The sequence below is a fragment of the Aethalodelphis obliquidens genome, unplaced genomic scaffold (assembly GCF_003676395.1).
Source record: "Aethalodelphis obliquidens isolate GAN/ISIS:26980383/991018 unplaced genomic scaffold, ASM367639v1 scaffold70, whole genome shotgun sequence".
In the NCBI taxonomy this organism is placed as follows: Eukaryota; Metazoa; Chordata; class Mammalia; order Artiodactyla; family Delphinidae; genus Aethalodelphis; species Aethalodelphis obliquidens.
In genome coordinates this window covers 5,085-75,731 of record NW_020838014.1, presented here as the reverse complement: position 1 = coordinate 75,731, position 70,647 = coordinate 5,085, and the positions used below count along the sequence as shown (strand labels likewise).

Genomic DNA, 70,647 nt, shown 5'->3' with positions numbered 1-70,647 from the left:
GCCCTGTGATGGACTGTCTCTAAGGACAGGGGGAGAGGGGGTTCCAACAGAGAAGAGAAGGAATGGGTGTGTTGTGAGCTCTGGACTGTGGCTGCTGCACCTGGACCTCTGGTGAGATGTCTGGCAAGAGCTAGGCTGACTTGTCCACACGGATCTTGTTGGCACAAATGTCACCTGGGAGGCTCCACCTGGAAAGCGAGATGCCTGTCAACAGCACTGCCATGTCCTTGGCCAACGCTACCTACATCACTGTGGAGATTCTCATTGGGCTCTGTGCCATAGTGGGCAACGTGCTGGTCATCTGGGTGGTCAAACTGAACCCCAGCCTGCAGAACACCACCTTCTATTTCATTGTCTCCCTAGCCCTGGCTGACATTGCTGTCGGGGTGCTGGTCATGCCTTTGGCCATTGTCATCAGCCTGGGTGTCACAATCCACTTTCATAGCTGCCTTCTCATGACCTGCCTGCTGCTGATCTTCACCCACGCCTCCATCATGTCCTTGCTAGCCATTGCCGTGGACCGATACCTGCGGGTCAAGCTCACGGTCAGGTAACTTGCTTGGAGAGGGGTGGTGTGGGGCAGTGATAGAGGTGCCTGGGAAATGGGACTACAACCTCCAGATCTCAGACTTTTTGCGTGGAAACAAATCCAAATTGGCCTCTGAGCTTGAAAGAGGTTCTTTTCACCACTTGGTGTGTGAAGGGTTTAACAACGATGAGTAGAGACTTGGGAACTAGAAACAGAGGAACGCTCCAATCCCTCCCCACTGACTACAGGAATATATGCTCAATACCCTGGGGGGCTAAAGATGATAAAAACTCGATGCATCTTTAATTAGTGAAAAATGCTCTTGACTTTTAGAAATGATAGAGACGTACTAGATGATAAGATAAGCAGAGAGGAAAGAAGGAGATAAACTGATGTTTCTCTTCTTTGCAAATGTAGGCTATTTTAAAGTTATTTTAATTTTGTTTCTTCTTCCATGTTGAGAAGGGGACCACAAAAGTTCTCCATTACAGAAAGTAGTAACAACTTTTCAGGTGACCATGTGAACAGAACAGATTGCCAAATGAAGAAATCGAATTCCCCAGGTGTCCTGAATTACATTGGTATCTTGTTGCTCCTCTCTTCTCTTGGGGAAAGAGCATGGTGAGGGAGCTACAGACAACTTTTGATACAAACGAGCCTGGGTTCAAATCCCAGATCTTGAGGCCTGATCTTGGGCAAGTTATTTAGCTTTCTGTGTCTCAGTTCCTCGTCATAGTGTTAAGATGCTCTGAACTCAGATTCACCTCCATTCCATTTTAGCTCCAACACTTTTGGCTTCTACAAGTTGCTTAACTTGTCTGTTTCATTTTTTTCATCTATAAAATGGGGATGATAATTGTACTTTTCCCATAAGATCAAATGAGTTAATACACGTAAAGCTCTTAGAAAAATGCCCAGCACACAGTCTGTGCTCAGTAAATGGTAGCTGTAACTACTATGATTTTCACCATTACCATCAATGAAATGGAGATTGTCATAAAAATATCTCCAGTTTATCATGAGATTTTATTGAGAGAAAGTCTACTGAGTACCTAGCCAGTACTTAAAATCTGCTTCCTTCTTATAGCCTATGTAGAATGTTGTCAGGAAGAATGGTTTAAGGAGAAATGGTGACTTTTGATTGGATGAGTCTTTTAAGGTCCTGGAAGCACCTCAACATGATGTTTGCAACTCCATGAGAGTGGAGTTTAACTCAAACCCCAAGTGTAGTGCAAATAGAGAAGCAGGGGCAGACACAGGTAGGGAGTAAGTGTGGGACAGGCAGAGTCTAATTTATGGACAGCAGCACAACAGCCAAAAAACAAAACAAACAAACAAAAAACCAGTGCAGAGCACAGCAGGCAAACATGCTTTGAGCAGATTATTTCTCCCCAGGTAAGGCGATCCCAGGAGACTTTGATCGATAACTCTTACCTCCCAGGGACTGAAGAATTCTTGGGCTGGAAATGGAACTGTGAATGGGGTACGCAAGCCCCTGACTCTAGGCAACGTACTCCTGTTGCTTTGGAGGTTGTACTTCTTTAGAAAAGTTCCCAGAGAACTTTGCTGTATTTTTCTCTAATCATTGTCTGCTCATCTTGTCTTCATATCCAGTAGAGTTTAGCTGAAATCACCATAGAATACCAACACCCTCCAGCTCCATCTCCCCCCACTCATTAGCAATTCCTCTGTGAACTCACTGACTCTCTTCCATTCCAACAGATACAAGAGGTTCACCACTCAAAGACGAATATGGTTGGCTCTGGGCCTTTGCTGGCTGGTGTCATTCCTGGTGGGATTGACTCCCATGTTTGGCTGGAACATGAAACTGAACTCAGAGTACCACAAAAATCTCACCTTCCTTTCCTGCCAATTCCGTTCCGTGATGAGGATGGACTACATGGTCTACTTCAGCTTCTTCACTTGGATTTTCATTCCCCTGGTTGTCATGTGTGCCATCTACCTTGACATCTTCTATGTCATCCGGAACAAACTCAATCAGAACTTTTCTAACTCCAAAGAGACAGGTGCATTTTATGGACGGGAGTTCAAGACAGCCAAGTCTCTGTTTCTGGTTCTTTTCTTGTTTGCTTTGTCCTGGCTGCCTTTATCCATCATCAATTGTATCATCTACTTTAATGGTGAAGTACCACAAGTTGTGCTCTACTTGGGCATCCTGCTGTCCCATGCTAACTCCATGATGAACCCTATCGTCTATGCTTATAAAATAAAGAAGTTCAAGGAAACCTATCTCTTGATCCTCAAATCCTGTGTGATCTGCCAGTCCTCTAATTGCTTGGACTCAAGCACTGAGCAGACTTCTGAGTAGCTATCCATGAAAGATGACTCTCCATTCCATTACCCTTCAGATTCAGCATGGACAAACACTTGAGGGCCTACCCACCCGGGCCATGGGCTCTCACGTGTTTGATTCCTTCCAGTGATGTGGGATGCATTTGGCTGGCTGTCTCCAATTTTATCTTCCCTACTACCCTCTTTCTCTAATTCAATTTTTTTCTTGTCCTTCTTTTCTAATTCAATTTTCTGGGTGTCTGACTTGAGGACAATAGTCTATTGTTACTACTGCCTGTGTTCCTCCTTCCCAAACAGAAGTCATGGAATCTGAAGGATGCCTCATTGACTTACTGACAAAAGGGTCCCAACTGGGCTGGACATGGACATAATGGTGACTCAGTTCTACTCCATTATGGAACTAAGCAGAGAACCCTGCTCTCAGCAGATACCTGGAGGATGGATGGAATGCAAGGAGTGAACTGAGTTTAAGAGGGACTTAACTTGCTGGATTCACCTGTAAATGTATTTGAGTAAATAAAAGATGATAACTAATTGCTGTGTAGCTCTTTGCTGAGGGTCAGTGTCACTTGGGTCTTGAAGACCCAGCTGGCTCCTCCTGGCACTCAGCCTGCTTCTACCTGATGCCATGTGGCATGTTCGTCTGTGTAAATTCTAGGACCCTCACCCCTGGCCCCAGAACACCCTGCTCCTTTTTCCAGGGCTGATCAGAACATTTGTCAACTTTATGAACCATTCATCGAGTGTTAGAGAAGAAATGATTCTTAGAGCTGAGTCTTAATCATCTCCTCTGGTATTTTATAATTTAATAGGAATAGCGGGAGTGGGGCAAAAAGAGACACCAGACAGCTATTATATGTTGAGCACTTTCTATGTACTATTTTGCACGCGTTCTCTCTTTTGGTCCTGACAGTCTTTTAGGTACCACCGTTATTACCATCTCTATTTTGCAGAAGAGAAAACTGAGGCACAGAGGTGTTAAGTAACTTGTCCACGATCACACAGTTAACGAGTATGAGAGCCAGGATTTCAAGGCAGTCCTGCCTTATGGGAGAACCCAAGATTCTTGCTAACTATCCCTAGACATGCAGAGTGACTTGGCATTTCTACAAATTCCAAACTCTTAAGTCCACCTTATGTACAATTAACAGAATCATGGGTACAAACTATGATTTGTATACTCAAGGACTGCTGGGGGCTTCCCTGGTGGCGCAGTGGTTGAGAGTCCGCCTGCCGATGCAGGGGACACGGGTTCGTGGCCCGGTCTGGGAAGATTCCACATGCCGTGGAGCGGCTGGCCCCGTGAGCCATGGCCGCTGAGCCTGCGCATCCGGAGCCTGTGCTCCGCAACGGGAGAGGCCACAACAGAGAGAGGCCCGCGTACCGCCAAAAAAAAAAAAAAAAAAAAAAAAAAAGACTGCTGGGTTTTTTGCATTAACTGCTGTTGCCGATTGGGACACCAGACAGGGATGGCGTTCTAGTCAAGTCATTCGGGCTTTAAGTGTGGCTCTGGAAGTTTGAGGTGGCATCTCTGATTGGGCTATCCAAACTTGCAGCTGTGGACTCTCACTCCCAAGACAATAAATATATTAACTTGGTGAGAGCAGCAAGATGGGGATTTCAGTTAAACCCCATCAAAGAAGATAACTGTACTGAAACGTTTTTCTAATTAATTCTTAGCCAATCTTGAAAGGTTATCCTGATCCTAATCTTAGGCCAGAGCCCGATAAGCCTATTTATCTTGTTAACATTGCACTTCAGGGAAATGTCCTCGTGTCTTCTCTTGTCAGCCCAGGAGTAATCAACACTATGTGCGATGTTGCAAAGCTCGCACGCACCTAGCATTTTCTACCGATGCCAAACCCGTTGGTCACCCCGCCCACCCACTTCCTGGTGCCATTCACAATCTTATGTTAGAGGCAGAGGACTGCAACGCACCCCCGCCCTCCATTCCTGGGGGTCCCTGGACGTGGGAGGGGACTTTTGTCCTGATAAATTCCCCATCAACGTTTTGGGGGATCTTTTTTCTTTCAAAAGACAAGCCTCCCCCACCTCTAATTTTTTCTTAATGGTATCCCCTCTTTTGATTTCAGCATTTTCCCCCAAATTAATTTTTGTGTTTAGTTAAAATGCCCCTCCAGGACGAGGCCCTGGGTCTACTCTGGGGCATTGGGTGCTCCTGGCACACTGTTCTGCCCACGACTCACCTTTGCCCAGTTGGAGACTTGAGGGAAGTGCTGGTTGGTTCTTGGCCTCTAACCCAGTTGCTATACCAACATTGGGCATGTGCCCTTTTAGGAAACTTGATTTAAAGGGACCGCTTGCCTCACAAGAAAACAGCAGTCTGTCCTGAGTCATTTGGTGTCATCAGACAAGCTGTAGCTCCAGAGTTTCAGAAAAACTTTTTTTTTTCTCCCTTTCTCCTCCTCCCCTCCTTCTCTCTCTTTTCCTTTCTGACAGTCACTGCTTAGCAAACCCACTGAAGGCTTGTAGGAAGTTGTATGTTGGGGGCTTGAGAGTCAATGAGAATCTCTTGAGCTAGGGGGCTCCACCAGCCCAGAAGAGGCCCTTACAGTGAAACATCTTTTGGCATGAACTCAAAAAAGATGAACCAAGACTCACTGGTGAGGAGTTGGGCTGGAAGTGGCGAGATCTACCCTGGTTTCAGGTTTAGAGATTAATGTCACTGGAGTTTCCCTGAGTCTGTCTCCTGGCTAGCTCCCTTCGGCTAAACATTGTCAAAGGTGGCTGTTGGGCTTTCATTTTAAAGGAATAAGACAAAAAAGACCACCGAGACAAAACTGAGGTTTGCTTGCTCCTTCCTCCTCCAGACAGATTCACTGGAACAAAGGTAGATGCTGAGTAGCTGGGCTTATTTACTCAATTTTTAAAATCAAATCAACAGTAGAAATAAGTGAAGACCAACCAAATGAGAACAAACAAACCCTGTTTATTCTGAGCTTTCTATAGCAAAGGAGTCAGTCACTGCCCTTTGCTTTTTGGCAGAGACTTAAAGGCAGGCAGAAGAGTGGGACACTTTTATAGTAGAAAAAAGAAGGCTTCAGGTACACCCCGACTGGAGACTGTTGGCCTGGGGAGGCTGTAGGCAGGCCGACTAGAAGTGGGGCGTCCTGTGTGATGGGTTAGGGGGCATACTTGACTTTCTCTGGTTGGTTCGTAGATGGAAGCAGGACAAAAATTAGGGAAGCTGTCAGTTATTCATCAGGTCCTGGCCATTCAGGGCCAATTGTTACAGGGATTATTGTTTGGCTTTCTGAATTGTTACTAGGAATAATGGCCTGAGTTCCTATAAGTCTGGTTTACATCAGGCTGGCTTCCTGGGCCAGTTACTATAGATAAGGGGCTGGTTTCCTGGGCTGGTAGTGGGCCAGAGTTCTATTTTTATATATGGTCTGGCCATGGTCCGTTTGTATCTTCAGTTTCTTACAATTAAATTCACATTTTCTAGAGAAACTCTGCCCTTAGATACTATACTGGGTACAATGGGAATGAGAAAAATGAGGCTGCATCTTGCCCCAACCACTCGGATGACTGGCATAACGTAAAATCTCAACTCTAAAGTGCTCTACAGTGTTGCGATATTGTTACTACTGGGGAAGCAGAATTGAGCGATGGAAAGAACAATTTTTTCTTTCAGATTTAGCATCAGCTCATGGCGGCTGCACTAGCTGTGTGAACTTAAATTTAGCAGTTACTTTAACTGAGCCTCAATTTTTCTCATCTGTAAAATGGGAGACTAGTAATACCTGTGTCAACGTTTCGTTTTTTACTTTTTGTTATGAAAAATTTCAAACACACAAAAGTGGAGAGATTAGAATAACGAAGGCTCATATACCTATTGTCCTGCTTTAATAATGATCAACTTACAGCCAGCCTTGTTTCATTAATGACCCCACCAACTTGCCTTACCCTGATTATCTTGAAATTTTGCACATCAAATTATTTCATCTGTAAACATTGCGGTTTGTATTTCTAAAAGATATTTTAAAAATTTGGTTTATCCTTATGACCCATTTACCTTTTTATTTACACATCAAATAGAGTGAAAATTAATTCTACCCTTAAGAGGGAGCAACAGAACTAATAACACCAGATAATACTCAGAACGCTAATAGACACACCTGTTTATTCTCTGTAACTCTGAGCCTGTCATTTGCTTTAGAATGTTACTTTTTCATGTCTTGGGCATTTTCCTGATATCTGTGCATAATCTCCTTCTGTTGGTACTTTCTTCGGTTTCACGGTGTGCCACCTCTGAGCAATACTGAGTGTTTGTTTTACATGCAGCTTTCTCAGCAATAGGGACTACTTAAAAAAAAATAACCACAATGTCAGTATTAATTATTGATTGCTATGTAATGAACTATTCCCAAACTTAGAGGCTTAACATGATAATTATTATCTCTTGTACTTTCCGTGGGTCAGGAATTCAGGAGCATCTTGGTTGGGTGGGTCATGCTTGACGTCTCTCACGAGGTTGCTGGGTCTGTAGTCATCTGGAGGTTTGATGGTGCTGGAGGATTTACTCCCAAGGTGGGTTGTACATTTACTCCCAAGGTGGGTCGCAAGTTGGTTCCTTTCCACATGGGCCTTTGCACATGTCTGCTTGAGAGTCCTCACAACATGGCATCTGACTTCCGCAAGAAAGAAAGAGCAGTGTGACTTCTGAGGTGGAAGTTGCACACCTTTTATGACCTAGCCTTGGAAGTCATATGCCATCCCTTCTACCATATTTTACTGATCACATGGGCTAGCCCTGATTCAGATTAGGAGGGGATTACACAATGGCATGAATGTCAGGAGCCATCTTAGAGGCTGGCTATGACAATATCATTATCACATCTGAAAAAAAATGTAACAATAATTTCTTTAAAAAAATTTTTTTGATAGATCTTTATTGGAGTATAATTGCTTCACAATACTGTGTTAGTTTCTGTTGTACAACAAAGTGAATCAGCTATATGCATACACATGTCCCCACATCCCCACGTTCTTGAGCCTCTCTCCCATCCTCCCTACCCCACCTCTCTAGGTGGCCACAAAGCACTGAGCTGATCTCCCTGTGCTTTGCTGCTGCTTCCCACCAGCTAACTATTTTACATTCGGTAGTGTATATATGTCGATGCTACTCTCACTTCGCCCCAGCTTCCCCCCCCACCCCGTGTCCTCAAGTCCATTCTCTATGTCTACATCTTTATTCCTGCCCTCTAACTAGGTTCATCGGTACCATTTTTTTTTTTTTTTAGATTCCATATATATGCGTTAGCATACCGTATTTGTTTTTCTTTCTGACTTAATTCACTCTGTATGACAGATTCTAGGTCCATCCACCTCACTACAAATAACTCAATTTCATATCTTTTTATCGCTGAGTAATATTCCATTGTATATATGCGCCACATCTTCTTTCATTCATCTGTCGATGGACATTTAGTTTGGTTCCATGTCCTGGCTATTGTAAATAGTGCTACAGTGAACATTGTGGTACATGTCTCTTTTTGAATTATGGTTTTCTTGGGGTATATGCCCAGTAGTGGGATTGCTGGGTCATATGGTAGTTCTATTTTTAGTTTTTTAAGGAAACTCCATACTGTTTTCCGTAGTGGTTGTATCAATTTACATGCCCACCAGCAGTGCATGAGGGTTCCCTTTTCACCACACCCTTTCCAGAACTTATTGTTTCCAGATTTTTTCATAATGGCCATTCTGGCCTGTGTGAGGTGATACCTCATTGTAGTTTTGATTTGCATTTCTCTAATGATTAGCGATGTTGAGCATCTTTTCATGTGCCTCTTGGCCAACTGTATGTCTTCCTTGGTGAAATGTCTATTTAGGTCTTCCTTCCGCCCATTTTTTAATTGGATTGTTTGTTTTTTTGATATTGAGCTCTATGAGCTGTTTGTATATTTCAGAGATTGATCCTTTGTCCGTGGTTTCATTTATAAATATTTTCTCCCATTCTGAGGGTTGTCTTTTCGTCTTGCTTATGGTTTTCTTTGCTGTGTAAAAGTTTTTAAGTTTAATTAAGTCCCATTTTTTAATTTTTGTTTTTATTTCTGTTACTCTAGGAGGTGGGTCAAAAAAGATCTTGCTATGGTTTATGTCAAAGAGTGTTTTTCCTATGTTTTCCTCTAAGAGTTTTATAGTGTCTGGTCTTACATTTAAATCTTTAATCCATTTGGAGTTTATTTTTGTGTATGGTGTTAGGTAGTGTTCTAATTTCATTCTTTTACATGTACTGTCCAGTTTTCCCAGCACCACTTATCGAAGAGGCGCTCTTTTCTCCGTTGTATATTCTTGCCTCTTTGTTGTAAATTAGGTGCCCATATGGGCATGGGCTTATCTCTGGGCATTCTAACCTGTTCTATTGATCTATATTTCTGTTTTTGTGCCAGTACCATGCTGTCTTGATTACTCTAGCTTTGTGCTATAGTTTGAAGCCAGGGAACCTTATTCCTCCAGCTCCGTTTTTCTTTCTCAAGATTGCTTTGGCTATTCAGAGTCTTTTGTGTTTCCACACAAATTGTAAAATTTTCTGTTCTAATTCTGTGAAGAATGCCATTGGTAGTTTGATAGGGATTGCGTTGAATCTGTAGATTGCTTTGGGTAGTATAGTCATTTTCACAATATTGATTCTTCCAATCCAAGGACATGGTATATTTCTCCATCTGTTTTGAGAAGAATGGGTGTTAGCTCTTCTCTAAATGTTTGATAGAATTCACCTGGTCCAGTCATCTGGTCCTGGACTTTTGTTTGTTGGAAGATTTTTAATTATGGTTTCAATTTCATTACTTGTGATAGGTCTGTTTATGTTTTCTAAGTTTTCCTGGTTCAGTCTCGGAAAATTGTATCTTTCCAACAATTTGTCCATTTTTTCGTGGCTGTCCATTTTATTGGCATACAGTTGTTTGTAGTAGTCTCTTATAATCCTTTGTATTTCTGCAGTGTCAGTTGTGATTCCTCCTTTTTCATTTCTAATTTTTTTTTTTTTTTTTTGCGGTACACGGGCCTCTCACTGTTGTGGCCTCTCCCATTGCGGAGCACAGGCTTTGGATGCGCAGCCTCAGCGCCCATGGTTCACAGGCCCAGCCGCTCCACGGCATGTGGGATCTTCCTGGACTCTCAACCACTGCGCCACCAGGGAAGCCCCTCTAATTTTATTGATTTACTTCTCTCTTTTTTTCTTGATGAGTCTGGCTAATGGTTTATTAATTTTGTTTATCTTCTCAAAGAAGCAGCTTTTAGTTTTATTGATCTTTGCTATTGTTTTCTCTGTTTCTATTTATTTCTGCTCTGATCTTTATGATTTATTTCCTTCTACTGACTTTGGGTTTTCTTTGTTCTTCTTCCTCTAGTTGTTTTAAGTGTAGGGTTAGATAGTTTACTTGAGATTTTTCTTGTTTCTTGAGGTGAGATTGAATTGCTATAAATTTCCCTCTTAGAACTGCTTTTGCTGCATCCCATATGTTTTGGGTCATTGTGTTCTCACTGTCATTTGTTTCTATGTGTTTTTTAATTTCTGTTTTGATTTGTTCAGTGATCTCTTGGTTATTTAGTAGCACACTGTTTAGCCTCCATGTATTTGGGTTTTTTACTGTTCTTTTCCTGTAATTGATTTCCAATTTCATGGTGTTGTGGTCAGAAAAGATGCTTGATACGATTTCAATTTTCTTAAATTTTCTGAGGCTTGATTTGTGATGCAAGATGTGGTCTATCCTGGAGAATGTTCCATGTGCACTTGAGAAGAATGTGTATTCTGCCGATTTTGAGTGGAATGTTGTATAAATATCAATTAAATATATCTGGTCTATTGTGTCATTTAAAGCTTGTATTTCCTTACTTATTTTCTGATTGGATAATCTGTCCATTGGTGTAAGTGGGGTGTTAAAGTCCCCTACTCTATTATTGTGTTACTGTCAATTTCTCCTTTCATGGTTGTTAGCATTTGCCTTATGTATTGAGGTGCTCCTATGTTGGGTGCATAGACATTTATAATTGTTATATCTTCTTTTGGATTGATCCTTTGATCCTTATGTAGTGCCCCTCCTTATCTCTTGTAACAGTCTTTATTTTAAATTCTATTTTATCTGATACAGGTATTGCTACTTCAGATTTCTTTTGATTTCCATTTGCATGGAATATCTTTTTCCATCCCCTCACTTTTGGTCTGTATGTGTCCCTAGGTCTGAAGTGGGTCTCTTGTAGACAGCCTATATATGGGTCTTTTTATTGTATCCATTCAGCCAGTCTGTGTGTTTTGGTTGGGCCATTTAATCCATTTACATTCAAGGTTATTATCAATATGTATGTTCCTATTACCATTTTCTTAACTGCTTTGGAGTTTTTTTTGTGGGTCTTTTTCTTCTCTTGTGTTTCCCGCTTAGAGAAGTTTCTTTAGCATTTGTTGTAAAGCTGGTTTGGTGGTGCTGAATTCTCTTAGCTTTTGCTTGTCTGAAAAGCTTTTGACTTCTCCATCAAATCTGAATGAGATCCTTGCTGGGTAGAGTAATCTTGGTTGTAGGTTTTTCTCTTTCATCACTTTAAGTATATCTTGTCACTCCCTTCTGGCCTGCAGAGTGTCTGCTGAAAAAGCAGCTGATAATCTTATAGGGATTCCTTTGTATGTTATGTTTTTGTTTTTCCCTTGCTGTTTTTAATATTTTTTCTTTGAATTTAATTTTTGTTAGTTTGATTAATATGTGTCTTGGTGTGTTTTTCCTAGGATTTATCCTGTATGGGACTGTCTGTGCTTCCTGGACTTGGGTGACTATTTCCTTTCCCATGTTAAGGAAGAGATTATAGAGTTTTCTATAATCCCTTCAAATATTTCCTCAGACACTTTCTTTTTCTCTTCTTTTTCTGGGACTCCTATAATTAGAATGTTGGTGTGTTTAGTGTTGTCCCAGAGGTCTCTGAGATTGTCCTCAATTCTTTTCATTTTTTTTTTCTTTATTCTGCTCCTCAGCAGTTATTTCTACCATTTTGTCTTCCAGCTCACTCGTTCGTTCTTCTGCCTCAGTTATTCTGTTATTGATTCTTTCTTGTGTATTTTTCATTTCAGTTATTGTGTTGTTCATCTCTGTTTTTTTGTTCTTTAGTTCTTCTAGATCTTCATTAAACATTTCTTGTATTTTCTGAATCCATGCCTCCATTCTATTTCTGAGATTCTGGGTCATCTTTTCTCTCATTACTCTGAATTATTTTTCAGGTAGATTGCCTATTTCCTATTCATTTATTTGGTCTTGTAGATTTTTACCTTACTCCTTCATCTGTGAAATTTTTTTTTTTTTTTTTAATGAGTGGGATTGTGTTCCTGTTTTACTTGTTGTTTGGCCTGAGGCTTCCAACAGTGGAATTTGAGGCTACTGGGTAGAGCTTGGGTCTTGGTGCTGAGATGAAGAACTCTGTGAGACCTCACTCACTCCAATGAATATTCCCTGGGGTCTGAGGTTCTCTGTTAGTCCAGTGCTTTGGACTCAGAGCTCCCACCACAGGAGATTCGGCCTGACCCCTGGCTCATGAACCAAGATCCTATAAGCTGCATGGGGTGGCAAAAAAACAAAAAAGAGAACAATAACAAAGTAAAAAATAAAATTAGACTAGGAAACTAACAGATATGTTAGAAAGAATATAAAAATATAGATGAATCAACAACTAGAAGGTACGTCAGTATCACAATAGTAAAGAAGAGGAGGAGAGAAAAGAAAAAAAAAGGGGGAGGGGAAGACCTTGGCTGTGGAGGGTGGGGCCTAAGCAAGGGAGAGGTTTGGGTGCTGGGCATGGCCTATGCTCAGGACCCACAGGGCTGGAAAAGGCCCTGGGGGCTGTGGCTTAGGCTCAAGGAACAGAAGGGGTCCAGGCGTGTCCCCCACCCCTGGTCTCAGAGAGCAGGGGACCTCACCTGGGAGCCCAGCAAGCTTCCTGGACTTGAGTGGGTGGGGCAAATGCCTTCCTCCCCTCTCCTGCTCCCCTGGTCCCGGAGGCCCCCTCCTGCCTGCCTCTCCTATTCTCCCCTCGGGCTCCTTCCTATGCCCCCAGGACCAATGCGGCCGGGGTGGGTTGGGGGGGCCTTGGAGGGCAGAGGACTGGCCTGGGAGCTCAGCAGGCTCCCTAGGCCTGAGTGGGCCAGGCGATCGCCCTCTGCTCCTTTCCTGCTCCTCCCAGAGAGTCCCTCCTGCCTGCCTCTCCTGATCTCCCCAGCCTCAGGGGCACCAATCTTGTCTGGCTTCCAATTCTTCCCCCTCAGTGCCCCCGTGTCCTACTGGTTCACTTGGGGGTTCCTCCTGTCTACTTGGGCATCAGGGTCCCCCACCAGTGGCCGGCAGGTGCCATAGTTGTGGGGAGAGCCTAACTCAGAGTCTTCCCACACTGCCATCTTGACTCTGTCCCCCAACAATAATCTCTGAATATCATCAACTATCTAGTCACTGTCCAAATTTTCTTAATTGTTTCCTTCAGTCAGAATCCAAATAAATTCCATATATTGCAATTTTATCAATATGTCTCTTAAGCCCCTTTTAATCTATAGATTCCTGCTTCATTTTTTCCCTGTGCAGTTTAATTGTTGAACTCATAAATGTTTCGTAAGGAATAAATGAGGCAATATAAGCAAAGCACCTACCATGATGCAGGTAAAACATGTACCATGATGCAGGCCTGCTGCTGGCCCATATACTGACTTGGTGTGAATTAGAGAAAGGCTCTCCTTCCTCAAGAGAGGACATTATTGAAAACCTGGACAATCACCCACGTCCAGCCCTTGATGAGAAGTGCTAGCTCGGGGATGTGATAAGTAAGCATTCAGCTTAAATTCAACTGAGAGTGGTTCCATAATTCAAACTTTAAAAATCAGTGGCCAGGCCATATGAGTCCCATTAGGAATAAGGGGAAGCTTCTGCTGCATGGACAGATAGCCTTGCTTTGTCCCAAGAAAGCTTTCAAGATGTCTTTAGGCTGCAGCCTGTCTACTGATGCACAAAAACCCGCACTTTCACCTGCTCACATGCTCCGGATGCCAGGCTCCACCTGCTTCAGGCTCCACCCTCTATCCACTCAGAAGGCAGGATAGTTATGAATCTCATTACTAGTCTTCCTCTCAGCTAAATAGGAATTGGACTTCCAAGAGTGGTGAACAGACAGGAGGCCTGGCCTCGTATGATACCTGGACCATTGGCAGAACAGGGCACTGTCGCACAGACGAATGTGTGCCAGTGATGGTGTGTGCACATGTGCCCTTCTGAGTGTGCCTTGTGTGCCAGAGTGGATTTACCCAGGAGGGGGATCTTCACTGCTGTTCTGGGCTCTACCAGGAAGCCCAGAATTTTCTCATATTACTATATAAGTAAATTTATGTCCACAAATGGCATCCCTCTGATGAGGTACCCTTGTGCAGTGCACAACCTGGGTACCTATACATAGTAGCACTTCTTGGATTAACTGGTTGGTCCTTCTTTTCCCTGGTCACTCCAAACAGGATAAAACCATCTTAAACTCAAAGATTCCTATTTCCTGAAAACAGATCTAGGATTCCTAAGACCACTGGGTCCATCTGGTCATCCCAGTTGAAGGTTCACTTCCTTCCAGTCATGAGGCCCTTCATTCTGCTCTCCTTGACTGTCTTTTCAGGTAAGAGATAGGGAAGGAACATCTCCAGCCCTCCAAGCTTCCCAGAGACTGTGCATTTTCTTTTCCTTTCCTACCTGGAGTTCTTGCTTATTAGCTCAAACCACCTAAGGAGTGGGATGGGAAAATAAAAGGAGGTGGAAATAGATCTTGTCTAAATTAGTCCTTGTTCTTTGATCTGATGAAGGGGTTGTGGGGGAATTTGAAGCCCTCAGCTAAAATGAGGGGTCTGGATTCTCTCTCTCAGTTTAAGTTTCCCCTTCCTTTCCCCTTTCTCCCCTTAAAAACATTTGTGCTAATATATGAGGACAGGACTTTCCACTTTCTGCCCATGCCTGACCCCAAAGATGAGACTCACAGGACCGGGCTGGCCCCAGCTCTGCCACTGTCCAGCCTTGTGACCTTTGAAAGTCACTGCACCTCTCTGAGTCAGTGTTCAGGCCAGTAAACTGGGTATCACACAATCTTTCTTATGGGGTCCATCTGAGAACAAAATATCATACCATGTCAAATGATATCAAGGATGTGAGCCTGCTTTGTAGGCTGGTCACACCCACTGTGAGCTACACTTGAGGCAGCATTTGAGGAGGCCCCAGTGCACATCTGGAAGGCTGAGGGGTGGTCTCTGTTGCCCATCTTGTCTCCTTGGTCAGACACTTCCCCAGCCACTATCATGCTGGATGTGAAGTACATGACTTCCTTATTATGCAACATCCTGAGATGACAGATGTGCCCACACTGGTCTGGTATGGAGGAAACATGAAGTTCTTAGCCCCTGAGGACAGATAGAACCAGACATCTCTGTTTTCAGCCCTATACATCCATCAGAAACCTCTAAACCGCCTTACTTTCTTTTTCTATAATTATTTTCTTTTTTTGTGGTACGCGGGCCTCTCACTGTTGTGGCCTCTCCCGTTGCAGAGCACAGGCTCCGGACGCGCAGGCTCAGCGTCCATGGCTCACGGGCCCAGCCGCTCCACGGCATGTGGGATCTTCCCGGACCAGGGCACCAACCTGTGTTCCCTGCATCGGCAGGCGGACTCTCAACCACTGCGCCACCAGGGAAGCCCTATTTTCTATTTTTTAAAATTTTATTGAAGTATATTTGATTTACAATGTTGTGTAGTTTCAGGTGTACAGCAAAGTGATTCAGTTATACATATATATATATTTTCAGATTTTTTTCCATTATAGATTATTACAAGATACTGAATATAGTTCCCTGTGCTATACAGTAGGTCTTTGTTGTTTAGCTATTTTACATATAGTAGTGTGTATCTGTTAACCCCAAACTCCTAATTTATTCCTCCCCCTGCCCTTTCCCCTTTGGTAACCACAAGTTTGCTTTCTATGTCTGTGAGTTTGTTTCTGTTTCAAACCTCCTTACTTTCTTCTCGAGGATACCAAGGTGGAGTGGGGGGCTAGGGTCAGAGGATACACTAACAGGAAGCCTCAGGCTCTTCTACCCTCCCCTGCAGGCAACATGAGAAGCCGCCTAAATTCTTGCAGAGGGGGAGATGTATTTTACCCGGTCTTAGGCCAGGGAAGAAGTCTTCTCCAGGGTTGCTGTATTAGTTTGCTAGGCCTCCTGTAACAACCACAGACTGTGTGGCTTATACAACAGAAATTTGTTTCCTTACAGCGATGGAGGCCAGAAGTCCAAGATCAAGGTGTTGGCAGGTTTGGTTTCTCCTGAGGTCTCTCTCCTTGGCTTGCAGAGGGCCGCCTTCTCACTGTGTCCTCACATGGTCATCACTCTGTTGTCTGTGTCCTAATCTTTTTTATTAGGGCACCGGTCAGATTGGATTAGGGCACATTCTAACGACCCCATTTTAACTTAATTACCTCTTTAAAGGTTCTAAATCCAAATGTAGTCACATTCTATAGTACTGGGTAGTTAACACTTCAACGTATAAATTTTAGGGGGACACTATTCAGCCCATAACAGTTGCCAACCCCAAAGCAGGCAAAAATCGGCCTCCAATGCTTTAATTAATTTTCCTCCAGGGTGCAGGAACTACAATGTGTTTAAAAGAACAATAGTGTTTGTCTATGTGTGTTTTCACAGATGCTATGGTCATGGACGAAAAGGTCAAGGAAGGTTTTGTGCTGGACACAGCTTCTGCCATCTGCAACTATGATGCCCACTAAAAGGACCACCCCAAATACCGGTGCCGAGGCTATTTCCGGGACTATTGCAACATCATCGCCTTCACCCCCAACAGCACTGACCGTGTGGCCCTGGGGGACACAGGAAACCAGCTTATCGTCACTGTGTCCTGCCTGACCAAGGAGGATACGGGCTGGTACTGGTGCAGCATCCAGTGGGACTTTGCCAGGGATGACATGGATTTTACAGAGCTGGTTGTCACTGACAACAGAAGAGCCCTCGCCAACAATTTTTGGTCTGGGAGAGGTAAGAGCCTGTTGGGGGCCCAGCTGCGGGTAACCCACAGCAGTGCATGTTAGCTGGTGTGGTAAATACTCAGAGGGCAGCAACTCGGGCTCCCCCTAGGGTCTCTGGGGTAACCTGGCCTCTCCTTCCCTCCATAGTAGGATAGCTGCTGCTGCTGCTGACAACTGACTTGGAATTTGGGGAAGAGGAGGGTCCATTGCCCTGGGGTGCTCTTGGCACCTCTCTCCCCTCCCAGCCATCTGGCAGATGGAACTTGGGAGGCTGACAGGTGCGAGAGCATTGCCTTGCAGGTCTAGAATCTTGAAGATTCACTTCTTGAGGCGTGACTGAGGCTGTAAAAAGTGGTCTAAGGGCTCCCCTGGAGGCGCAGTGGTTGAGAGTCCACCTGCCGATGCAGGCGACGCGGGTTCGTGCCCTGGTCCAGGAAGATTCCACATGCCGTGGAGCGGCTGGGCCCGTGAGCCATGGCCGCTGAGCCTGCGTGTCTGGAGCCTGTGCTCCGCAATGGGAGAGGCCACAGCAGTGAGAGGCCCGCGTACCACAAAAAAAAAAAAAAGAAAAAAAGAAAAAAAAAAAGTGGTCTAAGCACCCAGACAAGCACCCTCAAAAACTGTCCATTTAAATAATTTCATAATTTACAGGGATAAATATGGTCCCAGAGGTCAGTGCTTTCTTTTAAGGAGTACAGTTTGCACCAGGAAGCTGCCGGAAGGGTGTGGGTGGAGCAGCCTGGAGGGTTAAGTCTGTGTAAGCCAGTGTGTTGCTCCTTTGGGCCCGGGCGAAGGCATAGGGTCTCCAGATGCTCCCCCAAATCCTTCTGTCCAATGCTGAAAACCTGTCTCAGGCACACTGCTTATGGAAAGTACTATCTTTCTTTTCTTCCTCCTTTCCTCTAGTGACTTCTCATTATTTCCATTTCTAGAAGGGATGTCTTTTTCTAGTGCAATCCAGAGCACAGTGTCAGTAGGAAAACAGAGGACTTAAGGGAAGCTCCGGGAAGCCTCCTCCTGGTGCTAGAGGGCCTTGCTCACACTTGACCCACTGGTTATTTGTTCAGCAAGCCTCTTGCTGAATGTGTGATACCCTTCACGCCTGCAGCGTTTCTACTTTGTGTGGTTCTGCTTTTACTTAACTGTGTAGTCTGTCCTGAGTTTTAGGCTCAGGATGAGAGAAGTCCCACCTAAGTGTGCTCCTTAGTTTAAATGAAACACAGACACACACCCCACACCCCAGTCTTATCACAGGTGGCAATGTGGGTGACCATAGTGGCCCTTCTCCCGTTGGGTTTTGGTGGCTGTCAGAAGCACGATGTGGCAATTATGTTACCTACTGATCAGTTCCTTAAGGATAGGACTGGCACTCAGCCTGGCACGCTCTAACCACAGGCCATATCTAGTCAACACAGCGCCTTTGTGCAAATCTGGAAAAGATGCCCCTTCCTCCAGGTGCATGGAGCCCAGTGGCAAGGTGCATGGCTTGGCAAACGAGTATATGGGCTGGATTACAGCCCTGCTTGTTCCCTCCACCTCTGCCCTGTGCAGGGCACCCATAAACAGCTGGACTTGACCCAGCAGTCACCCAGGGCACTAATTCTCTGGAGACTGAGGGAATGACAGGCAGAGGTGCAGAGATGCAGAAGGCAAAGGAAGGGCCTGGGGATGGGCCTTATTTGACTCTCAACAAATCCTTTCTGACACAGACCTATCAGGCAACAAGAATAGAAGCTGCGGTTCTTCCAAAGTTGTCCACAAGGCAGATCACTCCAGGTGAGTCATGACTTTAGGAGACAAGCAGACTTTGGGTGGGCAGTAACAACACAACATGACGGTGGGTTTGCACCTGCTCCTTTTCAGCAGTGTATTGTTTCTCTTCCTGAACTGTCTTCAGTGTGACTATTTGCTTCCTTTCAAAAGAATATAGTTTAGGACTCTTGATCACAAGCAGCAAGAATGCTCTCTGGCTATTTTAGCTAAAGGGGGAAATTCTTCATAAGGAGAGAGCAATGACTGATGAAATGAGAGGGCAGGGATGTGATAGCCCTGAGAAAGGGTCTGAATGTCATCAGGATTTATCTCCATCTCTAATCTGCTCCGCTTATGTGTGTTTGCTTCCTCTCTCTCTCCCCACTACCCTTTTATATTTCATCTTTGCCATAGGAGAAGATAATCCATTGCTAACTGCCGAGTTTATTCTTCCCCTGTTCAAGAGACTCGCCAGCCTGAGACTGCATCCTCCCACTTCCAGTCCCATGTTAGTTCCCGAGGAGGGGGCTGGGCCCAGCTTGGTCAGACACCCACCCCAGGTCCAATCAAGTGTGGTCTGGAGGAGACGGGTGCTCTGAAGGAATCCAGGTTGCCAGGCATTGCTGGAACTGGGCAAGAGCAGGGGCAGGGAGAGGGGACGGGTCCCAGAAAAGGGGATCCTGAGCAGAGAACCAAAAGATGGTGTCTTCCAAGGGACACGGATTGTGTCTGATTCCTCCCAGGATGACCATTCCCATCATCTGCATGCTGAGCACGGGCTTGGGGACCATCTCTATCATCAGTCATTTGTCCAGAAGAAGGAGAGGTCAAATGAGTAGAAGGGTAGGTAGCAGTTGGGGTGGTGTGGGTGGGAATTGGGGAAAATGAAAGGGGTCAAGGAACAGCTTTCAAATGGGTGAATGTGACCCTCTTCTTTTTGCCTGGACCCCTGGAATCCCGTGCCGCCTGCCCATGGGCTAGGGGCAATTCTGTTTCACGGTGACAAATGCTCTCTGAGAGGTGGCAGAGAGAGCACTGTAACCCTCATAAGTGGAGATGTGTGTAGACCAGCGAGGAGGGAGGCTGAGACGTCAGAGGAGCTTCTGGGGCCCCTGGGTAAGCAGGCATAGAAAGGTCTCCTTGAGAAGAAGGGTCAGGATCGGAAGAGGACAGGCCCAAGGGCCTCAGGCCCAGCCTTGAGCCGTGGGAGGAGAGGCCTTTCAGCTTTGTGCCTCCTTCTGCCCTTGGGCGATTGCAGGTAAAGTCCTAGCCAGAAGCCAGAAAAGCAGCCAAGCTTCCTCTGTGGTCCCCACGCTTCCGGTAAGTTCCCTCCTTGACTCTTCTATCCTGGGCCCTGTGCCCACCACTCCCTGGTCTGTAGGGCACCCTATTCCTAAATAGAAGAAGGCCACCCTGTGGTGAATTGGCTAACCTCTCAAGTGGACACAGGGTAGAGAGAGCATCACAGACAAGTGCCACTGTTTGTCTAATAGGTTTTTTATTGTTTTCTTTTTATGCTCAGAAGCCACAGAAGTACCTTGGGCAATGGAGAGACTGTAGGCATAATTACAAAACAGACTCCAACCTCCTCTGGGTATGGAAATGTAGGAAACAACATTTTAGAGAATGAGAGGACACAAACCCGAAACACCTGTTAACGAAACACAGGGTCTACCGCCAGACAAACCTGAAATCCAAAGCTAAGGCTGTGAGGCCTCATTCTCTGTCTGTGATAATTTGGCCCCGGGGGCAGAGCAGGAGTCCTAAGAAATCAAAGCAGTGGCTCCCATGGCATTTCTGGCCTTTTGCCGTTTAAGAGCTGTGGGAACTGTGGAGGTGGGGGATGCAGACAAGGCCACATCTCGCTTGGTTTAACCCAGGACCTCTCCCTTTGGGACACAATTTGAGTCTAGGTTTTTGCAAAACCCATTGTCACTTCCTTAAGGCATGACCTTGGGAAACTTGTTACTTCTCTGGGCCTGTTTTCTTCTCTATCAATTGAGGACCCCATACTCCCCAGGATTTTTTACTAATTCACTCATTCATTCATTCATTCAATAAACAAGGACCACGCCAGATTCTGGGATACACAGCTGAGCCAAAGAAATAGCATCTGTCTTCATGGAGCGTATAATGTAGAGTAGGAAGTAGGCAAGCCATCTCAGACACACACACACACATACACGTGAGATCATCAACTAGAGTAAGTACTCTGAAGGAGAGATGCGTGGTGCTACGCAAGTTGAAGCAATGGCGCCCAACCCTGTTCTTTTTTAGCAAGGAGTCGCACAACTTGGTTTAGCCATGGCCTGCTTCCTCACACTCAAGCCATGGGAACGTGACAGCCGCAATCAGGGGCCTTTATGGGCTCTGAAGGAGTCCAGCTGCATTCACGTCACCAGAGCCTGGTGAGAGGTGAACACAGGCCCCACGCACCAAGCTTTCCTGCTGACTGACGGATGACCTTTAAAGGCATGACGTCTGATTTCCACCCTGAAAACAAACTTCGGTGTTTGGTCTCCATGGAGCACCCATGACAGAGTTTGCCACTTTTGCTGCAGAAACACCCAGCAGAAGTAGGCAACAAATCTCAACTCAATTTTCCTTTTCTGTTTCCAACAAAGTAGACGACTCTTTGAAGCCCCTCTCTCATGTCCTGACTCCAAAGGCAATGGCTCATACTGAACAGGTGGATCTGAAGATTTCTTTTATTTAGTTGAAAAATAAAATGATGCTACAATAGAGTCACCATGACAACTGGCCCACATCTTGGGGACTGATTCTGATCTCAGGCATTCGAAGGCCCCTCTAACCTTGCCAGCTATCATTTGCAGTTACGTAAGAACGGTGGCAGCCAGAGGGGCTGTGCTAGGCCACGCCTAAGCAAGGCCACGGTCGGATAACATCTCAAGATCTTAGTTCTCACGCGCTCGGCTTGTCAGAGGTGAAGAAAAGGGCCAGATCTTGGTCAGAGGGCCAGGAGATCACTTGTGTTGTATTCCTTAGCCAATAAATTTCTGACCCAGTGTTGAATGAACTCCAAGGTATGACTAACTTCTCTCAGGATATCACTGGGAGAGTATTTCTGGAAAAGTTTCTTTTAAAGTATAGTATTCCAATTTACTTCTGAATTGGTATTACATGCTGTTCTACCCAAAGAAAGGGAGAGAGGCTAAATCAGGGGTTCTTAGGTTCTCTTGGCTCGAAGACTGTCCTGTATGGGAAACTGCCACTAGACTGAATGCATACCTGCTTCTGATCAGCGAGAAACCAAGGTGTGATAAATTAAGAGAAATATTCATTCACATCAGGAAACACAAATCAATACGGGAGCATCAGCAGTTGTGGGTGCAGGTGAGGTGATACTGTCATTAATGCCAGAATTACCCAAACTCTTAGCTCCTACATGAATGTCTGCACCCTCTCTTCCCGTAGAGTGTCTCTCCTGCTATTTCAGACCCTGGCGGCTCCCCACCACTGCCTCTGTTGCCCTCATAAAAACCCTGCTCTTCCAGTCTCTTCTGGTAGGGTGCTGGCCGGTCTCTGCACTCAGGACACTCAGTTGCCCTCTGGTCTGAGCAGGGCTGGGACAGGGTTCTGCACATGCCCTGCACGTGTAGGTCCAGGCTCTCACTCACTCGTTTATGAGCACAGTTCCTTCAGCTTCCACCCTAAACCCTCTCTCCATAGGTAGGGAACTCAAAGCTACTCAGAACCCTGATGGGGAGAGGAGGGAGTGTGGATGCCACTCCATTGCTGCCATCCTCCGTGTTCCCACACAGCTGGCCCCCTCCCTCCCAGAGTCTCAGATCAAGCAACATCAAAAGCACTGTCTCTCAAATGCAAATCAAAACTACAATGAGGTATCACCTCACACCGGTCAGAATGGCCATCATCAAAAAATCTACAAACAATAAATGCTGGAGAGGGTGTGGAGAAAAGGGAACCCTCTTGCATTGTTGGTGGGAATGTGAATTGATACAGCCACTATGGAGAACAGTATGGAGGTTCCTTAACAAACTACAAATAGAACTACCATATGACCCAGCAATCCCACTACTGGCCATATACCCTGAGAAAACCATCATTCAAAAAGAGTCATGTACCACAATGTTCATTGCAGCTCTATTTACAATAGTCAGGACATGGAAGCAACCTAAGTGTCCATAGACAGATGAATGAATAAAGAAGATGTGGCACATATATACAATGGAATATTACTCAGCCATAAGAAGAAACGAAATTGAGTTATTTGTAGTGAGGTGGACGGACCCAGAGTCTGTCATACAGAGTGAAGCAACTCAGAAAGAGAAAAACAAATACCGTATGCTAACACATATATATGGAATCTAAAAAAATTTTTTTTTAAATGGTTCTGAATAACCTAGGGGCAGGACAGGAATAAAGACACAGATGTAGAGCATGGACTTGAGGACACGGGGAGGGAGAAGGGTAAGCTGGGACGAAGTGAGAGAGTGACATGGACTTATATACACTACCAAATGTAAAATAGATAGCTAGTGGGAAGCAGCCGTATAGCACAGGGAGATCAGCTCAGTGCTTTGTGACCACCTAGACAGGTGAGATAGGGAGGGTGGGAGGGAAATGCAAGAGGGAGGAGATATGGGGATATATGTATATGTATAGCTGATTCACTTTGTTATACAGCAGAAACTAACACACCATTGTAAAGCAATTACACTCCAATAAAGATGTTTTTTTAAAAAAAAAGTGCTGTCTCTTGCCTCAGCCACAAAACAACCCCAATCCTTCCCCTGTGGCCATGTATTGAATTTGCATAAAGAAGCCACTAGCCCACCAGTTCTGCAAATAGCAATCCAGTCTGGGCTGGCCTTGTACACTGGATGTACAAGTTGGCTTGTACATCCCACTACACAAGGCAAGATAGTAGACAGCAATATTCCACAACAGATGAAGACATCCATAGACGTCTTGGAAGATTTACACTTACTTATCTGGAGAACTATTTCCCCTGAGAATCCTACAGGTTTGCTCTGGTTCCATGATCCAGCATCCACAACCATGTTTCTTCCCACACCAAGCAAAGACTTGTTGAATCTGTGGTCAATTATTTAATTACTCATTTCATCTTCCAGCAAGGCTAGTCACACACCAGTTTTCATGATAAAGAGACAAAAAAACAAGACTTTGTAAATGCAAGCCTGTGCTATTAAAACTGGGAAGCTTCAAGAAAACAGAGGGAAGAGCAATTAATCTGATATTTCACGTATTGTGTGGCCATAGGACGATGTTTACATCTCCTCTTGCAGCTGTTCATAAGGTACTGGCCCTGAACTGGAAAGCTGATGTGGCTTCTAGCTTCAATGTTGGTAGAATTGTTTTGATGTCAGCTCAGAGTTTCAGCTGAAACTGAGAGAGTCCTACCCAAGGATGCACACCACAGCCAGCCAGGGGAGAAGGGCATTCCTGGCGCTCTGCTGACCTTGTGTGGCTGACTGCACTGCGGGTGGTGATGGGGGCTCATTTATCAACTCTCTCTTCCTCTGTCTTCCCCTCCATATCCAGCTGTCAGGAGTAGCTGCTCCATCTCAGAGTGAACATGCTCTCTCGAACACATCCCCTGGCTTTACCTTTCTAGTTTCTCTGCCACTATACGTACTCTGGGACAGCTTGGGGTGGAGGCAAGATGTAAGGAATTTGAAGTGAGAGGACTCGATTTAAATTTTGTTCTGCCACTTACTAGCTGGGAGACATTGGGTAAATTATGTCACCTCTCTTTGCACTTTAATTTCCTTACCTTGGTATTCAAAAATATTACTTATGTTTTTTTAAGAGAGATTCGTGGAGGGAGCTTCCTTCCCCGTGGACTGAGCTCCACTGCGGGGACACTCCTCAGTGACACCCCAGCGGAGGTGGAGTGGTCTGTCTGATGAGTGAGTCTGGAGGTAGGAACCAGGTGTGCCTACTCTGCCCTTCCTCTTCATTTTTTTTTTTGAATTTTATTTCATTTTTTTATACATCAGGCTCTAACTAGTTATCTATTTTATACATATTAGTGTATATACGTCATCCCCAATCCCCCAGTTCACCCCCCCCCCCCCGCCCCCGCGCTTTACCCCCTTGGTGTCCGTACATTTGTTCTCTATATCTGGGTCTCTACTTCTGCCTTGCAAACTGCTTCCTCTGTACCATTTTTCTAGATTCCACATATATGCGTTAATGTACCATATTTGTTCTTCTCTGACTTACTTCACTCTGTATGACAGTCTCTAGGTCCATCCATGTCTCTGCAAATGACCCAATTTCACTCCTTTTTATGGCTGAGTAATATTGCATTGGGTATATATGTACCACATCTTCTTTATCCATTCGTTTGTTGACAGGCATTTAGGTTGCTCCCATGACCTGGCTATTGTAAATAGTGCTGCAATGAACATTGGTGTGCATGTGGCTTTTTGAATTATGCTTTTCTCTGGATATATGCCCTGTTGTGGGATTGCTGGGTCATATGGTAATTCTATTTTTAGTTTTTTAAGGAACGTCCATACGGTTCTCCATAGTGGCTGTATCAATTCACATTCCCACCAGCAGTGCAAGAGTGTTCCCTTTTCTCCTCACCCTCTCCAGCATTTACTGTTTCTAGATTTTTTGATGATGGCCATTCTGACTGGTGTGAGATGATATCTCATTGTAGTTTTGATTTGCATTTCTCTAATGATTAATGATGTTGAGCATTCTTTCGTGTGTTTGTTGGCAATCTGTATATCTTCTTTGGAGAAATGTCTATTTAGGTCTTCTGCCCATTTTTGGATTGGATTCCTTGTTTTTTTGTTATTGAGCTGCATGAGCTGCTTGTAAATTTTGGAGATTAGTCCTTTGTCTGTTGCTTCATTTGCAAATATTTTCTCCCATTCTGAGGGTTGTCTTTTGGTCTTGTTTATGGTTTCCTTTGCTGTGCAAAAGCTTTTAAGTTTCACTAGGTCCCATTTGTTTATTTTTGTTTTTATTTCCATTTCTCTAGGAGGTGGGTCAAAAAGGATCTTGCTGTGATTTATGTCATAGAGTGTTCTGCCCATGTTTTCCTCTAAGAGTTTGATAGTGTCTGGCCTTACATTTAGGTCTTTAGTCCATTTTGAGTTTATTTTTGTGTATGGTGTTAGGGGTGTTCTAATTTCATACTTTTACATGTACTGTCCAGTTTTCCTTGCACCACTTATTGAAGAGGCTGTCTTTTCTCCATTGTATTGCTTTTGCTGTCTGCCCTCTGGTGGATGAGGCTATCTAAGAGGCTTGTGCAGGCTTCCTGACGGGAGGGACTGTTGGTGGGTAGAGCTGGGTGTTGCTCTGGTGGGCAGAGCTCAGTAAAACTTTAGTCTGCTGATGGGTCGGTCTGAGTTCTCTCCCTGTTGGTTGTTTGGCCTGAGGCGACCCAGCACTGGAGGCCACAGGCTCTTTGGTGGCGATAATGACGGACTCTGGGAGGGCTCACACCTAGGAGCACTCCCCAGAACATTTGCTGCCAGTGTCCTTGTCCCCACCCTGAGCCACAGCCACCCCTTGCCTCTGCAGGAGACCCTCCAACACCAGCAAGTCTCCTATGGAGTCACTCCTATGAAGTCACTGCTCCTTCCCCCCGGGTCCCGATGTGCACACTACTTCGTGTGTGCCCTCCAAGAGCGGAGTCTCTGTTTCCCCCAGTCCTGTCAAAGTCCTGCAATCAAATCCTGCCAGCCTTCAAAGCCCGATTCTCTGGGAATTCCTCCTCCCATTGCTGGACCCCCAGGTTGGGAAGCCTGACGTGGGGCTCAGAACCTTCACTCCAGTGGGTGGACTTCTGTGTTATAAGTGTTCTCCAGGTTGTGAGTCACCCACCGAGCGGTTATGGGATTTGATTTTATTGTGATTGCGCCCCTCCCACCATCTCACTGTGGCTTCTCCTTTGTCTTTGGATGTGGGGTATCTTTTCCCGTGAGTTCCAGTGTCTTCCTGCCTATGATTGTCCAGCAGTTAGTTGTGATTCAGGTGCTCTCGCAAGAGGGAGTGAGCGCACGTCCTTCTACTCTGCCATCTTGAACCCATCTCCTTCCTCTTCATTTTTAAATCTCTTGTGTGCAGTTTTCAAAGAGCACATGGTCTCTTCTTCAGCTTCTGTGGGCAGGTGAGCCTCTGTTTGGGTTGCCGGGAGGGGCGGGGGCTCGCCGTGGTGCATGGAGTTCAGGGTTCTGAAGCCCACTTCTCGGCAGCCATGGTTTATGCTTATATTCTCCTATGTTTGTAATAAAGATCCTATTTTGTTCTCCATCTCCTGAGTCCTCTTGTTTCTCAGTTGGTCTAGAATTCAGGTGGGAAATGTGAACACTAGGTATCAGGCTCCCTGAAAATCCTCAACAAGGTCAATGAAGAACTTCAAAAGTTACAAACATGTTTTTAAGGGAAAGCATGCCTCCTCCCATCCCTGCCCCTCAGTCCCTCAGTTATCACGTTCCTCTCCCCTGGGGCAATTACTAAGATCAGTTAGTGGTGTTTTCTTTTAGAGACAGACTAAATAAATACAAATACAGGTGCAAACAGTAATAGTGTGTAACAGTGTGAACTCAGGCGAGTTGTTTGACCTCTCTGTGCCTCCATTTTTGTATCTGAAATGAGAATAATAATAACTGTAACCTCCTAGTGTTTTGTGGGGATTCCATGACCACACGCCAAGCGCTCAGAATAGTGATTGGAGTATAACAAGACTCACTAAGTTTTAGTCAGTTTGATGAATGCTGCAATTCAAATTACATAGGTGACTCCCCACATGTTTAAGTAGGATACATTCTTAGAAATAGAATTGGAAATGTTGTTAGCTGTTGCCAAAATGCCTTTCACAGTAGTTGTGTCAACTCAGTCTCCCACCAGTAGTATATGTGTGTCTTAGTTCCCCACAATCTTGCCCAGACGTTTTGTTAGCAAACTTTTTGAATTTTGCCACTCTTATTGATGAAAAATATCATCTAATTGTAGTTCTAATTATGATTTCTCTTAATATGAGTAAAGTTGAGTTTCTCTTCATATGTTTAATGGCATTTATATTTCCTTTTCTGTGACTAGCCCAACATTATCCATTGTCCTTTTTCTTTTCTATTGAGTTGTTGATTTTTTTCCCTGTTGATTTATAGGAACTCTTAATAGATTAAGGAGATCAGCCCTTTGTCTACAAGATGCTCTGCAAGTATTTTCCCAACATTTCATTTGTCTTTTGAATGTTACTTTGTAAGTAAAGCTGATTAGTCTTTTCTGGTTTATTGAACAGGTGTCCTGCATTCAAAGTCATGCTCCACTCTGTTGTTTTAAAAGTCCTCCCATATTTTCTTCCAGTACTTTTATGATTTTTAAAACAATTTTTTGACACATCTGGAATTTTGATACAAGGAGTCAGATATAGATCTGATCTTATTCTCATCTACATGGTTACTTAATTGTCTCAACACCATTTATGAATAAACTAATTTCCCCCAAATGATTTGATATGCCATCTTCATCATACTCTAAACTTCCTCATGTGTTTTTGGTCTATTTCTGGTCTTGCTATTTTAACCCTTTATTTATCTATTCATGAACCATTAACATGTTTTAATTAGACATTCTTAAGAAAACAGTACTTTTAGTTAGCTGTTAAGGCCAGCCTTCCCATATTTTATTTGCTTATTTTTATGAATTTTCCTGGATTTGCTTTCTTTTTTATTGTTCACATAGGAGAGTTAGAATAATCTTACTAGTAAAAAATAATCTTATTCATATTTTTACTAGGATCGTCTATGGGGTTATTCATTGGGATTTGGCAGAGGTGGTTAACATTTAGATTAATCTTTAGTTCCCGTAGAGTGTTAGGCATATATCATATGCTATAGAAAGGAGATGGATATCCACATTTGAATAGTGCTTTAGCCAATAGGGACCTTGTATTTGTGTAGAGCTCTGGGATGTACAGAGTACTTACATATATGATATCTCATTTATTCTTACATTAAGAGATAAGTGTTATTAGTTCTGTTTTCAAGATGAGGAAATAGAAGCTTCAAAAGTTTAACATACTTGCCACAATGAATGAAGGCAGCTAGTTAGTGATAGAGTTTGAGACCTGTGTCCCAATCGATCCTGAGTTAGTTCCAGAGTACCATCACCTCCTTAGGCTTTTCTGGCTGTGGATGAGCTCTGCACCTCTGGAGGTGATGGGGAAAGACACACCAATGATGGAGAAGGAGCCAGCATTGCAGAGAGTTTGCTTTTATTTGTAATCCTCTCTAGATTGTTCATTTGGTTGACTTGTCCCAAGTTGATCAATGATGCTGAGGGAATACTCTTTGTGCCCTGAGCTCTGTACCACACACTTGGAAGGGGACAAGGAAGGCCGTCTCAGCCCTCAAGGGGCTAACTCGCTGTCCATCCAAGTGGGAGGGCCAGCAATCTTTTCTCAGGCCAGGAAAAAGACTGACCCTTGGTCTTCAAAACTGTTGGCCAGCATTGCCTAATCACACCCAGACAATTCCGACTGTGGTTTCACCCAGGTCGTAGTCCAAAATTTGTTAAAAGGGAAAGTGATGTATGAAGACAATGGAGCTGAGATGAGAGGAATGGGACTCACGCCTCACTGGAAAGGCAAGGTGAGTTTGTCACTTTAATTTGAGCGTAGACAACGAGTCCGAGTCTGCAGAATGGTTCACGGTCAGGTGATTGCTCTTTTCTTTCGAGATTTTGAAAGTCATGCTGGCATAGGTAAGTGCTTCCTCTGGGGGTGAAAACTACACAGGAAGAAGGAGGAGGAATGAGTGAGTTCAATTTGGAGGAAGGTGTCTCTTAGAAGCAAGTGACATTTAGAAACAACTTAAAGAGATCAGAAGAGCCTTTCAAAGAATCACTTGCCCAGTGTCCAGAGAAATAACACTACTCTAGTCGATAGAAGGAAATTCCCCTGGCAGCAGGCCTCCATATCCAGGAAACAGCGTGGTCGTCTTACCTCGGCTGGAGGAACTGAGAGGGGATCCAGGGCCCGGGGACTGGAGTGACCTGCCACAAGTGCCAGGAAGAAGAGGGACAAGTCTCACCAATGGGGCCTGGAGGAATTGGAAGCTGCTTTCTTCAATCTTGGGTGAAGGGATGGGGTGGTGGGGAGGTGTTGGAAGTGGGCGGGGTGGAGGGTTGGAGTGGCCAGGAGAGAAGTAAAGGGATTTGAGTCCTCGGTCCGTAGAGAGGGTGGGCTATGCAAATTTTACTCCCCCTTAAAGCTAACTCTATTCTCGGAGACAGAAAAAGAAGGGCTGTCGCAGCTCTTGGAGACTTACATTTTCTGTAGCTCTTTATGATGAGGAAGATAAGGGCCATCAGCAGCAGTGTCAGTAGAACCCCGCCAAGAAAGGTTAAGACCAAATATTCTTTGCTGTTGTGGCAAAGAAAATGAGCAGATGACCCGCTGGGCTTTTTGAAGTCCTTTCCTAAAGACCAGAGGGTAACCTTTCCCACCTATGGGTAAATCCCTGAAATAGCTTTCACAGTGGTTAATTAACTTTCAATCTCACCCCCGGGTTTTCAACTTTTGGCTTTGGGGTTCCAGATCCATTTGAGGGCTCAATAAAAGCTGTGATTCTCTTCCCCCTTAAAAATGTTCACAGGACTGCACAGAGCAAATTTTATCTATAAGCTTAGGGAATTCATGAGTCTCTCGAGGCTTGGGGGACCCCAGGTTAAGAAACACACTCTGAAGGTAAAAAAACTGATTTAGTTCCTCCTCTGTTTCTGGTCCCTTCTCCTCAGACCTCCCTCCCCAAGTCCATAAGGCAAAGCATTCAACGCAAAGTCAAATATCATGCGGTATGAGAGGAAACGGGTGAGAGGATGCTTGCTTACTCGGGGTGGCCAGAGAAGCAGGGTGCAGAGGTCACTGCCGGGGCTGCCGTGGAGTGGGTGCTTTGTCTGTCTTTGAGAGAACACGAAGGGCATTAGTGCATCTGCCACGTCTCTCTCCACCTTTAGGGCACCCACATATCCCACCTTATCCAAGCAAACAGTGGAGACTAACGACAGGGCTACAGCTCCTCAAAAGGAGAGAACATTGTGTACTTTAACTTGAAAACTAGATCAGGAATTTAAACAAAAATCAGCTACACAAATGAAAGAAGAGCCTAGTATTTCTGCAGCCCCATATGTCCCTTTGATAAAGACATTGCAGGGTGCTCCCTTAAAGATTTTAATAAGACCCTAGGGACAAATGCTTCCTGGGACTTAAGCAGAGAATTTCAAGGCCAGGGGGTAAAGAACCAAAAGTGAAACCCAGAACTAGCATTTGCCAAAGTCCTGGGGAATCTGACCTTGGGAATAGCTGCCTTTTTTTGTTCATTTGTTTTTCAGGAAAGCTATTAACAGTGGCTAGCCAAAGGCAGCCTTAGTGAGCTTTTCTAATACTTATGCCACAAGTAGAATAGCAGTTAAGGAAGGGAGCCAGAGTCTCGTAAACTACCCAGATGGTCTAATATTGAGCACAGAGATACCCTTTCCTCAAATTTGGAGGATCAGATAATTCTTCCTTGCTCCCCTTTTCACTCTTCTTGGCATTAGACCCTGCATCATGGTAAAATCTGATTTTTCCAACTTCGGAAATGTCTCATTACAGCCCTTCAGCAGTTTCTAGTGATTCCTGTCCCTTTTAACTCAGCAGTGAGGCAGGTAGTGGGTTCTGTCCTGGACTTACTATTGTTTGGTTCAAGTTTGGAAATATTACTTCCCATGTTGCTTTCTCCTGAGAATTAAAAAAGGTGCCTCTTAGAAAGCTTGGAAAGGAGACGCAGCAGAGTGGCCAATTCTGAGACTGTGATCTTAAAATTAGAGCCGTAATGTGGGAGAGAGGCAAGTGGTGGGTGGGTGTTCTAGTGAGATCAGTGGTCACATACTTTACAGTGTGAGTACTGTAGCTCAGCAGGCAGTCCTCAGCTTTGCAGGTTCATAAATTTGATCATATCAGGGCACCAAGAATTGACTGATTGCTCCAGAACTGACTCACACCAACCAACTCACAGGAGACTGCTGTGTGAACTAGAATAACATAAGAAACAAGTTGGTATAACCAGTGCATTCTATCAAAATGTATGAGAAAGCCAATTAAAACCATAATTTTGCTTGATGAACATCGAACTGAAGTATGATAGAAGCAGAATGGCTGATTTTAACACTGAGTGCCATCTAGGTCTGATGCATTTGCTTCACTCTTCCCTGGCAGCGCTGGATAAACCGACTAACTTGTGCTTGAAGGTCCTTCCTCTAGGCTGCATCAGACACTTCTATTTTGTTCACACATTATATTTTCGAGTGTGAAAATGCCCTTATCTAAGCTATAGTTCTATTACGTTCAGCTTTCTGTATTTCCCTCATTTATTTATACTAAAAAGTATTAAGTACCTAAAAGCAGAAAAGTAAAATCACTCAAACTTCCACTACCTATCGTTAATATTTTAGTGTATTTCCTTTGTGTTGTACTTCATGCATTTTTAAAAAGCTAGTTGAGATACTTTTTCATATCTCCTTGTTTTGTTTTGTTTTTTTTACTATGATTTTTACCATAAACATTTTCCTATCTTACTGAAAATTTCTTTAAGCCTTTTAGTGGTGATAGGTCTTTCTGTTATAGCTATGTACTATAGCTTGCGTTTCCAGTTTCCTGTTTGTTGATAAAAATTATTCCCACTTTTATTTAAACAAAATCAAATAACAAAAAATTTTAGGAGCCCACAATTTTACTTTATACTTAGGCAAACCCATGATAAGACTTTTTGGCTCTGCTATATCTACCGTATTTTAAGGTAATTTAGTTAGACAATAAATGCCATTGATCATTTGTGTTTAATTGCTCAGCTCTCCAAAGTGAATCAGTTTCTAAGTCCTTGGACATAGAGAGGATTGGGAGGAGGACACCTCATTGCCATGTACCAGTTAGAACAGCAACAGCAACATTATCAAGTGCCTTACAATCAAACAAACTTTTTAAGAGCATGTAATCTAAGATAACAAGAAAGGTGTCAACAGGGAAATTTGATGAGAATTCTGAGCCATAAGAATAGAAAGTCCGTCATCCATGGCAGAATCAACAGTGGCAACAATTTTTCTAGCACTTTTTGTTCCTTTTCTAATATAAAAGTCAACGGTGTTCTTTGTAGAGCACTGTAAAATATGTATATAGTATTTTAAAAATATTGAAATACATGTTTACACTAAACATAGTATAAACATATCCTATGAACTTTTACTAGACCATATCACTGGGGAGGTGGAAGAGGGGAGGATCATAGGTTTCCATAAAATCTTAACCTTCCCATGAGTGGCTCTGAATTTGCAACCATCCCAAAGAAATGTTAGCACAGCCATCTGAAACAAAAGCTCGGTCCCCCACCCTGAAAGACAAAACCATCACATGATGCCACAGGGAAATAGTTACTTACAGATCCAGGCCAAAAAAAGCAGGAAACACATTCCCTTTGAAAACGACACTCCAAACATTTGATAGAAGTATAAGTTAAAATAGAAACAGTGCTATATATGTATACTTTTTCATATTTTGTCCAGCATTGGTGAACCTTACTGACTGTCATAAAATCTACCAACTAAATTCAGCCATTCAAATGCAACCCTTCCCCCATCAAATAAAGTTAAAAAGAAAAAAGTTACAGAAACCACTATAAATTAGGTAGCATTTTCTTTTGGTGATTATTTCGTCTAGATTAAAAGCATGGAGTAAACATGTTTACCTTTTAAGAAAAAGTCTGGTCCTAAGATGTCATTGTCTAAGACTGAACTTTTCACCTGCTGCTTCTGTTACCACCCCTATTTTTCAGAATGATGAAATAGTGATTACTGCCACTGCCACTGGCACTGCTACACCAAGCTGTGTGTCACAAAGATCTTGTCTAAACTCCAGGGCAGACATCCTCTTTGTGGCCAACACTGTATTTTTTTTAATTCCATAAGCAGAGAGCTGCTTTTATATCTTTTGACACATGAATGCCAGAACACAGGGAGATAAGTTTATTTCTAATTAAGTATTTATTGAATATGTGACCACCATGCCAGATATAGTAGGGGTCACAGTGGTGTGACATTATCATTGTCATCAAGTATGTCATAGTCCCATTTATTCTAGCCAGGGAAATGCTCTTGATAAAGAAAAACAAAGCGCAAACGGTGTTAAGAGTTTAGTGAGGGCTGGACAGACTTTTAAGTGTTTTAAGATCATGGAGATCTCTTCAAAGGGAAGGCGAATCATTTACCTTGTAAACATTTATCGATAAAATAATATTAATAAATATGCTCATTAAATAAATGGGCCATGCAGTGGGCTAAGTGCTGTGGGTATTTCAGAGCGAAGGCAGAAAAGCTCCTCATGGGGCCTACCGTCTAATTGAGAAGAGCAACGACAAACAAGAAAACAACAGATTAATCACGGATGTGTTACGGGCCATGAAGGAAAGAAGCAAAGGGCCATGCCGGAGAGTAAATGATGGGAGAACATCTTTAGATAAAATGGATGACCAGGGAAGGCCTGTCCAAGGAGTGATATTTACCCTGAGAACCAGAGGATGAGAACGAGCTGGCCGGGCAAAGAACCTCCTGGGGAAGACAGCTTCAGGCCGAGGGCAGAGCAACTCGCAGGCCTGGAAGAAGGGAAGGGCTGGCAGAGCTGGTAGAATCAGGCAGGACTGTGTGCAGGGAGACCTGGAGGGTGGATGGGGGAGAAGAAAGGGACTGCGTGAGGAAATGCCCAAGCCCAGGATTGGTTGCTGGGCATTGAGTGATGGATTTCTGGGATATCAGCATGGTTCAAGAGTGGGGCCTTGGTAAAGGGTGAGACATAGAAAATAGTTGCATAGATAGATTTGAGACATATTGTGGAGGTCTTTGAATCCAAGCAAAAAATATATTTTAAGCATTAATGACAAACAACTAAAGGTGTTTGAATTGGGGTATAATATGATAAACATGGCCTTTAAGGAAGATTATATCACATCAAATAAGATAAACTGTGGGTAAAGAAAGAGACAAGGAAATAAGCTGGAGGAGTATGGCAATATCTCAGGTATTTAATAAGGGCGGGAGCATCAGGAATGGGGAGGCATCCACAGGTATAATAAGATTGGAAGTTCTAAGACTTGGGACCTGGATACAGGGAATGAAATAGCAGAATGAGTCCATGATTACTCCAAGTGTTTGAATCTCAGTGGCCAAGAGAATTCATTTGTTCATTCACTCCAAAATTGCTTACTGAATGTTTACTATGTGCCATGTACTGAGTTCTAAGTTCTGAGGACATAATGGTGGGCAAAAAAACAGCCTTTTGTGCAGGATCCCTGGTTGTATATGCCTATGATACAGGGAACGAGGGACAGCTTCCTGGAAGAGAATAAGCCAAAATCTTTTGTGAGCTGGAGTTCCACTAGGCCAAGATGGGGGTGGGTGGTGCTGGTGGTGGTAGTAACGATCAAAGGGAAGAGAACATTGAAATTCAAAAGCTCTGTGCAAGAAAGGAGGGCAGGAAGTGCCCCCCCGTGCCCCCCGAAGAAAAGGCTAGCGTGAAAGAGCAAGGAAGTGTGTGAGGTGATGCTGGGGTGCTGGGGGTGGGTATGGAGTGTGATGGGGATTAAGTTTAAGAACCAGGCAGGGGCCAGTTCCCTGAGAGCTTTTGTCTTTATGACAAGAGAGGTGGGCTTATCTGCACTGAAGGTATTTAAACAAGGGTGATGTGATCAGACTTGCTTTCTAAACAATCACGAAAACTGGGGGTGGGGGGGGTGAGAATAAATTGGAAGGGAGCCAGAATAGATATGACAAGACTGGTTAAGAGATTATTACAGCGATCCAGTTGAGGGATAATAGTAACTTGGACTAGGGTGGTAGGTAGCAGTGGAGAGACAAAGAAATGTAAATGAACTTGAGAGATGTTTAGGAGCGTGGTAGAAAAAACAAGGGAGGATAAAAAGTCGAAGACTATGATCAGAGATATCTCCAAAGGGCAGAAGGAGGAAGAGCAGCCAGAGAAGGAAACAGCGTAGTTCCAGACCTAGAGTGAGGATTAATTAATCAGACATTTACTGAGCACCTACTATGGCCCAAACATACTGTTAAGTTCGGGAGTAAGTGTAATGAAATGTTGTAGATGCTGTGTCAGACATACAGGATGGAGTGGGACTCAAAGAGAAAGGGCTCAGGTTGCACAATAAGGAGGGAGAGTGGGGCTTCCCTGGTGGCGCAGTCGTTGAGAATCTGCCTGCTAATGCAGGGGACATGGGTTCGAGCCCTGGTCCGGGAGGATCTCACATGCCGCGGAGCAACTAGGCCCGTGAGCCACAACTACTGAGCCTGCGCCTCTGGAGCTTATGCTCCGTAGCAAGAGAGGCCGCGACAGTGAGAGGCCCGTGCACCGCGATGAAGAGTGGCCCCCACTTGCCACAACTAGAGAAAGCCCTTGCACAGAAACGAAGACCCAACACAGCAAAAATTAATTAATTAATTAATAAACTCCTACCCCCAAGACCTTCTTTAAAAAAAAAAAAAAATTCAAGCCTTCTCTCTTAAAAAAAAAAAAAAAAAGGAGGGTGGGTGTCAAGAAAATCATCATAGAAAAAATGATGTTTGAGTTGCATCTTGAAAGATGAATCACATTTTGTAGGCAGACAGAGGAAGGAAGCATATTCCAGGCAGAGGAACAGCCTGAGCAAACACATGCTTTCTCATGTTTGTGATGTTCAGGGAAATGCAAGTATTTCACCGTCACTGGTGCTACAGGGAATGAGGGTGGGTGGGGATGGGGAATGGAAAGAGAAAGCCTGTAGAGGAAGGACAAGCTCACATGCTGGAGGACCCTAAACAAATCTCACCTTAGAGGCAATGGAGACAGTGCTGAAGGGTATAACATGATTACATTTGGGTTTGGGCAACAGAGTGTAGGAGGGACTGGTGAGGGGCAGTGGGACAGAGACTGGGCAGGGAGTCCTTTAGTATGGCAGAGTTCTAGGTGAGAAACAGGGATGATCTGATTAGAGGCGCAGGCTGTGGGGAAGAGGAGGTAGGGCAAAAAGATGATGAATCTAGTCTTTTTTCAGTTGTGAGAGGAAGGTAAGGGGGAGAGAGGAGCTCAAGATAACTCCCAGGTTTCTGCCTTGGATCACCAGCTGATGGTGAGAATACAGAAGGGGGGTGTAGGATTGGGCATATATAATGAGTTTACTTTTGGACACATTGAGTCTAGGATGCCTACGGAGCATTCAGGTAGAGATGTCGAGAGGGATGTTGGGGGCTCATGAAAGAGATCTAGATTTGTGTGGTAGGGAGTACTAGTTCTCAACCCTAACCAGAGCTCCTCTCCTCCTGGCCTCCGAGCCTCATTTGTGGTTTAGTAGTGCCATGTGATAAGCTCTGGCTAATGGTCTATGAATGAAAGTGATGTATTTCCCTTTTAGTTGAAGCATTTAATTGCTTAAGGAAGACCTCCTCTGACCCCTTCCCCTTCAGGGTGATTATGGAGATTTTGTGATGAGAAGGTGAGGTTGCAAGCTCTAAAGCTGAATCACTGAGTCACCGTATGGAGGATAGTTTCTCTGGAGGGTCACCTGGACCTGCAGTGGATTCTGTGTGAGCAAGAAATAAACTTTTTCATGTTACACTACTGAGATTTTGGGATAGATTCTTACCTCACTTAACCTAACCTACCCTGCCTAATAGATGTGAGGTACAGATTAGGAAGCCGTCAGCATACACGTGATAGTATCAATAGAAGCCATGGGGATGGATAAGATCATCCAGGTACAGTTTGTAGAATGAGAATAAAACATTCCTAGAACTCTGAGGAATACCACTATTTAACAGGAAGGCAGAAAAAGTGGAGTCAGCTAAGGAAATTACAAGGAAACAGTGACAGCAGTAATAGCACACATATGCTACTAGAAGCCAGGGAGGAAAAGAAGGAAGGAATAGCTGTGGCCAACAGTGCCAGGTGCTGCTGAGAGAGAGGCTGAGTAAGATGAGGACTGGAAAGAGTTGATTGAATTTGGAAATGAAGAGATCCTGATCTCTTTTGCTAAAGCAGCTTGGGGTGTAGTAGTGGTGGGGAGTCAGACTTCAGTGGGTTAAAGAGTGAATGGAAATCCCTAGACCTACAGCAGATTAGATCTTTTAAAGAGATCCTCTCGTTAAAGAACACCAGCAAATCCTGGATAAAACATTTGAAACACCATAATTTAAAAATGCATGGCTGGGGACTTCCCTGGTGGCGCAGTGGTTAAGAATCCGCCTGCCAATGCAAGGGACATGGGTTCGATCCCTGGTCCAGGAAGATCCCACATGCTGTGGAGCAACTAAGCCTGTGTGCCACAACTACTGAGCCTGAGCACCACAACTACTGAAGCCCATGCGCCTAGTGCCTGTGGTCCGCAACAAGAGAAGCCACCACAATGAAAAGACCGTGCACTGCAACGAACAGTATCCCCCACTCACTGCAACTATAGAAAGCCCGTGTACAGCAACGAAGACCCAACATAGCCAAAATTAAAAATGAATAAAAATAAAATAAATTTATTAAAAAAAATGCATGGCTGAACTAGATGTTGGAAATCCTCAAAGATCAGAAAGAGAGAGTTGAGTGAGACCTCAAGCTAAGGTTTGCTCTGGGAATAGCCACCAATTTTTTGTGACCTGAAGATTGGGTCTGAAGGCCTTGTATGAGGTCAGGAAACCAAGTCTAAAGCCTGCACCAAAGTGGGAAATTGGATTGGACCCCCTGAAAGGGAACCCACAGTGGGTGAATCAGGAAAAATCATGCTGCATGGAAATGGTAGGGATCCTTGCTGTAACAGTTTTCTATCACAGTATAACAAATTATCACAAGTGTAGATGGTTAAAACAGTACACATTTCTTTTCTCACAGTTTCTGTGGGTTAGAGGCTGGGACACAGCTTAATAGGGTTTTCTGTTTCAGGGTCTCACCCGGCTACAGTTCAGGTATTAGCTGAGGCCTTGGTTTCATCAGAGGCTTGACTGGGGAAAATCCATCCCCTATTTGCTGGACAAATAAATTTTCTTTCAGCTGTATAACTGAGGGCCCTGGTTGTCAGCTAGAGTCTGTCTTCAGGTCCTAGAAGCTGCCTGCAGTTCCCTGCCATGTGGTCCTGTCCACAGGCAGTTCACAACCTGGCAGTTTGATTCTTCAAGGCCAGCAGGAGAGTCTCTCTCCAGCCTGCTAAGATGGAGTCTTAACACAACGTAATGTAGTGATCGGAGTGCAAGTCTAGAATCATGTTATCTTCCTCCAAACAAGGTTTCTTTTATTGCTTTTGCCAGCCACCTGGGGGCACCAGCAATCTGTGATCACCTTAATCCAAGTTCGGGGCTTGAGTTTTTACTGGGTCATCTGTTCACAGCAGGACACTGTTCATTAAGGACTGGTTATTTATTTATTTATTTTTGGCCACGCCCCGCAGCTTGCAGGATCTGTTCCCCAACCAGGGGTTGAACCCACGCCACAGCAGTGAAAGCCCGGAATCCTAACCTCTAGGCCACCAGGGAACTCCCAAGGGCTGGTTATTTGTCTTCATCTTTATTCCTCGAGTGCAGCTGACTGTGCGAATGGTAGTGGTGGTGGTAGGCAGTGGTGGTTTATTAGGGTCTCTATTCTTGATGGGTCCTGAACTCCATCTTTTGTTCCTCTAGCCCTGTGAAGCGACCAAAAACATGACTAAGTGTCTTAGCCATATCTTTCAGATGGGCAAATGCTCCCAGGACAAAAATGGTCCTGAGGGCTAACCTCACCTCTCTGAATTTCCACTCTCTCTCAGTTCTTGATCTGATGATTTCTCATGATCTCTTGGTGCTTTAACATTTTTTAATTTTTATTGGAGTATAGATGATTCCCAATGTTGTTAGTTTCTGCTGTACAGCAAAGTGAATCAGTTATACAGATACATATGTCCCCTCTTTTTTAGATTCTATTCCCATATAGGTCATTATGGAGAAGTGAGTAGAGTTCCCTGTGCCATACAGTATGTTCTTATTATCTATTTTATTTTATTCTATTTTTCTGGGGGGGGGGAAGATAATCTTTTTAGTAGACTGTGCTGAAACAATTGGGAATGCATATGAAAAACAAAAAAGTCTTAAACTCTTTATTTCACACCATCTACAAATTATGTACATATCCTTACCTGTGGGAGCTAAAATTACAAAACTTCTAGGTTAGGCAGAGATTTTTTTAATTTTTAATGGAGTATAGTTGATTTACAGTGTTTTTAGCTTCAGGTGTACAACAGTGAATCAGTTATACATACACATATACATATAGCCACTCATTTTAGGTTCTTTTCTCATATAGGCCATTACAAAGTATTGAGTAGAGTTCCCCATGCTACATAGTAGGTTCTTATTAGTTATCTATTTTATGTATAGTGGTGTGTGTATGTCAATCCCAACCTCCCAGTTTATCCCCCCTCTCCCCCACACTTTCCCCCTGGGTAACCATAAGTTTGTTTTCTGCATCTGTGACTCTATTTCTGTTTTGTAAATAGGTTCATTTGTACCATTTTTTTAGATTCCACATATAAGCGATATCATATGATATTTGTCTTTGTCTGACTTACTTCACTCAGTATGACAATCTCTAGGGCCATCCGGTGCTTTAATATTTTTAAGATATGTTTTGTATTTCACCCAGATGCGAAAAATTTCTTCAGTAGGAGAGTTGGTCTGAATTACCTAGTCTACCATTACTGGAAGCAAATGTTACAGCATTTTGCATCTTAATTGCATTTAACCTCAGCAACAAAGTTGCAGGAATCTGAATCTTAATTTTCTTACTCCAACAAACAGAAAATTTACTTTTAAGCCAGGTACGTTTTAAAATAATCTTAATAAAGAATAGAAAGTCTTTAGAATAAATCTTACAAAAAAAGGTACAGGACCTTAACAGAGAACATTAAAAATTTTAATGAAAAACACTATGACCCAATAAATGGAAGCATAATCCCTAATTTAATTACTTCCCCTGGTGTCATTTATAATGTCCCTCTATCTCCTGCATTTCCTAGAAACTGGAATTTACATCTTAAGTCCTGAGAGATTCAGGTTAAATACGTCTGGCTAGATTACATCACAGGTGATACTACTTCGTATTTCAGCAGATCAGGAAAGATATCTGATTATTCCACCATGAATGATGCTAAGAATAGCCAGTGAATTAGTTAACTGACCACTTGATGGAATGATCTTCAGATTCTTATTAGTTATCATGGATTAGAAATTATTTTTACGGTCATTACAAAATTTATAACAAAAGAACCCAACATTTCCCTTTTATCATTGACAAATGTAATCCATTTCTTTTGCTAATACGAAAATACTTCAAATCAATTGAACTTTTTCATACCATACATTTAAAAAATAACTGTGATACTCTTGAGACTGCACAACCAATTACCATGCAGCCAATTTGTACATACCAAACCACATTCACCACATAGAAATGAATTTCTGGTATTCTGAAGGTAAAGATTTGGGGCTGTAGTCTGGCGTTTCCCCTCTAGGAAACCTGCTCAGCTTATTACCTCCTTTTCATTCCTGACTGGCTTCACTTTGGGTTGTGATACCATGCTCCTTGGGCACAGGTAAACAAACTCCTCCAGCACATCCTTGTCCAAAAGGAGCAGCATATGCTCTACAGCTGGCTGCAACAGTAAAGTCCAGGTGTCAGAGCATCGTGTTGGCTATCCATACAAACATGTTGTAAGTGTTGCTGTGAGTACAGGATGTCATTCATCTGGCTCCCTGGTTCTGGGGACTATGGGGCACACTGTCAGTCTCTGCTTGGATCTGATAGCCTTATGAGGAGACCCAGATGAAACTGTTCTAATTATGAAGTGACTGGCCAGAGGACTTTGACAGTCTCATGCCTAGCCTAGCTGCCTTTGCGAATGCAAAGAAGCAACTTTGTGGCTTATACATACTGGTGCTAATCTGTTAACTCACCAATTGTAGCTGGGCCTATAACTTCCCAACCCTTCTCTGGGTCATCCTTCAGCTTCTCTAACCTTTGGACCAGGTGTGTGAGGAAAGGCTTGGGGTTTTGCAGGACAATCATACCATGAAGATCTGAGGTAATAAAAACTGACAAGGGTTTCAGTCCTTGCTTGTGATTTACACTTGTTCCTACCCGCTCCCATTTCACATCCACCTTCCCTTCTTAAATGCCTGCTCCATGCACGTCAAGCTCCTTCATCAGAAACAAGATTAAGAGCTTACAGAGATGGCTTAACCAGCTCCCGTGACAGCATAAAGTCAAATCCCTTACCTATAAGCATATATCCTAGTAGCGCTGCTTCTCTGACTGAATGCTGACTGATACAGTTATGTACAAGGACACTGATGAGGTTATTGAGACTACCTAAAATGGTGCTTGTCATTACACTCTCAAAACACCTAAAATCTGTACTGTATCACATATCCTTACTGCCTTTCCAGTAGATATTTAACTCCCTGAGGTAGGAACTTTTTATCTGTATGACCAGTGCAGGATTGTGCTTAGCACGGCAATTCTTTGTATAATGAATAATCTGGAACACCTCTGCTGACCCTATCAAAATCTCCTTTAAGTAACATCTTAATAATATCAGCCTGATTTCTATATAAGATGAATACATTAGCCATCAATAAATAAATAAATACAGACTTAAATGATTGTTATATAATTAAAACCTTAGGAAGTCAATGAAAATGGCAATTATCCATATGGTACGTATTTTCAAATATTTCCTATTATGTAAGTTATCCATCTGTTTACAAGTAAATCCTTATACAAGTATGGGAGAATTAAATATAGACAAACCAATGGAAGGGCAGAATCTTCTAACTATCTGCTGGATTCTTCAGAGTGATTTTATGACACATTGAGTCCATAATATTTTCTGTTGACATACTACTAAAATGAAAATAAAGTCAATGATATAATTTGATATACAAGATTTCCTTTAGTTATTTTAAGAATACTGAAAAGTTTTAAATTCTCCATAACCTGTCAGCAAGAAATAGCTTACCACTAAGTTTTATAAACAATATTATCAGCTCAATGACATCTTTAATTTTTACCCATATAATAAATGTTGAAATAACATTTCAGAAAATTATGCATCTTGAAAAACTTTGTTTCAACTGTCATTTTATTGTAAGATGGCTGAATTAATTCAAATTTAAACTCTAACTTGACAATTTTTAGTCAGGTACCAAACTTTATTCAAAGCAAACTGCTTATTCAAAAGTGATCATGGAACAACTCAAAATGCAGAGCAAGAAGGATGAGAGAAACATCTTCCTGGCCAATAGATTGTTTTAATTCTCTCATTACATGAAACTCAAACTTTTCATTTTTAGGAAAGGGAAACTAACTTCAGTATAGAGCAATACAGAAAGATTCCGTCACATAGACTAGTTTCCATTTAGTCAGTCAACTGTTTCTAGCTGTCTCAATTGGGACAGATGCATTTACAGAACTGGCTGTGCTTGAGCCTTCTTTGCAAGCAGCTTTAGATCTGCAATGCACTTGGCAATTGTCTCCTTCTCCTGTGATAAGGAAAGAGAAAGCTGGTTAGAACTTTTCAAATCATGGAAGGGTATAAACACTGTAATTCTAAAGGATACCTCCTATAAGAGGTTCCTAGGAATCTCAAGATGGAGTACTGGCTTAATATGATAGACTACAAAAAATTATTTAATTATTTAACATGGGGGAGATGCAAAATTTATTTTAAGCAAATGGAGGGAATTTAAAGTCCCCTGGCTCATAGCTTTCATCAGTGAAACCTGTTTAGAGGTTGAAGCTAGATACTCCTGTAACCATGTGCCACTGATGTTAGGTTTTACAGCTAACAGCTGCTTAAAAAAGACCAACCTAACAAACATTAGTAATAGAGAAATGTTAAGAAAGAATAAAAATAACTTTTAGTCTCTTTTGTATACTTTTGTCTTTTCAAGTTTCTTAAATAAGTATATAACTTTTATGTAAAAGACAGTTTATTTTAAAAAACCCAAGGCATTAAATGTTGACAGACCCTGTTTTTCTAGTCCTGCATGGTTATGCAGAAAATGATCAGAAATGCCTAAGTATACTATAAATCTAGGAAAGAAGAAATAAAGTCAAAAGTAAATAAAGAACATAAAATTTAAAAAGGAAATCACATTTAGGTAAAAAATAGAAAACATTTCTGTTCAAGACCAATGAATTAAGTGGCTGGGAAGAGGAAATGGCATGGAATGGAAATCATGGAATTATTCAGAAAATGGAAGAGGCTCAGAAGAAGACTTGTCCAGCCTCTGTTTTACAGAGAAATGAAATATGTTGCTTAATATTTCCCAAATGTTGGAACTTGAACATACGTCTGTTCAACGAGTGTTCTCAACCATCTTTCCACTCCTCTTGATCCATGAGGTGAGACACTCTTTGGAAGCCAAACTTTGAGGAAGGAGGCAACCTACCAAGGCAGTTGTACAGCATCTTCTAGGTTACCACTAACCAGAAAAGTGAACCAGGACCACCCCAATGTCTCTAGGCTAAAGACTCCTTACGAGCTATTTTTATCCTGTCAGAGATATCAATACAACTCCAGAAGCTTCAAAACGTCATGTACCTGCTGCGCAGAGATGCTCTGTACCACGTTCTTCTCCACCCAGTTTATCATGTGCTCTTGCTCCTTCTGACGTGTCATATTCTGCACAGAGATGTGATAGTCCAGGCGATTCTTTACCTCCTTGTATACTCTATGCAGTCGTTCCCGGTAAGCAACTTCCAAAGCCATGGCAATGTTATTCTGAAGAAAATTAAGGAGTGATGAAAACTGTTTGCACAGTTAAAGGATCACTTCCATTCTGAGGATTCTGCCCATTAGAATACCCATCATTACCTGTATTTTATGCAAAATTCATTTGTTTAATATGAATAGGTAACACATGCATGTGGTAGAAAAATTCTAACAGCATATAGTAAAAATATATTTAAAAGTATATGCAGTAAAAAATAAGTCTCCTCCAGCCCCTCCATAGGCTACCATCTTCCTCTATTTCTTGTATTCTCTCCCAGAAATATTTAATAAACAAAACATAGGTATATGTACACACACAAACATCACTTTTACTGATTTTGACACAAAGACCCACCTTAATTTTAAAAGTTACATTGGATTCTACTATTTTGGTGTCTCATAATCCATAATTTATTTAAGCTCTATTAATAGATTAGGTTGCTTCCAATTCTTTAACAAATAATGCTGCTGCGTATATTGTATGTGTCTTTGCACTTATGTGTGAATACTTGCTGGGTCAAATAATAGCTAATAACTGTTGAGTACCTACTATGTTCTAAACACTGTGTGTCAATTCAATTAAATCTTAAAATCACACCATAGGATAGTTACTATTATTATACTCATTTTACAGTGAGGAAGAAACAGAGGCAGATGCTAAGGAATTTGTCCAAGGTTATAGAGCAAATGAACTGTGAAGCCAAGACCTGACTACAAGGAGTCAGGCTACAAAGCCCAGGCTCTTAAAGATCCATTTTAACTTGTGATTAACACTGTCCAATTCCACAGAAAAGTTGTACTGCTTCATACTCTCACCAGCAACACAAATGCTTGTTACTCTAAACCCTGGCCAATGGTGTTTATAAAACATTTTACTCTCGACTATTCTGATAAGCAGAAAAAAATATCAATTTTAATTGTCATTCTCTAAGGAGAAAATTTACATATTTAGAAGCCATTTACATTTACTTACATCTTTATAAATTGTGCATGTCCTACACCTAGTTTTCTACTGGGATGTTGGTCTATCCTAAGGTAACCACCCTTTGGTGTCATATGGAATGCATGTGTTCTTCCTAGTTTGTCTCTTAACTTTGTTTATGGTAACTTCTACAGGTAAAACTTAAATTTTTAATGAGATCAACTTAATTTTCCTCTTATAGTTCCTGGATTTTTAAAAATTGAAGTATAACTGACATACAATATTACATTAATTTCAGGCATACAAACACAATGATTCGGTATTTGTATATATTGTGAAATGATCACCACAATGGGTCTAGTTAACATACGTCACCACACAAGTTTCTGCATTTTGTTGTCTTTATTAGAAAGGCTTTGCCATTCCAAGGGTATTGTATTGTTTTTCATGTTCTCTTTTTCTACTTTTATGGTTTCATTTCTTATCTAAAGATCTTTAATTCATCTTAATTTGTTTTGGTATAAGGCAAAAAGTAGGAAAACAACTCTGTACCTACAAAGATACCCGTCTGTCTTTCCCCTCTAAGATGAAAATGCCACCGATCTAAACTACCTTATGAGTTTAGGTCTATCTCTAGACCCTCTCTCTCAAGTGCTGTGCCAATCTGACTTTCTATTCATGTAGTGTGCCAAGCTATTTATTTAAAGTTCCTTTACAATTTTGAGCTTTAATATTTGGTAGGACTGTTCACTACTTCTCTTTTTCAGAATACTCCTGAATATTTTTTACTTTTTCTAGTAATAATCAATTTGTTCAAGTCCCAACACCCCCTACTCCTAGTCTATTAGTATTTTCTTTCTAGGAATGTGTAAAATTTAGAGATTAAAGTAGAGAGAATTTGATATCCTTATATTATTGAGTCTAGGTTCTCAGAACCTTATACCTCACAAGCATTTCACATTTTTCAAAGTAAAAAGACTCTATTTCTAGTTAAGTTACTCCTAGGTATCTCTTCCTAAATGGTTTACCTTTTTCTCTTATATTTTCTAACTGATATTTATATACAGAAGGCTACTGATTTTGTTTATTAGATATTAATTTTGTACCCAAATACCTTACTGAATTTGCTTATGGTTTTAAAAGTTACGTTGATTCTCTCAGCTTTCTGAGGTATATAATCAGGTAATCTGTAAGTAAGGATAACTTTATGTTTTCTAATTTTTATACTTATTTCTTTCTCTTCTCTAATATCAGCTACTACTGCCAGAATAACATTGAATTAGTAATGGTGACAGGTATATTGTCATCTTCTAGTCTGTAATGAGAATGCTTATAGGTCTGCCTGTTTTATATAAAGGCTTCAGATATTAATCTCAAGTAGGCCCTTAATACTTCTAGGTACATTTTTTTTTTTTTTTTAGTCCATTCACTCTCCTGTTCTTCTTTCTCCTGAAATCTCTAGTATATCTCCTTGACTACTTTCCTTTTCAACAAATGACCTACCTTCCTATTTCACTGAGAAAAAGGAAACAAAGAACTTCACAAACTTCTACCAGCATATAAACCAATCTACCTGGACCCATACTCACATACTTTGCCTTCCTTTAACTATGGCTGAACTGTCTCTGCTCTTGAAGCCAACCCTTCCACCTGTGTATTCTAAACTCTCTGGCCTACTGAAGGACATGGCTCCAGCAAATTCCTCCCTACTCCCACCCCTTTCTTGCATCAATTTTTCTCTCTCTACTAACTTCTATCAGATGCTAACATGTAGTTATACTTTCCATCTTTTAAAAAATCTCTCTTGATTACTACATCCTACCTTCTGAGCTACTGAGTCATTTCTTTGCCCAATACAGTAAAACTCCTTCACAATTTTGACAGTGATCTATACTCAGACTCCAATTTCTTTTCTTCCATTTTTTTTTTCCTTCAACTTACTCAAATAGCCCTTACCAAGGTCACCAACCTCCATGTTGCTAAATCCTATGCCAAATTCTTAGACCCTTACTACTTGACCATAAGTAGGGCAACTACAAATTAAAATAATCCTTGTTTCCTCCAGTTATTTTCCTTCATGTTCCAGTCTTACAGCTGTGCCTCTTGTAAGCTCATGATTCCCTCATCTCCAGTCTGGAATTCTTCCCAGTGACTCCAGACTCATATATCTAATGGTCTACCTAACAACTCTATTTGGCTAACTCACTGGCATTTCGAACCAATGCATACAAGATTGAAGGCTACTTTCAACAAGGCAATCAGAGTCGCCCTTCAAAACACGAGCAAGATCATATCACTCCTCTGCCTAAAAGATTCAATGACTTTCTCTCTCATTCTGAGTACAAGTCAAAGTTCTCATAGAAGCCTATAAGACTTTACATGACCTAGCCCTTGGCCACTCCCTGCCTTGCTTCCTTTTACCTTCCTCCTCACTCATTCCACTTCAGCTACAGTGGCTTCCTTACTTTTCCTTGTCTATACCAAGCAAGCTTCCAGGATTAGGGCCCTTGCAATTGTTCTTCCCTCTGCCTGGAATACTATTTCCTCAGAAATCCACACAGCCTGAACCATCACTTTGACAGGTCTCTATTCAAATTATCACATTAGAAGCCTTTCTAGCCTGCCCAATAAAAACAGTAACTCCCTCCTTCTAAAATCCCTTTTCCTTTAACATAAGTTCATTATTCTACATGTACTTCATACCAGTTGACATTCACATCTGCTTAATTATTTTTCTCCTGTCCTTCTCTCAACCCCTGGCTAGGAGAGAGACCCCAGGAAGGCAGACTTTGTTTTGCTCTCTGCTGTATTCCCAGCACCTTGCCTTGACCAGTGTTCACATATAAAATATACCTATTAAATATTTCATAAATAAATAAAAATTTTAATGACTATCATTTGAATCTTATAAAAAAGCTACATCTTCAAAAGCCAGATTTTGTTTGTGCATACATAGTTTCTATGAGGCAGGAAGCATTTAGATTGTAACCTAAATCTGCACGGAAAGATATTTGAAAAATTTCCGAGGATTTCAAACATTTATGTGCTTAAGAATCTCTCAGGATCCTATTTAAAAAAAAATACAAACTCTTGGATAGCTCCTAACAGAGGTTCTAATCTCACAGGTCTTGGAATGGGTCCAAAAATTTGCATCAAAGATGACTGGTGCACATGGTACCGAGACTACACTAGGAAATACTGGCCCAAACCCTTAATATTTCAGATACTTATTTTACCTTAGCACCTAATTTTTCATTTCATAGGTGTTTCTATACATAAAATTTCAATATAAGCTCATCTCACTTTAAATATCAGGCATAAAGTACTGGGCTCAAAGTAATTAACAACCAAATGCTTGAACACGTTCCTAAAGTTGTTTTAGAAACTAAATATTTTAGAATCTAGTTATGCTTTGATCATAGTAAAAAGCTCTCCGGCCATCTGAATCTGCTTTGTGAATTTGGAATGTAAGGTATCAGATTTTCTTATAGCAAGTATGTTAAGTAAGACTTTCTTATAGTGAGCATGTATGAAATGCACAGCATGTATTTCACCTACTGTATTTTACAATGAATGCCATTTTTTAATCTGCTATAACTTAATGAATTATTTTCCCTCTGTGTGGACTCCAAATGTGTCCTTTTATACTTTTTACTCTTTCTAGTTTTAGAGTAATAATTCTAGTTATTTTTCTACTGGATAGGTCCACTGTATAGTTAATAGCTGTAACTGCTATTTAGACCCCCACCCAAATATTCTCTTTTCTAAACAAAATATGCTCAACTTATCCAACTATTCCTCATAAGATTCTAATTTTTTGTGTTAAATGCACACAAATGAGTAACTTCACTTGCCTTAGAAAGTTCTGAAACCTACCCTCTGGACATCAAAAAGGTAATGGCGCTTTTGAACCAGTGCCTGATGTGACTTCTCCAGATCAATTGCATCTTGGATTTGTCTGATGGAAGCCTGTTTCACTTCTTCCAGTTCGGCAATTTTTTGCTGCAATTATGATATTGACAACAAAGATCAGTGAAAGTACCAAGGGTAATAAAAAAGTTTCATTTTATGCTTCCTCGAAGTCATATCCCTCATTTGTGAAAACACCCACACATAGGGAGAACTATACAAATCCTTGAAAAGAGTTGCCAAAAATAGCTATGCAGTATCTTGTTGAATGAACAAAACTATGGAAAAGCTGGAGAAAGTTTGGTAGATTTTTAAAACTTGATCTCAAGTTAGTAATAACATTAACACTTATAACCGAAATCATTATAATTAGATTCATTTCTATATGCTCTGCCCCTATCATTCGTACCAAAAACATCACTTGATGGCTTTGACACGACTACTACGGTCTAAAATGGGAAATAAGGTTTATGGTTCTTACCTCATTGAGTTTATCAGCAAATTCACCAATAGAGGCACCATATTTTTTAATTACATAGATAAGCACCCCTATTGCTGAAATGGCAGAGAAGGTCTCTGCAGTTATCACATATATTTCTTTGGAGAGTAAATATAAGATAAGTCCAGTTCCGAGCACGTAGGGTCCTAAAAGAAGAAAAAGTTATTTTATGATGGATATGCTATGTCTAAAAGGGGAAGACAGAGATACTTCCGTACTTAATCAGTTGAAGGCAAAGTTAATAATGATTTTAAATAATCAGATTCAAAGATGGAACAGTAGATGAGAACCAGTATGGTAGGGTTGCAAGAACAAGGATCTGGACCCATGGAAATCTGACTCTGCAACTTATAAAACACTGAGCAATATAGATGATCTCTGAGCTTAGTTTCCTTAACTGTAATATGGGAATAGTACCTTCCTCATAGGGTTGATGAAATTGAGAAATAATGTATATTAAGTATCTGGTACAATTGCTCAACAAACAGGAAGTATTTTATAAAGATGTCAGGTTACTTCCAGAAGTAATTTGTGCAGCAAAATATACTATTTATTGAGTGGGGACATTGGTCAGAATAAAATTTATCCACTCTTGCCTATTTACTGAATAGGAACCTGACACTGGAAATAAGCAAACAAAACAGATACAACTATGAAGCATGTATGTAAAAGAACTAAATAACAGGATTCTCAACTCCTGTAGTGTCTTATTATAATGCTTCAAATATAGCCATCTTTTTCTTTAACCAGGCCATGAATTCTGAAAGGACACAAACCATAAGGTACATTTCTTTAGGATTTTCCTCTATGCCTCATTAGATGCTAGGTAAGGTCAAAGCAGGTCTTTGGGGAAGCCGTTTACAATGTTTTTGAGCAATACAGGTACCAAAGGATGTTAGGATGTACTATGAGAATAAAAGGGTTACATTCTCAAATATATTTTACCCAGTTTCCCATACAAAGTTTCAACAGTTCATTTTTTTAAAAAAATTTGCCTTCAATGTATAAATTTTAAATGTGAATTGATAAGAAAGGCCTATCATATGTAGCATTTTTATCAGCTATGGAGGTCTGAGGAAATTAATGTTTCTTGCAATTTTAGTTACAGAAATGCTACCTTAGGCCACTCCCTGGAGAGATTAAAAAAAAAAAAACTTTGGTTTTCAATGTTTCATGGTCATAGCAATATTTGGGAACAGCAAGAGAGGCAGTGCATGTAGTAGAAAGAACACTAAACTTAACTGTAGAACCTGTGTTTAAGTCCAACTCAGTCACTAAAGAGAGAATAAATCTCAGCAAATTCTGTTTTCTAGTTCTGGGTAATAAAAATGTCTTCATAGGGCTTCCTGGTGGCACAGTGGTTGAGAATCCACCTGCCAACGCAGGGGACACTGGTTCGAGCCCTGGTCTGGGAAGATCCCACATGCCGCGTAACAACTAAGCCCATGCGCCACAACTACTGGGCTTGCGCTCTACAGCCCGCGAGCCACAACTACTGAGCCTGTGTGCCTAGAGCCCATGCTCTGCAACAAGAGAAGCCGCCGCAGTGAGAAGCTGGCGCACCGCAACAAGGAGTAGCCCCTGCTCACCACAACTAGAGAAAGCCTGCAAGCATTAATGAAGACCCAATGCAGCCAAAAATAAATAAATAAATTTATTTGAAAAAAGAAAGTCTCGGGCTTCCCTGGTGGCGCAGTGGTTGAGAGTCCGCCTGCCGATGCAGGGGACATGGGTTCATGCCCTGGTCTGGGAAGATCCCACATGCTGTGGAGCGGCTGGGCCCGTGAGCCATGGCCGCTAAGCCTGCACGTCCGGAGCCTGTGCTCTGCAACGGGAGAGGTCACAACAGTGAGAGGCCCGCGTATAGCAAAAAAAAAAAAAAAAAGGAAAGTCTTCATAGAACTGTTGTATGGATTAAATAAAGTGAAAGCATATAGTATTATAAAAATGTAAGGTTTCAGTACAGTTTATGCCTTTCTATTTATTTATTTTAAATAAAATTATTTATTTGGCTGCGTTGGGTCTTCGTTGCTGTGCGCGGGCTTTCTCTAGTTGCGGCACGCAGGCTTCTCACTGCAGTGGCTTCTCTTGTTGCGGAGCAGGGCTCTAGGTGTGCAGGCTTCAGAGCACAGGCTCAGTAGTTGTGGCGCACGGGTTTAGTTGCTCTGTGGCATGTGGGATCTTCCCGGACTAGGGCTTGAACCTGTGTCCCCTGCATTGGCAGGCGGATTCTTAACGACTGCGGCACCAGGGAAGTCCCTATGCCTTTTTAAAATGAAAAAAAAAACCTGATTAATATGGCCCAGCTCTTTTTTCGTTATTATACATACAACACAGAGTCTCTATTGCCTTACCTGGCTTTATTTTAATCCACAGCTCTTTCTATCATTACCTGAAAATGTATTATACAGTTACTCAATTTTGGTTTTTTTGGCCACTCTGTGCGGCTTGCAGGATCTTAGTTCCTTGACCAGGGATGGAAGTCGGGCCCCTGCAGTGAAAGCACCGAGTCCTAACCACTGGACCGCCAGGGAATTCCCCAGTTACTCATTTCCTTATTGTCTATCCTACAAAAGAATGTATGTTTCATGATGGTAGGCACTTTAGTTCACCACTGTATGCCTAGAACAGTGCCTAGCATACAGCAGGCAGTCAATAAATTTGGTGTAACAAGAAATGGAGACAATGTTATAAAATCAAGTTAAAATCCCAAACAAATTTATTCTAAAGACAAGTTAAAGCAACCAAATCAATTCTTATATTGAATCACTTCCACACTTTACTTTAAAAACAACTGACTTGATTTTTCTGGTACACGTGGAAGAGGTTAAGAGACCACTAAAACGCTAGATTAACATAAACCATACCATCTAAACATACTATCAAACATTGGGCAAATGCTCACCTGTTACACCAGTTTTAGGATAAAGGAACTGGAAAAATTCCTCAGGGATCAGCCCAAAACGAACTTTTCCTCCATATTCAGGAAGAGGTGGTACAGGGGCAAGACTTGGCTGCCCTTTGTGAAAGATCCTTGTTGCCTGCAATACCCTACAGGTAGGAATTACACAAATTTAAAGCCTATTCTTTAAAGAGAACACAATGTATGAACAACTGTAGAAAAGAACAAATAGGGATGAGGATTGAGGCTGTTTCCCACTGTCTTAATGGGAACAGAACAGACCAAGAACAGGAAGGTTAGGGTCCCATAATTAGCTGTGTGATAAGGGGAAACAACTTACTTAAAGCTGTATGTAACCTTCTACCCAATACTAGAATCCCTTCTGTTAAGTCTCACGGGTCATCTGTCTAGCACTTTATATGTCTATTACTAGCAATGAACTATGTAAGAACATAGACTCTGCAGCGAGACTATCTGGGTTCAAATTTTAATTTATGCTTTTGTAGTCTCTGATTTCTCTAAAGTAAAGTAGGAACAAAGAATATGACCTTAGAGGGTTGCTGTGAGGATTAACTGAGTTAATAAATGTAAAGTATATAGAATAGTGCTTGGCATATGGTAAAGTTTTATGTAAGCGGTTAGCTATTACATGTCCACTGTGTTGTGAGCTCCCTGATGGCAAGAACTTTGACCTTTTTGAATATTCTCTGTATTGGGGTGCTAAGTAACCACTAAGTGAAACATGCTTTTTCAGTGTTGGATAGCTCTAACTATGATCATCCTTTGAATTGAACTGCTACATACATCCTTGAAACCTCTGTCCATTGGTTCTAATATTCTTCTTCTATGTAAGTTAGCACTCATGTATCTGGGTTAAACATCTCAGTTCCTTCACAATCCTGACTGTCCACAAGCAGCAAACTGGTTTTGTTTACAAAAATGAAGTATACAGAACTGAACATAATACTGAACTGAAATATAGCTTGACTAATTCATTCATCCTACAAATATCAATACATATTGAGAATTTGCTATTGCCATCACTGGGCTTGAACCACTGTACTATTATCATGGATCTGTGAACTATTCTTATCTTTAAAGTAGCCTAAGATTGTATCTGTAGCAGTTACAGCATACTGGTACATAGGATTCTGATGAAATAAAATTCTCTAGCCTTTTCATATCTGCTGTCGAGCTAAATCCCCTTTAAATTCTAAGTATGTTTTTGTCCCTCACCTCCCCTCTCTCTTATCTCCTTGCAATGTAAGAGTTTACATTATTTCATTGATTATTGTTCACTGCCTGTCTTTTGAATATTATTTCTGCTTCCCAATGTATTGAGTTACCTCACCAACTTTTGAAATCTGAGAATCATGCTCAAGATTCTTTCATTTTAATCAGGGTTTCTAAACCTCAGCACTATTGACATTTTTAACTACTGACAACTCTTTGTTGTGGAAGGCTGTTCTGTGCACTTAGAGTAATTAGGAGGATCCCTGTGGCCTTTGTACACCAGATGCCAGTAGCATCCCCCCTCCTACCCAGTGGTGACAACCAAAAATGTCTCCAGACATTGCCAAAAGTCCCTTGGAGGGCAAAACTGCCCCAGGTTGAGAACCACTGACTTAAATCATAGCACTAAAGAACTTGCTTTAGGGGAACACAAATCCTCTCCCTAACTGGCTGTCTCACTTCAAGCCCTCATCTACTCCTGCCTGAACAAGTAAGTAACCCAAAATCTGTTCTCTTGGCTCCTCCTCAAATATCCCTTGAACCTAGCCCCCTCCCTGCTGCTTTGAAAGTTTTTAAAATGCAAATTTGACTTTAAAACTCTTCAACAGGCTCTCTCCTGCCCACAGAAAACAAACTACTTAATACAGCATACGTGATTCAGCACCTGTCAAATTTTATATCCTCATCTTCCTTCATTCTCCTACTCTCCAGCCATATGGAACTACTTACAGTTTTCAAAAACCAAAAAAAAAAAAAAAAAAAAAAACTCATGCTGCTCCTTCTGCCTGGTATACCTTCCACTTAATGACTGCCAAGACCAACCAGCCTTCAGAACATCTTGAGTATATCCTTTATAAAGGCCTTCCAATCTTGGGTTAACAATTACTCACTCAACAAAACATTTACTGACTTTCTGCTTATATTAGGCACTGGGAGTATATAAGCAGACAAAGTCCCAGCCTCTGACATTCTAGTGGGGGTTTGGGAAGTGTGAGTGTATAGGTCCATACACAATTTCAGACAGTTTTAAGTGCCATGAAGAAAAACAGGTGAAGGAAGGGGCTAAGGAGCAATGGAGTGAGGGAAAGGCTTTTTTGGTAGATCAGATGACATTTGAGCCAATGACCTGGGGAAAAGAGGGAAAAGCAAGTACAAAGGTCCTGAGGCAACAATAAGCTTGGCAGTTTTCAGAGGAATAGCAAGAAGGCCAGTAAGGCTAGAGAATGAGCTTAAAAGAGAATGTAAGAAGGTAAATCAAGAGGTAGGATGGGGTCAACTCATGTTGAACTTTCTGTGTTAAGGTAAGTTTGGATTTGATTTCAAGTGGGATGGGCAGCTCTAGAGGGCTCTGTAGGGGAAGGGTGGGGGGACTGACAGAATCCCTGTGGCTACTGTGAGGATGGCCTGTAATGGGACAAGAATATAGATTCAAGGAGACGAGTTAGGAGACAACTGAAATAGCCTAGGTGAAACGTGATGGTGGTTCACACTCCAGTAGCAGTAGTAGTGGAAGAAGTGGTCAGAGTCTGGATATCATCTGGAGAAAGAGCCTTACTAATGCATTAGACATGAAATGTGAAAGAGAAATCAAAGATGTTCCTTGCATTTTGTATATGTATTTATTATCTATATTACAATTATTTACTTGTCTATATGGAATCTTTCTTCTCTGAGAAGTTGGAAACAGCCAATTATAGCCTCACTTTATTGCTTATACAACAATTACAGATAAACCAAAGCCACTTCTTCAAGCTACAGGATTGTTATCAAATTTTTCAAGATTTAGGACTAAGTCTGGAAGTAAAAAGAGAAATCCCAAAGAAAACTGACGTTTTATGAAATATCAGTAACACCTTCTAATATTTACTAAGCACATACTATGTACCAAGCACTGTTTTTAGGGTTCCCAGGAATTAATTCCCTTAATTTTCACAATCCATAATGTACTATTCTATTTTGCAGAAGGGGAAATTAAGGTCCCACAGTAAGGTCCCACTTGTAAGTGGAGGAGCCCGGTGTACCCTCTTTCAGCTTTGGAATCCTCGCTGTAAACTACCATTTTATAGCTGCCTCCTCTGGTAGACTGTGCGTGAGGTCCACGAAGGCAGGTACTTAACCTTACTCATTTTTTTATGTTCGGTTACGTGCGTGGCAAGATAAATATCTACTGAAACGACGAATAATTTCTCTGACCTGACAGTAAAAGTTGGAGTCTGGGAGGCAGATTAAAAACAATATGCTTCGTTGTTTTATTTAACAGAACTTGTCCTAGGGTATGCAATCTAGTAACCCCGACTAGGGATGCCGCAGCTGTGCCCAGCTGAAGGTCACAAGGGAGAGGGGCGGGGCTTAGGGGACACCAAAACCAGTTTCTAGTTTAGTTAGAACACATTAAGTGACACAACGGTATTCCAGGCAGTAACAGGAGCACACATGTTTGAATGAGACTTGAAGCGTTCCAAAATAACCTAAAGAAAGGTAATTACCGGCCCAAAGCTAAGAACAGATTACCCAGAAGTGAAATAGGTGATAAAACAAGTACAAAAGGGAGTATTACACCCCTTACACTTACCCTGGACCGAGGAGGGCTGCGTTCTTCAGAGAGGGAGCTAGAAATACACAAGGCACAGGTTAGCAAGGTCACCGTGAAATCTGGTTTGCCCCTTCCTCGGTCCCCGCGGAGCTCAATCACTAAGGCCATGCGTCCCCCATTCCTATCCCCCGAGACCCCACACTCTCCTTCTGAGCGGCACTAATCAACTCTCCACGCAGGCCCAAATCCCGCCGCGCCTTTCATCCCCTTTCCTCCCACCCGTTCCAAGTAACCCTAGACGCGCTGGTTTGCAATCACTCTGCTAGCCTGGACGAGGGTCTGCACCTCTCACCTGCTGCGGTGGCGGCAGAAAGTACCACCCGGGACAGCATTGTCAGGTATCGTGCACACAACAGTCTTCGCGCCCCAGTGACCGCTACAGGAGACTCTGTCAGGGGCAGAAACAAGATGGTCGCTCACAAGTCTCGCGAGAAGAGAACATCGTGCCCTTTTCATCAACTTCCGGTCTTTTTTTTTTTTTTTTTTTTTTTTGCGATAAGAAGCACGGGGCACTGAGAGCCCGCGGCAAGAGGTTGCTCGCTGGAAACGGGAGTGGAATCGTAGAAGCAATTCTCGCGAGATGTAGAGAGGCTGTAGCCTGGCCAGAGGGGCGGAGGCCTATAGCGGGGCCACGTGGTGGCTCGCGGAGCTGAGTCTCCGGCGGGCGTCCAGTTTGGGTCTAGGTTGGAGTTGGAATCGTGGAGATGCGGAAGGAAACCCCGCCCCCGCTAGTGCCCCCGGAGGCCCGGGAGTGGAACCTTCCCCCTAATGCACCAGCCTGTATGGAGCGGCAATTGGAGGCTGCGCGGTACCGGTCGGGTGAGCCTAGGTCCTGGGTCTGGGAGTTCCCTCACCCCACCCCGAATGCCCTTTCCCGGGACTAAACCTTCCAGCCTTCCCCCAGCCCCCCGCTTACCCCGCATGCCATCCTCACCCCTGCCTCGCGTCGCTGAGCTCAGTCCCCAGCCGTGCTCGGCGTTCCCGGGCTTCGATCCAGACCCGGCCAGCTGGCTGCTGGGCGGTCACCAGGGAGATTAGCCCTTCCACTCCTCACGCGCTGACAACTTGTATCTCCCTTAGATGGGGCGCTTCTGCTCGGGGCTTCTAGCCTGAGTGGCCGCTGCTGGGCTGGCTCCCTCTGGCTTTTCAAAGACCCTTGTGCCGCCCCCAACGAAGGTTTCTGCTCCGCTGGAGTCCAGACGGAGGCCGGAGTGGCTGACCTCACTTGGGTAGGGGACAGAGGTATCCTAGTGGCTTCCGATTCAGGTGAGTCACTTTCTCCTCAACCTTACAGGTGGGATGGAAGCCATGGGTATAGGTCGGGCTGTGCTCAATTTTTAAAATCCCATACTTAGTGCTTGGGGAAGCTTGAGGGTGTTGGTCCCGAAGGAGAGTAACTGTGTAGGTAGGCAATACCTTCCCGAAGATTCTAAGTTGTTTGGTGGAAATTCCTAGTATAATCCATAACAAAATTAAGAAATTAATTGGAACTATTTTTCTTCTCTGTATCCACCCAACCCCAAACCAAGGATAATCTTGATCTTAAAGATGATGCCGAGGCCAATCTGTGCTCTTTCCATTTCTTCCCATTTTATTCTTAAATGCCTTTATTCTGCTTTCTTTGCCTTGAATGTCAGTCTCAGCAATGGAGGCTTTGACATTAAAAAAAAAAAGAAATCAGAATATGGACGTTGGCAGGCATTGCATGGAAGGATAAGTGTGGGACATTAAAGATTGAGCCTCTCTGGCAATTGAGCTTGAACACTCTATATTCAGGGCAGCTATCTGATGATTTTCTATACTTAGTCACTGTACAACATATTTTTATGTTATTCAACATAACTAAGACTCTAAGACATTTATTCAAATTGTTCAACAAATACTTTAGTGTCCAAATAACTGGGAATATTTAACCATACGGCCTCTGTGCTACTCAGATCATTGGGGAGATTTCCTCCTTGTCTCCTGAGAGCTTAGAATCCTAGAAGCGAATTTCTGTCTTGGCATAATCCAAGTTTGTTTCCCTCACCCTACTCCCCACCCCCAACAGGTGCTGTTGAATTGTGGGAGCTGGATGAGAATGAGACACTAATTGTCAGCAAGTTCTGCAAGTATGAGCATGATGACATCGTGTCTACAGTCAGTGTCCTAAGCTCTGGCATGCAAGCTGTCAGTGGTAGCAAAGACTTCTGGTGGGTCCCTCCTCTCATCGCTCCTGTTTCTGGGCCTCCTTTGGGTGTCTTTAGCATCATATTAGCCTCATTAAATTATGTTTTGGGCTCATTATAAGAACCCAGTGACTAATTATGACATGCCTATAAGGTTTTCTTAGAGATTTTTGCAATCCATGGTAAAAGTAGGCTGTACCAGAAGTCCAGTAGGCAAAGACATAAGGCGTTCTTATTTGAACACACGTTTTTATGTAGGTAGTGTAGGTCAAATTAAGCCTCTGTTTCCTTTTGCTTCTTAGCATCAAAGTTTGGGACCTTGCTCAGCAGATGATTCTGAACTCATACCGAGGTGAGTGCATGTTCTTTCCTTTTCAGTCCTGGCCTTGGCTGTTTTGTTTTTATTCTCCCCTTTGGGCTCTTTGAACTTTGCTTGCATGTTAGTGATATCAATTCTTTGCTCTCCTGCCTGGTAGTATATTTCTTCCAAAACTACGGTCAGGCTCCAATGTCGATTCTAGCCCTTTTCATAATTTCCCTATATATTTTTTTTTTATTGACAGCCTCACCACCTTCTTGGTCACCTGAGGCTGAAAATCCCAGTCCTCTTCCACTCCTCCTGTTTCCCACTATCAGTTGGTCCCCAAGTTCTTTGGAGTCTTTTTCCATTTCGTCAGTGACCTTCCATTCCATTTCTTATGCTCCCATTTACTTTCAGGCTTTATCTTATTACAGACGGTGGCACTCATCTCATTGTTCTACCTGTAATCTTTAGTTTTTCATTGGTTTCTTGTGGCTTGCAGGTTAAAATCTCATGTTCATGTCCTGGCATTCAAGCCTTTTTCCTGTCACTCCTTCAAGCATACCATGCTATCTAAACCCAATCACTGTAGATCTTTGGCATTCTCCAAGTATAAACCCTGATACTTGTGAATCTTGAACTTTTGAATATTCACCTCTATAAAATCTCATTTTTTTGGTGAGAACCATCACTTTCTATTAATGTTCCTTTTTCTGCTCACTTTCATTAGCAGCACTAGCAGTTGACTTTATTTTGGGAGCCGTTCCTCATGAAGATACCAAATCTTAATGAAGATAATGTATAGAGCGTTAATGTGTGTGTGGCTAAGAGATGTAGATATGGGTGATCACTGGTTCCCCCAGTGACTAAGTGCCTTTCTCTGCCAGTTCTAACTTCAAAGTGCGTGATTCAGATATGAGCGAAGCAAAATCATAAACTCATATATCTCCTGGAGCTTCATGGTCACTTGCAGATAGTTAGACAATAATGTTAAAATGTCAGTGCTCAAAGTCTACTGTACTTGCCTTTTGTTTCCTAGACTTACGATGTGTTTTTCTGGTCAATGCTAAATAACTATTTTTCAGCACTTGTTCCTTTCAGCCTTTTTAATTAGTTCTTTGTGTTTATTCTTATTCCCCCCACTGATTCCAAATTCCTTGAGGGCAGAGGAACCACATATTTTTTTTTCATCTTTTGTACTCCCCCATGGTGTTTGTCCCAAAGCTTTGCTTTTCTCAAGTGAGCAATACATTCCTTTTCCTCGTGTTGGCTTTCCATGGATTCTATGGAAGGTAGTTTGAGCCCACACTTCTGTCTCAGGGCAGAGCCACATTCAGACTATCTCAGAAAGTCTGGTTAAATCACTTTGGAGAAGGTGGTTTCCACAGCCTGTAATTAACATTTAGCGGAGACCTTTAACATTCTTAGCATGTAGCCCTAAAAGAATTGTGAAAAAGTGTACCCTCTCACACATTTTAAAATTAGTATCTAATTTAAATTTAACTAGTTGCAAAGAAAGTTATATCTGGCCATGTCATTTATTGTACACTTTTATAATATATGTTTGTCAAAATTTTGGATTTGCAGATTAAGCTGATTTAATTTATGTAAAACATCTACCAAATAACCTAACTGCCAAAAACCATATACACTGTTAGGCCAGTTGGCCAAGTGGGACTTAACTTTCAGTCAGAAAAAGTCTGACTTCATTTTTAAATTCAGATAAGCTATGTACGTCCTTATGACAACCACCTGTCATATGTTTCAAAATTCTCATTATTAAAGAGAAGAGATCAGTCACAGAACCACACTTGTGTTTGTGGTGTGGCTGAGAAAGGCCAGCCTCCTTCACAGAATTTTACACAAGTGCTCTTTCTTTGTCTCAGGAAAAGCCCCTTTTGTTTTATGCCTTAGGTTTTTATACTCCTGAGCATCATGGTAAGGTTTGGGGTGGGTGAGAGGTGTGTATTTCTTCTACACATGGGAGAAGGGTGACTGTGAGAGTAGAGGTCAGCACTGCTGGCAGGTTATAGGCAGCTTCTCAGTTCAATATGGAAGAAGAACATTAGAGAAATTCCCTTAAAACTCGCAGTGTCCAGAACTCCCTCAGAAGTCTTTGTATGCTACCTGGAGGCAAGTGTGCTACTGCTATTCTAGGATGTCTTTACTGTAAATTCCTCTCCTGTTCTTATTCAGCATTTAATTTATCTTTCATGTCTTTCATGATTCATTTTTCTCCAGGCCTTTTGAGTTTTTATAATGATATCAACATTTCCTCTTAGGTTTCATCTAATCCAAAAATCTCACAGAATTTGTTAATTTGCATCATGAGACTAGGCCTATTTCTCACACCCTCCCTCCTACCCCTTCATAGTGTCTGGGCTGCTTGATAGTAATGCCTGCATCTTCTCTGTCTTATTTCTTGTTCTGTCTCCTTTACAGCTCACTCTGGGCAGGTCACCTGTGTTGCTGCCTCTCCCCACAAGGATTCTGTGTTTCTTTCATGTGGTGAGGTGAGATATAATCTCTTTTTCCCTTCCCACATCCTAACCGCACTCAGACCCTTTAGACCTAAGTCTAGCGTGGAGGGCTTCTGGCCAGCAGCTGCTTCTTTGGATTGTGAAGCCCTTTTTCTGTTCCTTCTTTTAGGACAGTAGGATTTTACTGTGGGATACCCGCTGTCCCAAGCCAGCATCACAGATGGGTGAGTCTGAGAGCCAGTGGTGGGAGAGTGATACTAGGAACCCACCTGGAAGAGGCTTTCCTTGGCCAGAGTCAGAGGCAAAGCTGCCAGATGCCCAGTCACTGACACAAATGACACAATTGCTTTCTTTCCCACTGAGGCACATTGTGTGCAGTGGGTCCCAAGAGGAAGGGCTAGTTACTGGGTGGGTCACTTACATTTCCTGGATGGGCGAACAAAGGGGTCAGAGCTGTTATCTTCACGCTTTGTTTTGAAACTTGCCCGTGACTCACGTCTGGAAAGGGCAGGAGGCTGATGGGTAGATGTAGGTTGTGAGGGTCAAGGATGAGGACAGGACTGCCTTAGCAGGGCTTGGGACACTGAATAAAGGTGCTCCTGGGATTTCGAGTGACTTCACCTGGGAAGCTTTGGCTCAGAGCTGGGCTCGGAGTCTCGTTCCAGACCCCTCTTCCTCCCTTTGCAGGCTGCAGTGCCTCTGGCTACCTTCCCGCCTCCCTGGCTTGGCATCCTCAGCAGAGTGAAGTCTTTGTCTTTGGTAAGGCAGCATGTCGAACTGTGTGTTGACTCTGGGGAGGGGAGTTTGAGTGAGAGAGCTGACCCCATAACTCGAGACTCTGGCTGCTCAGTCTCATCAGCACACCTGGGCGCAAGGTGAATTATATTAATGGGGGTGTAGGGAGGTGGGATGATCCAAAAGTGGTTTTAGTTTAGCTTTGGAGAACATGGTGATTTTTGCCCTCGTAGATTTGATTCCTGACTCTTTGCTGTGGCTCTTGTATTCATGGCTAGAAGTCAGTGGACCGCAGAGCAAGTGGATTGCTACATGGGGAATGTGGTTGTATAGTACGGACAGTTGCATTAACACGGTGATATGGCTGTGTGTGTGGTGACATGGTTTATGATAACAATTATGTCATCCATTAATTTAATTTCCAGAACCCCCAAATGACTAGTTATTCCTACTTTACCAAAGAGGAAGCTGATGCTCAGTTTCTCCCCTTGCTCTGTAATGTTTCTCTGTAATGCTTAGGGTGGTTAACTTGTTCAGGATGGAGGACCTAGCATTCAAATCCAGATCTGGCTGAGTCCACAGCCCATGCTCGTAACCTCTGTGAGGTACTCCCTCTTTCCTTCAGGTGATGAGAATGGGACTGTCTCCCTTGTGGACACCAAGAGTGGAAGCTGTGCCCTCAGCTCAGCTGTGCACTCCCAGTGTGTCACTGGGCTGGTGTTCTCCCCGCACAGGTACTGTTCTTTGTCATCAAGGGCCTGGTGGGTATGAATAGGAAGAATGAGGGGGGATGCTTGTGTTGACGTAGCATTAGCTGATTGGTAGCTCCTTAAAGCAGGCACTGTTGTAGCTGAGGTTTTGGAATGTGAAAGATCTCTTTAAGACTGTAGTCCATTTTGGGGGTTGTATGGTCTCTGACTGCAAATGGCTAAAATATGGTCTTGTTCCTGCTCGACACCCAAAATGATTAATACTGTGGGCTTGTAGGGCTGTGTGGTTGGAAAACCTGTGTTTCTGAATCATCACTGAAGCTACAGGGAGGGACTAGATGGGATGGTTAGTTGCCAGGATGGCTGTCAACCCTGACTTTGCTCCATTTTCCTCATCTTTCCTTGGAACTTGTACCTAGACTTGAGTGGTAGCCAGGCCTTAACCCAAAGTGGGGATCAAGCCACCTTCTCTGATCATTTTAGGTGGGCTTTGGGGACTGCCCAGTCAGGTTTTGTCTTGAGAACCATGGGCTTTATGTTTCCCAACCTCCTCCTTGTCTCCTAGTGCTCCCTTCCTGGCCTCTGTCAGTGAAGACTGCTCCCTTGCTGTGCTGGACTCAGGCCTTTCTGAGGTGTAAGTGTGCCGTGGAGCCCTGTGATCAGGAATCAGGGAGGGGAGCAACACGTGGCTGGGTCCTTTTTCTCTTTGGAAAACTGGGTTGTCTCTTTCAAGGAGACTTGGTGATGGAAGCAGGCCGACTGCTGACTGTCTCCCTGTTCTGGGGGCTGACTCACAACCAGCTCTGTCCCTGGTAGAGGAGGAATGTGGTGGTGGGTGTGATTTCTGAGCCTGGCATTCCGACTGACTCCCAGAAAGAGACGGTCTACCCTTTTCACACAAAGAACCTCATGTAGGAAATGCAACCTGCTATAGGGTGAAAGGCACCAGACAGAAGATCTGATTGTACTTCCTTCTTTGCCATGAGATGCTGTCTGATACTGGCTCAGATCACCACCCTTGGTCTAGCTATCATTTCTTCTATGAATATAGGGTCCTAGACTGGATGATGAAGTCTTCTGTGGGTAGCTACACCACTATGCTGGTGACTAGGCCATATATATGGCGAGGTGTGCCCTGGGTGTGTTGGGTCTCTTCTTTCCATTTCTGCTTTTTCCTCTGTCTCTTACTATGCCCACACTTTTCTTTGTTCTCTTGTAGGTTTAGAAGCCGAGCCCACAGAGACTTTGTGAGAGATGCTACTTGGTCCCCGCTCAATCACTCCCTTCTTACCACGGTGGGCTGGGACCATCAGGTCATCCACCATATCGTGCCCACAGAACCTCTCCCAGAGCCTGGACCTAAGAGTGTTGCTGAGTAGATTGGATTTCAGACAAAAAGCAAATCCCCAATGAGTATCCACTCCCTTTGCCCCTTCCCTCTCAGTTGGTGAGACAACACAGGAGCCTTTTACAGTATGTTGGTACACCAGATCTGTGCAGTTAATAGGCATTGTCTCTCAGCCTGGGGTAGGCTGGATTCTGGGGTCCTGTAGCCAGGGAAGAAAAACTTCCTTGAACATGGATCTGAGTGTGTATGTGGGTAAATAGTTTTTGTTGATGGGAGGAATAAAAAATCCATCCCGCATCTTTCCCAAGGCCCAATTCCCATTCCCCCCCGCCCCGCACCCGCCCCAAAGTTAACAAAAGATTTTATGCTTCCCACGTAGCTTTGCATGAGGAATTTGGGCCATGTCTGTATGAGGTATGGGATGTGGGCATCCCTGGATTCTTGGAAGCAGCTCATAGAGATAGGAGCAATTTTATTTTTTTATAGAGCTTAAATTCACCTTTGTCATGGGCAGTGCTTCCATTCACATCCAGCCCAGCTGACCTTGAGGAAGAGCCAGGACACTCACCACAGTTTTGCGCATCCCTTATTAAACTGAGCCAGAAGTCCAGTTTCTGGCTTAATAAGAAGTTTGGCTGGTACCTGTGTAATGCCCCCACCCCACCCCCGACCCCCATGGAGTTGTGTATATGAGAGATGAGTGTATTTCTGTCATAGATGCCATAGAAGAGTTTCAGGATGGAGAGCTTAAAGGCATTTCAATTAAAAACTGACACAGACTTGCATAGGAATGTCTGCCACTTTCCCACCTGAAAACAGTCTGGGGCCTGACCTTTTTTGCCTCTGGGCCCCTGTTTCTGGATATAGGAAGCCTAAATGCTATTTTGGGGGACTCTGAAAATTTGGAATTCAGCATCAGAGAAAGAATCGGAAGTACTGGTCAGTGAAATAAAAAGTTGATTCATTGTTGGCTTGTCTTGTGAAGCGTGTATGTCATGTGCCGTTAGACATGCTACTTATGTGAGTCATCAGGGTATCTCTTATAGCCTGTTACTTTTTTGTGTGCTTCCCCAGCCCCCCAGAGTAGCTAGTTGGAACTTAAGGTAAATATTTGGTTACTTGGTTGGTGGCTACTGCCACTTAGAAGTTATGGATCAATTACTGATTGTATTGAAACTAAATTAAATCAATTATGTCCTTTGTGTTTTGCAAGTTTCGTTTAGCTAAAATATGAAACGGGCAGTTTCATGGGCAAAGTATTTGTAAGTAAAGCTTCTGTGTTTCACCCTTGCTGAGCGTGAGCTCTGTTCTCACAATTACCCTGGAGTAAAAACATGGGAATTTGTTGTCATATGATCTAACTGTCGGGTTTGGGGGGAGATGGAATTGAAGCCCTCACTGTTCGTAAGTGTAACTTCTTGGGAGGTAATAGGATGTGTTGGTAGAAACACTTAAGTTCTTCCCAGCGGTAAAAGCTTAAAATTTGTGATCACTTAGAGAGAGTGAGGTAGAGGGTGAGGTGGGTAGGAATTAAATTTTCATGGACATGTTCCTCATGGACTGAAGAATGGTAGAGAGAAAAGTCAGTGAAAGAGATAAGAGTCCAAGGAAATGAATATAATGTGTGAAGGTGGTTAAAATGACATCAGCGAAGGAAAACCTAGAGTTTGAAGAACTATGTTACTTAATGTAAAAAATATTAGTTTAGATTCAGATAGATCTGTGCTGATGCAAGCAATTCACATCTATTCATGATCATCACCAAGACATTTGCAAATGTAATCGAAGTCACAGTAGGAATGACCCTCACAATTGTGATTGAATGTGTCTATAACAGTGAGAAAAAAAAAGATGGTTCAGAATAGAAGGTGACCTCAAAATAATCAGAAATGTAGTATCACATGCAGTGCTGTTTACTAGGCCATTGACTTGGGAGTAGTTTCAGTAGAGTGAGCACAGATTTGCTGACCACAGGTGGAAATGGGCTCATTTTGTTTTCTTTGTTTAAAACCATACAAGCGTATATTTTGCATTTAATTTCACTGGTTCAAATATCCAATTGCTGGAGTAAGTCCATTTTCCTATCCTTATTCTTACTGTGAAGTCCACTAACCTGACCGACTATATTCCACCTCTGATTTCTGGTGCTCAGAGCAACAAACACTGAGGTTGGCTCAAGTACTGTTTCAGGTAGCTCCAGACATCAGGCTGGTTCTCCAAGATCTGTCCTGCCCTACAGGACGGTAGGAGGCTGGTCAATTACCAGCTCTATAGGCATTAACTGCTGATCCACAGTCGCATTGAGGCAGCAGAATCACCCAAGCTCTGACTGCTCTGGACTCCCAGCCATGTTTCCTCTGGGCAGCATTATAGAAAGGGCAGGAGATTGGGACGGTGGGTGTGGGAGGGTCCCTGTAGTTTATTTATTTGTTTTTTTTTGCGGTACGCGGGCCTCTCACTGTTGTGGCCTCTCCCGTTGCGGAGCACAGGCTCCGGACGCGCAGGCTCAGCGGCCATGGCTCACAGGCCTAGTCGCTCCGCAGCATGTGGGATCTTCCCGGACCGGGGCACGAGCCCGTGTCCCCTGCATCGGCAGGCGGACTCTCAACCACTGGGCCACCAGGGAAGCCCTCTGTAGTTTATTTTTTAATCACTCAGTTACAGAGGGCTCCAAAACTCTTGCCACATCTAGACCCAAAAGTAAAGGGCTCTGATTTGTAAAATGCAGATTTCTTGTTGCATTTGGACAATATGAGCAATGTGCTTTCATATTCTTTGTATTTCTGTAGTTGTTTGACTTAACTGTATCTACAAACTAAAAGAATAGAAAAAAAAAAAGGTTTGTTCCAAACTATACTTACATAAGCATTTCTTTCAGTAAGACATACATCAAATATTTGTATGCATCCTAGGGAAGTTTTAGGGAACCTAATGAGAGCTAACATATGTGAAAGAAGCTGAAAGAATTCATATCAAATCACCATTCATAGCAACTTTCTTACTGCCAATCTCTGGGTCACGCTGAAATTTAGAATCACTTGTGCAGGGAACTGATTTTGTTTGGAAAAAGGGTGAGGAAGCTCTAGTCTCTATTTTGATGTAATTAAAATCTCTCAAGATCATCAGCAGTCTATATAGCTTGATTTTGGAAAAGTAAAGGAAGCAAGACCAGTTTTGAGCCCCAAACACATTTTCTTATTGAGTTCTCCATCAAAAACGGGCAGTTGTGGAGTTTTTCATCTTCATTACATGGTCGTAGGACTAGTGCAATCCAGGGAGTGAAGGAGGTGCAAAGATCAGGACAGGAAGTGTTAACTCATTTTAAGTTATAGATACAGTCACTGATCGTAAAATCTTTTATCATCTAGAGTAAGGTTTAATGTAGTCCTCAACGTATTCTGGAAACTCTCCTTGTCTTGTAAATGATGTTCTGCTTCTTCAGTATATAAGAGATCGTCAGAATTCAAAAGGTCAGTAAGTAAAGGGTTTCACCCCCAAACACCATCCTTTCAACTTTCTGGTGGGAAAGCCTGTGCTACTGGGTGCAAGTTCCTTCAGTGAATGTAGACATTTCATTGTCACTGTGATGTTGGTTGTCAGATTCTGGTATATTTCACTTTGGGAGGCACCATGTTATAAGCATTAGGAACTTCAAACTAAAATTTTCCACTCCAATGGTAACCCTTATCTAGGATCTCAGCTGAAAGGAATGAAGCTTGTTTGAATCAGAAAATGTACTTTACATGTTTAAGTATATCACCTTCAAATTCTGCCAGATCTTTAACAAGCAACTTGTCTCTCACAGAAACCCTCTGATTAGGATAGAAACTGGCTCATGTACAGGCCCCTGACCATTATCCAATGTCAATTTGCCTGGCAGAGTTAGCATTAATGCTACCTTTGACCTCGGCACCTGGAGACACAGGCTGGGTGCCCCACACCATTCCTGGGCCCCTGTTGCAGTCTGTACTTGGCAGGGCCAACGTGGGCCTTGTTTGTTTTTCTTAAGTTGTTTTTTAAAAAAACATATGGCAAAATATAAAATTTACCATTTTAACCATTTTAAGTGTACAGTTCCCTGGCATTAAGTACATTCACATTGTGCAACCACCATCCATCATCCCAAGTTGAAACTTTGTGCTCACTGAACAATAACTCTCCTTCTCCAAGACCTTGACGACCACCATTCTACTTTCAGGTCTATGAACTTGACTATTCTAGGTACCTCTATGAGTGGAATCGTACAGTGTTTGTGCTATGTGTCTGGCTTATCATTTGACTTCATAAGGTGTTGACTTGCTCCTCCAAGTGTGGTCCGTGCACCAGCAGCATTGGCATCACCTAGAACTTGTTAGAAGGGCAGAATGTTCAGACCTCCAAAATCAGAGTATATTTTCACAACTTCCCCAGTGACTCCTGCATGTTAAAGTTTGAGAAGCATTGGCTTTATCTACTGAGAATTCTAGATGGGTCAGGAACCAGGCAGGGAAGTCACCAGCCATTCAAGAGTGAGCAGCTGTGGTGTATCAGAAGCTTTTGGGCATTGTGTGTGGTAGCGAGCAAGACAGACATGGTCAGTCCACACTTCGGCAGCTTAGTCTAGAGAGAGAGACAGGAAGGGAATAATGTTTTAGTGCTAGCCAAAAGAAATAAAGGTTGCTAAACAGAAGGATGATAGCCAGACATGAAGAAGTGGCAAATCTTCCCTGATGAAGTGACATTTGGATTGAGTCCTAAAGGTTGGATGTGAGTTAGCTGATGCTTGGGGCTGGGGAAGAATTCCAGATGGAAGTGGCAGTGTGAGAGTCCTGCTGTGGAAGGAGCTTAGAGCTTTCTAGAGAAGGAGGTCACTGCAGCTAGGGCTAAATATGGAGGTGGGGGTGCAGGATAAAAGAAGATGAGGTTGGTTGCCACCGGATGGTGGGTGCTGTGAGCCATGCTGAAGATCTCAAACAGCGAAGTAACCTGTTGCATGCGCTTTTGAAATGGATTCCACTGATGTGCTTTGGAGGGGAGACTATGGAAGCTTAAAGGGGCCTAGGTTTTGTTTTTTTCTTTGACCTAAGCCACCAGGGTGTAGGCAGCTGAACTAGGCTTGGCCATTTGGCTGCTCCCATGTAGGACTTAAATCTGGAGGCAGTGCAGCAAAGATTCAAAGAATGGGTGTCTGGCAATGACGAGTGGACAGCCCAGTGGCAGCAGCACCAGTTCCACCAGTGGAACTTTCTAACCAGACTTCCCATGGCAGGACCCCGGCAGTCTTTTTTTTTTTTTTTATAAATAGTCTTTCTTGGATCCTGACTGTGTTTTAAGACTGGTTCTTGATACTGAGTTGTATGAGCTGTTTATAAATTTTGGAAATTGGCTCCTTATAGGTCATATCATTTGCAGGTATTTTCTTCCATTCAGTAAGATGTCCTTTCATTTTGTTGATGGTTTCCTTTGCTGTGCAAAAGCTTTTAAGTTTGATTAGGTCCCCTTTGTTTAATTTTGCTTTTAATTATTTTGCCTTAAGAGACAGATCTAAAAATATATTGTTATTTATGTCAAAGCGTGTTCTGCCTGTGTTCTCTTCTAGGAGTTTTATGGTTTCAAGGCTCACATATAGGTCTTTAATCCATTTTGAGTTTATTTTTGTATATGGTGTTAGAGAATGTTGTAATTTCATTCTTTTACATGTAGCTGTCCAGTTTTCCCAGCACCACTTATTGAAGAAACTGTCTTTTCTCCATTGTATATTCTTGCCTCCTTTGTCATAGATTAATTGACAATAAGTGTGTGGGTTTATTTCTGGGGTCTCTATCCTGTTCCATTGATTTATGTGTCTGATTTTTGTGCCAATACCATACTGATTTGATTAACATAGCTTTGTACTCAAGCTTTGTGGTATTATTGTTCTGAACACCTGAATTAAGGAAGTGTGATACCTCCAGCGCAGTTCTTTTTTCTCAAGGTTGCTTTGGCAATTTGGGGTCATTTGTGGTTCCATATAAATTTTAGGATTACTTGTTTTAGTCCTGTGAAAAATGTCATTGGTATTTCGATAGGTATTGCATTAAATCTGTAGATTGCTTTGGGTAGTATGGACATTTTAACAATGTTAATTCTTCTAATCCAAGAACATGGGATATCTTTCCATTTCTTTGTATCATTTTCAAATTCCTTCGTCAGTGTTTTATAGCTTTCAGAGTATATGTCTTTCACATACCTGGTTAAGTTTATTCCTAGGTATTTTTTTAGTTTTGATGTGATTGTAAATGGGATTGTTTCCTTAATTTCTCTTTCTCATAATTCATTATTACAAACAAAGAACCCAATAAAAAATGGGCAGAAGGCCTGAATAGACATTTTTACAAAGAAGATATATAGATG

The 70,647-nt window shown here is 42.6% G+C and overlaps 3 protein-coding genes and 1 long non-coding RNA gene across 6 annotated transcripts in view; 2 read left to right on the top strand and 2 right to left on the bottom strand.

Annotated features, from left to right (window-relative positions):
• Window positions 1-3,376, top strand: part of ADORA3 (adenosine A3 receptor) — a 3,580-nt gene extending 204 nt beyond the window's left edge. The window contains exons 1-2 of the mRNA XM_027091055.1: window positions 1-550; window positions 2,252-3,376. The exon at window positions 1-550 is cut by the window's left edge and continues 204 nt beyond it. Of these exons, the coding sequence (XP_026946856.1) occupies window positions 168-550; window positions 2,252-2,858 (990 nt within the window). The 5' untranslated portion in view covers window positions 1-167 and the 3' untranslated portion in view covers window positions 2,859-3,376. The remainder of the gene's footprint in view (window positions 551-2,251) is intronic.
• Window positions 3,377-28,872: 25,496 nt separating this feature from the next.
• On the bottom strand, window positions 28,873-31,658 carry LOC113611771 (uncharacterized). The gene is made up of 4 exons (XR_003429583.1): window positions 31,549-31,658; window positions 30,509-30,578; window positions 29,622-30,041; window positions 28,873-29,406 (listed from the first exon to the last, which is right to left on the bottom strand). It is a non-coding gene; the product is annotated as an uncharacterized LOC113611771 (long non-coding RNA).
• Window positions 31,659-42,822: 11,164 nt separating this feature from the next.
• Window positions 42,823-56,921, bottom strand: ATP5PB (ATP synthase peripheral stalk-membrane subunit b). The gene is made up of 7 exons (XM_027091095.1): window positions 56,826-56,921; window positions 56,513-56,549; window positions 52,711-52,856; window positions 49,788-49,951; window positions 49,274-49,399; window positions 44,305-44,484; window positions 42,823-43,240 (listed from the first exon to the last, which is right to left on the bottom strand). The coding sequence occupies exons 1-7, from the start codon at window positions 56,863-56,865 to the stop codon at window positions 43,163-43,165; spliced, it is 771 nt and encodes a 256-aa protein (XP_026946896.1). The 5' UTR covers window positions 56,866-56,921; the 3' UTR covers window positions 42,823-43,162.
• A 140-nt stretch (window positions 56,922-57,061) lies between these two features.
• On the top strand, window positions 57,062-65,245 carry WDR77 (WD repeat domain 77). 3 transcript variants are annotated; one of them, XM_027091094.1, is made up of 11 exons: window positions 57,062-57,352; window positions 57,614-57,799; window positions 58,584-58,725; window positions 59,004-59,053; window positions 61,445-61,515; window positions 61,652-61,706; window positions 62,170-62,241; window positions 62,843-62,951; window positions 63,493-63,561; window positions 64,147-64,222; window positions 64,278-65,245. In XM_027091094.1, the coding sequence occupies exons 1-11, from the start codon at window positions 57,238-57,240 to the stop codon at window positions 64,338-64,340; spliced, it is 1,008 nt and encodes a 335-aa protein (XP_026946895.1). In that variant the 5' UTR covers window positions 57,062-57,237; the 3' UTR covers window positions 64,341-65,245. The 3 variants fall into 3 exon arrangements, with proteins under 3 accessions (XP_026946895.1, XP_026946894.1, XP_026946893.1); XM_027091092.1 differs by having other exon boundaries at window positions 57,066-57,352; window positions 64,147-65,245; XM_027091093.1 differs by lacking the exon at window positions 63,493-63,561 and having other exon boundaries at window positions 57,063-57,352; window positions 64,147-65,245.
• The last annotated feature ends 5,402 nt before the right edge of the window (window positions 65,246-70,647 follow it).

What these genes read in the sequence shown, in the direction of transcription:
- ATP5PB (XM_027091095.1), bottom strand. Translation starts at nt 56,865, where the DNA reads ATGCTGTCCCGGGTGGTACTTTCTGCCGCCACCGCAGCAG. An exon ending in GCAGCCCTCCTCGGTCCAGG is followed by an intron (nt 52,857 to 56,512) that starts GTAAGTGTAAGG and finishes TCCTACCTGTAG; the next exon opens with GGTATTGCAGGCAACAAGGA. An exon ending in AGAGCATCTCTGCGCAGCAG is followed by an intron (nt 43,241 to 44,304) that starts GTACATGACGTT and finishes TCCTTATCACAG; the next exon opens with GAGAAGGAGACAATTGCCAA.
- WDR77 (XM_027091092.1), top strand. Translation starts at nt 57,238, where the DNA reads ATGCGGAAGGAAACCCCGCCCCCGCTAGTGCCCCCGGAGGCCCGGGAG. An exon ending in GATTCTGAACTCATACCGAG is followed by an intron (nt 59,054 to 61,444) that starts GTGAGTGCATGT and finishes TCTCCTTTACAG; the next exon opens with CTCACTCTGGGCAGGTCACC. An exon ending in CTGGTGTTCTCCCCGCACAG is followed by an intron (nt 62,952 to 63,492) that starts GTACTGTTCTTT and finishes CTTGTCTCCTAG; the next exon opens with TGCTCCCTTCCTGGCCTCTG.